Source organism: Phodopus roborovskii, unplaced genomic scaffold, assembly GCF_943737965.1.
Source record: "Phodopus roborovskii unplaced genomic scaffold, PHOROB, whole genome shotgun sequence".
Classification (NCBI taxonomy): domain Eukaryota; kingdom Metazoa; phylum Chordata; class Mammalia; order Rodentia; family Cricetidae; genus Phodopus; species Phodopus roborovskii.
The window spans coordinates 4,633,141-4,698,161 of record NW_026125543.1 but is presented as its reverse complement, the minus strand read 5'-3'; the positions used below and the strand labels follow the sequence as shown (position 1 = coordinate 4,698,161).

Sequence of the window (65,021 nt, the reverse complement as noted above, 5' to 3'; positions counted from 1 at the left end):
TGCACATTCTGAACATCTGCTTCACCACTGAGCTATCCCTCAGCCCCTGATGCAGTTTTCATATGTGTATGGGCTACTTTTTATGTCAACTTGACATGAGCTAGAGTCATTTTAGAAAGAGAGAAACTCAGCTGAGAAAATGTCACTACCAGATTAGCTTGTGGTCCAGCCTGTGGGGCATTTTCTTGATTGATGTTTGACATGAGTGGGCCCAGTCCACTGTGGGCAGTGCCAGCCCTGGGCTGGTGGTCTTCAGCTCTATAAGAAAGCAGGCTTGAGCAATGCTCAAGCAATAGGCCAGTAAGCAGCACTCCTCCATGGCTTCTTCTGCTTCCAGTTCCTGCCCTGACTTCTTCTTAAGATAGGCTGTGATATGGAAGTGTAAGCAAAATAAATCATTTCTTTCCCAAGTAGATTTTGATCATGGTGTTTTATCACAGCCCATAGAAACCATCACTAAGACAATACCAATTTAAATCTGATCCTCCCTAAAGATCCCCAGTTAGCTGTATTTTAGTGTCTGTGATTCAGTGCCAGACATTTTACATGATTTAAAGACACATTCCTGTCTGATTGGATGGCTGGTTGTTAAAGTTTAAGAGTGTAATGTCCTAAGCTGAGTGTTGGTGACACACATCTTCAATTCCAGCACTCAGGAGGTAGAGGCAGGTGGATCTCTGTGAGTTTTGAGACCAGCCTGGTCTACAGAGCGAGTTCCAGGACAGGCTCCAAAGAGATACAGAGAAAAATCTGTCTTGAAAATCAAAAAAAAAAAAAAAAAAAAAAAAAAAAGAAGAAGAAGAGTGTAATGTCCCTTGTAGATTCCTAACTGATGGTGCTGTTTTGGAAAGTTTTGGAATCTTTTAGAAATAGAACTTTTGAAGGTTGTAACCTATATTGTCCCTGTCTCTGTTTTTAACATTTGAGGAGCCCCAGACATACACCTGATTGCCATGTCTTCCTGCTGTAAACTCCTCCACCCCCCAATCATGGACTATGCCCTCTAAACAAGATGATATAAACCGTTAAGTTACTTTTGTCACGTATTTTGTCACAATGACAAGCTCAGTAACTAACACACTGGTGATTTGTGGATGGGGCATATTTCAGAGTTGTGGCCCCAGCTAAGGCAACAGTGTATGAAGCTCAGATGGAGTCTGGGCTGCCCAGTGCTCTCCATCTCTCCCCATCCACCCACTGCTACTTGCCTGGAAGAGACTTCAGAAGATGGCATCCATGACCCTTGGGCAATTCTGTCTCCAGTCTGTCCTTTAGTCTTTTTTTCAAATGAGCATGTGCACACAGAATATACACAAAGAAGTTAACTTTTTTCAGGGCTGAAGAGCAAACCTAGGGTATTATACAAGTTAAGCATGTACTTGAGCCATACTGCAACCTCAAGTAAAGGTTTCATGATAAGTTAAATCTGAATTTCCTGGAAATGACATTCCATATAGAAATGTCATTTTGCCTTACTGGTGCTTAATTAAATTATCTTAGACACAGGGCTTAAAATGCTTAGTTTGGACACTTTACTGCCCTAGTGACTGTATTTTATCATCTAAAATGATAGTAATGTTTTTCTAAGGCGTACAAATACACACTTTGCCCACTTCTCATGGGTGGGAAAAATATTTGTTCACACTTCTTAAGCTGCTGAAAAGGAGCCAGCAGTAGTGTAAATATGGCAGAAGGAAGAAATCTGAAGACTAATCCATGTGTGTTCTCCCATCTTTTCAATCTTGATTTCTTTCTATCTGTCCTAGGAGTCCGGGCCAAAAGGAGGCACATTTACCTGACAGGAAAGGCAATGCTGCTTGCAGATTTGCAAAAGATACCAGAGAGGAAGGAGAAAGAAGCCCAGAGATACAGAGAGGAACTAAAGCTATAGCCCAGAGAGTTAGTCAAGTCCCAGTTCATTGTATCTAAACAGACAATTATCAGGTCCTTGTCACAGCTTGCTAGTATGACCAGTATGTTGCCTGCTTTTGTAAAATGAAAGAGCTGCCTCTCTGTGCTCAAGGATGTATTTCAATCCTCCTCAAGCTTTGTAGCTGTCCATGAACTCAATCCTGGGAACTTCAACAAGAAAGGATGCTTATTCCTCCAGAATTGGAGGGTAGGATTGTGGACAGCTATGGGGTGGTGCATCAGAAGACAGCACAGATTCCTGAGAAAGGAAGGTCTGAACAAGCAAAGTCAGCATGTTTGGAAATTCCCACTGTGCTATATAGGAGCGATGATGGGTGGAGCGCTTACTTCAGCAGTATCCAGCAGCCTTCCCTAGCTGAGCATTACAGCCTAGTCCACCTGGTAGCCTGGGCCAAGATCCAGACAGGTTCCTTAGAAAGCAACCAAACTTAGATGTTAGTTTTTCCAATTTTGTGTTTTTGTGGGGTATTGTGTGTGTTTCTTGGGGTTTTGTTTATTTGGGTGTTTGGTTAGCTGGTTTTCTGTCTGTTTATTGCTAAGGGGAGGGCGTAGATTTGGGCAGGTGGGGTAATCTGAGAGGAACTGGGAGGAAAGTGTAATCAGAATATTCCTCAGAGAAAAACCCAAGGACTATGCTGACAACCCAAAGGTGTGTCTTACACTATAGTAGCACTTGCAACAGTCATTTTGCAATGCTGGATCGTGCCAAGCTTTCGGTCTAATTGTCTTTTCACATTACAGCCAGCCAGCCCAGATTTCTGCAAGTGATTACATTTTAAAAGTCTGAATGCATCTTGATGCTTTAGTTCATCTTTATGAACTATTAAGACAAGCTTAACTCCTCATTTGGTCTTCTATTATTTTTAGCTGTCTCTGCCCACAGTACTCTATTACAGTTTTTATACAGTTATATTTTAGGATAAGATATTATCTATGCTCCTATCCAGCTTACTGGTAAACATGTATTGTGAATTAGTCTAAAGATCTCTACAGTCATGTCTTACAAGTCAATTTTCCTTGTGTTGGGGGATTTGTCAAGGCATAAACCCACCTAATTGTACTTATCACAAGAATATCACAAGACCAAACTGGCCTATTGCCTGGCACATCTCCTCAGAGAAGGAAAGAGAAATCCAATAATTGCCCAGGTGGACCTAAGAAGAAAGGAGCTGACTGACTTTACACACTTAGAAAGGAGCTGGCCCATAGCATGGTATATAAGCAACCATTTTGTTAATATTGCTACTATAATTTTTATATTAATTCTTTTAGGAAATTATCATTATTTAATAGTTATCAATGACAGAATCAAACTATGGGGAAATTATGGCATATCTACCCCAGGTTTTATCATAGAGGGATGTGGTGGTTTGAATAGGGATGGCCCCATAGGCTCATATATTTGAATGCTGACTTATCAGGGATGGCATTACTTGAGAAGAATTAGTAGGTGTGACCTTTTTGAAGGAAGTGTGTCACAGGAGGTAGGCTGCGAGGTTTCGAAAGCCAAAGCCAAGACCAGTGGCTTTCTTATCTTTCTGCCTGTGATTCAGATATAGAATGCTCAGATACTTGTCTGCCTTCATACTGCCATGGTCACCACCATGAAAATAATAGACTAAACCTCTGAAACTAGTCCCAATTAAATACTTTCTCTTATAAGAGTTGCTTTGGTCATGGTGTCTTTTCATAACAATAGTAATCTTAAATAAGACAGAAGATTATTTACCTATTTCCTTGTACTATAAAGCTGGCTTCTTACTGTTGGCAGAAGCATCTCAAACCACAATGGCTCTTTAGATTAAGTGACTGTTCCTACCTCAATGTAATTAGCTCAGTTAGACATTTGCCCGGATCGGATCGCTGGGTTGAGAGGGTTGCTTTTGTTATCATTGTTCCCTTTTGTTTGCAGGGTAAGGATCTCCCCCAGTGCCTTGCACCCTCTAAACTAGTACACTCACACTGAATGACATCTCCAGTCTTGGGTTATGGTTTTACATGCCAACATAGCCTTGGCATGACATTCCAACAAGAAAGCAAGACAAGTCCGATGGTGCCATGGGATCTTCTTTGGCATACCACAGGAAAGCACCTTCTCTCTATCCCTGCTGCCTTTCTGTGCCAGATGTGTTATGTCTGGTTCTTTCTTAATGCCACAAACCAGTAGCCCTGAAAGCACCTACTCTTGGGTTTTCCCTCCCAGCCTGAACCCACTGCGGATTCATCAGTATTCCAGGAGAACTTTTCTTTCCTTCCCTCAATCCTTTTAATCCTCTGGTTCAGGCAATTAGCTCTACAAATATTAGCTGCAATCAAGGTCTAGCACATGTGGTAATTTTCCCTCTAATAAATCAATCAATTCTTTCTATGAAGTGTTTTTCCCCCCTTATAGTCATTAGAGAATTACAATGCGACTTGAAGATCACCAGCAACTTGAATTAGTCAAGGAATGTCAATCAAACTTGCTAGAGTTTGCTTTAAAGATGAAAAAATAGGATAGATTTACAAAGGCCTCCTGTCTTAGAATAGCATGTTCCTCAAAGCCTTGTTGAATTTCTCTTACAGAGGTCCTAGACCATTATGAGCCATATGAAAAAAATATAAAACAGAAATCATTACTACCAATGAAAAGTCAGATAAAATGCAGCTCTTTGCATTAATCAACAAGTTAATAATTAGAACAGACATCCATGCAGGGCACCTAGGTATTGTGACATGCTTCTGTAGGTATCTGATTCGGACAGGAAAGAAAGAAGGCAAATAAGCGAGAGGACACATTTCAGACCCAGAGAGTATTAGCATTCACAGTGTGTTTCCCAAAGCTGGAGTGGGGTGCTCCAGGGAGTGTTCAGTAGAAGGCTGGGAGTGAGAATGTCATCGCTGCCACACTGGCATCCCAGCAGTTCCCACTTCATTGCTATTTCATGCAAGTGAACATAGTTTTTTCTGCTTAGAAATTATGCGAGCATCACCAGCGTGCATGAGGCCACCATGTTCATAAATCTACAAAGTGATTGCCAGAGAAAATTTTCAGTTGAACGAGGAACCCAACATCTTTCTTCTACAACCCAAGCTATGCTGTGTCTTATATTCTAGGTGTGGTTGAGGGATAAGGAACAAACATGGTGAGTATTTGATCCCTGTTTTCTTGTCTTCCCTTCTTTCTTTCTCTCTTCTCTATCTTTCTCCTCTCTCAAAATGGTAATAATAGTAATAACAAGAAGAAGAATGCAGCTGAATTAGCACGAAAAGAGGCATTGATGCTTGTATTGGAAGCAAAAATGGCCTACAATTATGCTCCTTCCTCTCTAGCCCTCTAGTCGCTCCGAAAAATTATATTATTATCCAGCACCTGAAAACGGCCACAGGGGAGAGGGCTAGGCCTGGTTCCATTTTCTTAATGTCACCAAATGTTAAGATGAAAAGAAGTGAAGGTTTCAGTAAGATTCTTGGTGAAAACTTGCTGACATTAATGACTCAAATTCTCAGAGAGACTTTAAGGAAGACAGTGTCATCACTGTCATTCAAGCCACTTAAGATGAAATTTCAAAAGAAGGCTGTCAACCTAATGACTGCCAGGTTCCATTATATCACCCTCAGAGGGCGGATCACACACTACTATGCAGTCTGTGGGTGGTTGACATTCAAGTTTGAAAGGAAGCTGCACTGGGAAGAGATGAGGTGGGTGTGGGTCCCAAGGTGGGGGGGGCTGCTTTCCATGACCAGGATCTGTCACTACTGAAATGGCAGATAGTAACTGGGGGTAGGCACATCTCACCTTACTCCTGGGGACAGGTAGAGGAGCCATGCACACGATGCTGAAGGAATGTGGGGAGGCTGGAGCTCTAGATCTCAGTGCCTGTTCATTAATTTATCATGGCAATAATCCTCCCTAGCAACCAGGATAAGGACAGTCTTCTGTGTGTTCCAGCTCTGAGAAGCCTGACTAACAATCAGAGGCAAGTTATTCTGGGAGTGAATGAGGGCAGTGGTGTTCAGCCTTGGCTGCACATTGCAATCATCCGGTGGATTCAGTGCTAAGGCCACATGAAAAGCAAACACGGCTGAGCCTTAACTGAGGTGCAGACAAGGTGTTTCAAACATTTCTGCAAGTGTTGCCATTGAGCAGGCAAACTGAACACCTTGACTAGAACAAAGGCTTACTTCAGGTCGGCATCTAAGTGTGTTCAGTAGAGACAAAAAAAAAATTTTTTTTAACTATCATTGTTTTATTAAAGAGAGGAGATGGACATGACTTGAGGGTGGGGAATTAATTAATTAACTCACTACGCTGTAGTTATTTTCATGTGTCTCTTAAGATAGGGTTCTCTTCTCTGTAGACTGGGGCAATCCTAAAAGGTTAAACAACTACATTGCTTTCTCCATCAGAAGTCAGGGTCTTCTGTGTTGGTAGACTTCAGATACCTTTGGCAGGGTTTTGGTAATTAAACCACTGTCCTGTGATAACTACTCCTCTCTTGCCATATTCTTCCTATGGAGGTATTATTACAATTGATTAAGCTGAAATTTCTTTTCCTAAGCTTTAGGGATGTTCTGGTTTTTTGTTTTTTGTCCCCCCCCCCCCCTTGCTGGCCCAGTTACCAAATATGTTGATCAAATAAACTGCATTATATCTAGATACTCTCAAACTAATATTTCTGGAATGAGTGGAGCACATATCCACAGGCAAGCAAGTGCTACCTGGAATGACTGTGTTCCCCTTGTTTGGCTGTGATGACTGGCACACTGAAACCAGTAAGAGAATTTACTGGAGGGCCCAATTATCTGAGAGGAGCTTTTTGATATGTGTCAAATTACATACACGAAAAGGCCTTACTTATGTTTTCAAACCTTGTTTTTAGTGCCTGTGTGGATTTTACATGCCAGTTCTGAAGCTGGGCTTGATGTTGTCCCTTCTTCTCTGCTCCAAAGGAGTATTGCTGTACCGTAACCAGTCCACACTTCGTTGATCCTCAACAGTCAGGGGCTAGCGATTCCTGAGAGCTATAGTGTGCCAGAACTTTTTACTTCTACCTCGAGACTGGAACCCCAAAGTTCCCCTCCAACTATTCATAGTGCAGAGACTCATCTCCAGCTCACATTAAATAAATCAGTTGTGAGTTTCCTTAAAGCTATAGTCTTACAGGTGGATTAAGAGAATAGAAACTAACACAACAGGTCAGCGGAGCGGGGTCAACCAGGCAGTTATGTTTGCAGATACCTGTGTTCTCCAGAGACCTAAGCTGTGTAAACAACAATGGACTACCCTCCCTTGTGACTTCCAAGCAACCCCAGCTTAAGTGTAACCACCCACCTCCCTTTAAGGCCAAAGCTTTGCTTAGAATAACATATAAACCATAGAACTTTGCAAGTAAGTTCCGTAAATTGTTTAGTCTCTCTGGCCTCGATTTCTGTGTCTGTACAATGGAATAAGATAAGCAGCAGCATAGTCTCACTATAATACTTTGAAGAGTTAATAATGCAATTTTGATGAGATGCTTCATAAAGAACGAGTATCAAGCTCAGCATAACATGAGATACTCACTGAACAATCTCTCTTTCTTGAATACAGAAACAGAGAGACAAAGAGACAGAGGGGGCCTCTTATATCTGTTCACACACACACACACACACACACACACACACACACACACACACACACACACCCAAGGAACCTCGATGGGCACCCGGAGCTAAGAAGCAGTCACTGAACTCCACATTTGAGTTTTCTGGTCTTAATTCCTAAAGCAAATACACTGCTACATGGTATTGCTCAGCCATGTCTCTTGTCCCTCGAATGGTTATTTCCTCTGGGAGACCTGATGATGAGTATGAGTATGTCTGACACAGCACTTCCTTCTATATGAACACTCTCATCTTTATGGACTACTGTTCCTTGGAACCGAGTTCCCCCACTCTTGCACTAACACAGCCAAGCGCTTCCAATGAAAGTACTTGTAAATGTACTCATTTGCAACTGCATCTCTGCATTTCTCCTTGTCAAGAAGAATGTGAACCAAATTTTCTCTAAATAGATAGCATAGAAAACACGGGGGTGGAAGAACTGGGGGTGAGGAGGACAAGGCCTGTGTAGCTCTAGGATCTTTGTGTCTATACCAGACCCAGTGCCATGCCATGTTTCATCTAACTAAAGTTAAACATTTTCAAAATCAATTAATTACTATCACCCATGCCAAAGCTCCCATTCTCCCGCTGCTAAAAGCAAACAAAACCCAGAAATAAAATCTCATCAATATGTGAACGTCTCACGTTGCCGCAAACTTACTGTAAGAGCCAAGCATGTTTCTGAAGGTTTCAGCTCACCCAATCAGACAACAGGCTGAAGGAAGGGAGGCTTCTCTCAAGTTACACAGAGGACTCCATCTGTTACTCTAGACCTTTCTTTGTAAGTGACATGAGAGGGGATCTTGAAGGCAGTTTAAAAGGAGTATTATTCTATATTTTTTAGCCCAAAGATCTCTATTTAAAGAGAAAAAGCAGAAGAGGAGAAAAGCCCACGGTGGGTGAAGACGGACAGTTCATGGATTGGCATTATGCCTGCTGGAGCCATCGTGGAGAAGGACATTGCCTTTCCAGCTAGTTCCTTCAGCTCCCGTAATAAATGCCACTGAAGGGGCAGTTCCTTCTTGATGCTCACACAGGACTTGGTTTTGACCCGCATCCTCACCAAAGCCATTTCTCATCATGCCAAACCAGCAGAAGAAAATCATCTTTTGCATGGCTGGTGTGTTGAGCTTCCTCTGTGCTCTTGGAGTTGTAGCAGCAGTGGGGACACCACTGTGGATTAAAACCACCATCCTCTGCAAAACAGGGGCTCTGCTTGTCAATGCCTCAGGGGAGGAGCTGAGCAAGTTCATGGGAGAGATGCAATATGGGCTTTTCCACGGAGAAGGCATAAGGCAATGTGGGCTAGGAGCAAGGCCTTTCCGGTTCTCATGTAAGTAACAATTGCATCTGAATTATTTAATGCTTTCTGGACACTCTTCCAGCCATTGCAAAGACGTGTGTAGAGGATCTTACCCAGTCTATTGCAGGACTGTTAAAACCATTGTGAGCCATTTGAAATACTTAGGACTCTAAGCAACTCTTCTCCCTTGTTTTTTGTGTTTGTTTTTTGTTTTTCCAATTTGTTTCTACTCTTATTAATTTTTCATTCTTGCTATTTTTATAATGGCCTCATATAATTAGTTATTATGAAGCTGAGCTTTTTGAAAGCATAGTCTTTTAAAAGGGCTGACAGGATGACTCAGCATTAAGGTATACGATGCCAAGACTGATGACCTGAGTTTGATCCTTGGTACCTGCATGATGGGAACAGAAAACCAAGCTCCCCCAAGTGGGCCTCTGACCTCCATGCATACCATGGAGCTCTCCCTCTCTCTCCCTCTCCTTCTCTCTCTCTCCTTCTCTCCCTCTCTGTCTCTCTCTCATTTCCTCTCCCTCTTTCTTTCCCTCTCCCTCTCACCACCTCTCTCTGAATCTCTATATTTTTACAAAATGAAAGTATAACCCTTAAGATTCCCAAGTATTACTAATCGTGGAAGACAGCATGGAGTCTTTGTTAAACTGAAAGAGTACTTGAGGAAATGTGACCACTGTAAGGGATGATCTTTGTGCCTTTAAAAAGGACCCCAGTTTACTTGCTTTTCCCTCTGCCTGTGTTTGCTTCTAGCCCTGCCCAGCACTCACTGCTAAAAATCCTTGCTGTTGATAAATGTCCTGTTTTTATATTTAAGCAATATGGAATTACTTGCTACAAAAATTTAAAAATAATCTGCTGAGATAACTGTCAAAGAAATGCATGTCAGCCATACACAAATCCTGCAATCAACTCAGGTAGGGAATAGGGGAGATTGTCTGCCATGATTTCTGCAAAATGGAAGCCTTAGCCACAGTATTTATAACATGTTTCAGACGTTTAAAAAATTATCATGAGAATGGGCAACTCATTAAATGAAAATGCATAAGAAGTCATTTGTTGTATCTCTCGCTACATACATCCAGAAGTTATTATTATTTCAAAGGGCTGGTTTGGAGCAATCTCATGAAGACAGTCAGTAGATTACTGCATAAATCACTCTTCAGGAAGGAGACTCCCAGTTGAGCTATTTAAGGTGAATTATTATTTTGCCTGAGCTTCTTTTCTGGTATAGGTAGAAGGTGAAATTAATTGAATTTATTATTAACATATGCAGTATCTAATTAAATTTCAGCCCTGGCCCATTTATATTTCTGCAACATTCCTTATATCTTGTAAGGAGTCATTTGGTACCGACTTCCAACTCACATGGGCTACAGAGTGAGGAATTTTCACAGGGCTCCAGAAAAATCCCTAAGAATTAGTCTTCAGCTTCTTAAGAAATTATCATCAACTAGATCTGATGAAGTGGATACAGCTACTTTCTCCAAATGGCTTTGGTTCATCAAGATAGCCGGGCTGTGACAGTGGCGCAGCTTCCTTGGAGGTGGGGGAAGGAGGGAGAACAAAGCACAATATTGTGTGATTTGCAACTGTATTAAAAAATAAAAAAGGAAAATAGATGAGTGAGATGATTTCACGGTGAGTCACCAGCAGCTAAAAGCTGAATAAAGCTTCTCACAAAGGAATTCAGACAAAAGCAGGGAATGACAGGGACCGTTCCAGAGGCCTTGTGTTTATGACAGTGAACTTGAGTTAAATGTGGCTTCTGCTGCAGCCTGGGATTCAAAACAACAGCACCCTGTTTTCTTAGCACTTGCAGCATGCTATGTCCTACTCCATACGCTTTGCCTTGCTTTCCTTCAGCACCCACAGGTACGTACATGTGTTCTTCTTGTGGTTCGGTGCATAATTCCTGTGGCTGTCTCTTGTGCTGGCCTTCCCTGGGAAGTTATTCTAATCAAGTCCTCATTGCTTGCATTCTATGAGGATTAGCAGAGCTGAGCAGGGTTTCTATAATACCACCGCCCACCTCACAAATTGCTTTGGCCTTCTTGCTCTCCTGTACATTTCTTCCCAGCTTGGTGAAGAAAAAGCTTACATTTTTTGTTTTGTCTGTGATGACAGCCCTTGCTATACTGTAGGATATACATATTAAGTAAACACAAACAAATGCACGGGAATACACACATTAAAGCTTCATTTATTTTGAATTCCAGAGACATATACTAATGATGTAATTTTTTTTCTGCCTGAGCAAAAAAATAAAATAAAATAATAAATGAAATTAAAATATCTTTCAGTAAAACATGAAAGAATGTTAGGAAAACTATACAATAAATAACCCCCATGGAATTCTCAAAAAAGCACATGTTTAATACATTTAAACATGCTGTACTTCTGAAGTGCACATTCCCACCCCCATCACAGTGTAGCGTGTGGGCCGCATGGTATCAGTCAAGATGCCACCCGTACCCAGTCAATGGTGTTTCATCAACTTGATTGAAAGAAGAGAGCCTTCTGATAGGTTCTCTTAACAGCTAAGTGGAAATCCTGTTAATAAAAGACGGTACGGGGCTTGACCCTGGTATCTCAACAGAAGCTCCCCTTGAGCAATCCTGTGGCCTCCGGAGACTGCGGAGGTGTGACTCTGCCCCACTGTTTCTATAGCCTAAATATAACTTTAAATACAACTACTCCTAGAGCATCCCTTTTCTCATAGTTCCTTTAGGAAGCTATCAAGCAGATATTTAGAGAAGTGTTCTCGTATAGGAGATATGGAAATAATAACTTACTAAAGTATCAATAACTCTGTGGCTAGTTGTCATGAAACCGTCACTTGCTATAGATTCATATTTCAATTCTATTTGATTTCTACCTGTATTCTGCTTGTCTATACTTCTTTTTTATACTGGGGATTAAACTCTAGGCCTTGTGTATGGTCAGCAAATGCTATACCACTAAGCCACAGTCTTGACTTCTTTGACCAATAGAGTTACAATGTAAGCCCTACTAGCCACATTAGAACTAGAGTTACAATGTAAGTCCTACTAGCCACATTAGAACTAGAGTTACAATGTAAGCCCTACTAGCCACTTTAGAAATAAAAGCAAAAGGAAAAAACAATAGGTGAAAGCCTCTTAATTTTCTTCAGCAGGGTGGTGGTGGCCCATGTCTTTAATACCAGCACTCGAGAGGCAGAAGCAGGCGGATCTCTGTGAGTTCGAGACCAACCTGGTCTACAAGAGCTAGTCCCAGGACAGCCTCTAAAGCCACAGAGAAGCCCTGTCTTAAAATAAAAAAAAAATTTCTTTAACTAGGACATCCAGAATACAATTGTATAAACAGATAACCCATAAAATAACCCATATAAAGCTCATTGAAAAGTTTTACATCTTTCTATTTTCCTGGGGCAGTCTTTGTGTTTGTTTACACAGTGCACCCAGTTAGGACTGGACACATTTCAAGTGTTCATTTTAATGCTACTTCATTATACAGTATGGATTTAGATGGAGATTTACTCTGAATAAATTGGCTATTGACAATGTCGATATTTTAAATGACTCTTTGCTTGGCTGTGCTGGACAAATCTATGTGTGTGATTTTTATGTGCAATGTTTGTGTCATTTTTAAAGCTATATATATGGTATAATATGAGAATAAAGAATGAACAAGAAGAGCATTTTGGCAGTAATGTGTGTTTCTATTAAGGGTTCCCTACTGATCATTCTATCTCTTTTAATTATAACAAGAATCTGCCTTGTTAGCATGCAAAGTTATGCTGGGAAAACTTCTGCCTCATTTACTAGAGCTGATTCTCATCTATCTATGGATCAGTGGTTCGCTGGCTAGAGGTCACTAGCATTCCTGACCAGACCATGATTTCATTCATTATAATGATGGAATGTTTGCCTTTGAAGGCAACACAACTGGTTGACATAGTTTGTCACCTGTGAAATTTTAACGATCATGTTTAAATGTAAAATGCATCCATCAAGGCAGAAACTGCCAGTTTGGGCTTGCTCTATCTATCTATCTATCTATCTATCTATCTATCTATCTATCTATATCTACCTATCTATCTATCTGTCTATCTCACTCTTTGTGTGTGTGTGTGTGTTCTGTTTTGTTAGTTTGAAATACATTATCAAAATATGATATCCAAGAATCATATAGTATCAGTAATTCCTAGATATAATTATCTATTCTTTGCCAACACAGTTCAATGAGCTGGTAAAACATATGGAGTTGGGGTTTTTTGATATGTAAAAAATAGAACTTAGCCAATCATGCATCCCAACTCCCAACTTCAGTCACACTTTGGAAAGCATTTTAATTTGGCCACTGTGATTGAAAATTTGTAAAAGCCTTGACAAAGTCAGTATACTTCATATTTTAGAAAAGCAGAGATTCTGTACCAAGTGAGATATATGACCCAGATTAAAGGGTGAGTGCTTAAATTACTTCTGTGAACAAGAGGTGACTTCTTGAACATATTGGAGGTCATTTTGACCATGAATGAGAGTTGGCACTCTTATCTCTTCAAAGCGTGTCTCTTGTCTTCAGTGGGTCCATCCCATCCAGGCTCCCTACCCTCTCCAATGGCTTTCCTGAAAGAGCTGAAGGCTTTAATGCCCTGCTTATGAAACGCTTCCACTGTGCGTGGCTTGTATGAAAGTTGGCAAGAGGAGACGGGTCTACGAGAGAAGACTATATGGCTTGTTTCTACTTACCAGGAATGCACAGGCCTCCTGTCCTTTAGTTTGGAAACACTTTTATCTAGACTCACTCACCAACAAATAGACACCACACTTCTTTTCCATTGAAACAATAGTTTATTAATGGAACAGATATGTGAAAAGGAACAACCTTTGATTTCTCACAGCCAAACAGCTCCTTCCCTTCCTATTTTCAACAGCTATATTGTATGAATATGAATGTGCACATTTCTGCTCTGCACAGAGAGATTAATCCCCAAAAGACAGGGGTAGATACTGCTCATGAAAGCTCTGTCCCCAAATAGGGTCATGAAGCAGAGTGTACCAGCGCAAAGAGGGACTCACAACTGCTTAGTAAGTGACTATTGGGATCAAACAACCTGGGTTGGAAATGAATGTCTGCCACAGGCTGAGACTCAGACTCTTGGCACCATGTGTCCATTTCTTGTCTTCTGTGATAAGATGGAGGTAGAATTGGTTTCTGAGCATTTCTTTCAATTCGAATGTTCTATGATGTATACAATGATCTGCTGGTTTGGATGGAGTCCTTGTCCAGCCTTTCTAGTTTCTGTCACTTGATGTCTTCTCCAACTGGCAGATTTTGGCCACCATTTTGAGAAGTATAGAGTTCTGTGAGCCCTTCTTGTGGCTGTGTTTTATGAAGTGTTCTGAGGCATGCGCCATGTGTCAGAACTCAGGCTCATTTCTCTATTGAGAAGACTTTCTTGCCTATTTTGTCCTCTTTGGACTTTTTGTGTTGAAAGCAGTAAATGAAAAAGGATCTAGTGAAGAAACAGATGTTTTGCAGTTTAGCAGCAATGGGTTAGTAGGTTTCTGAGAGCAGCCATGCTCATCAGCACTGTGAGGCAGGGAGGAGCTCCCTCATAACTTTGTTTTTCTCTGTGGATTCCTAGTCTGTCCTCCACGAAATATTTCCCCAAATATAATTTCTCATACTGAAAACAACAAAAAACGAAAAGATCAGTCTGCTTAACATTTCAAAGGTATTCCTTACCCAGAAGAGGTTCTACCTATTATTCTGTATGCACTGGAAAATGCTTTTAAAAAGACAAACATCGATTTTTCCCTGACCATCACTGCTGCTTTCTCCCATTTCCTTATCAAAAGACCCACAGAACCAGCATTGCTAAGAATCAGAATTTCAGCCCTGTGGGCCAGTGCATAAAAGTGCTAGGAACCAGCCTACCCTCCCTCTGAGTCATCCCCATGCTGACATCTGGACAATTATTGTCCCAGAATAGTTGGAAGGAAATACTATAGATGACAAGGTAATACTTTGGGGGGGGGGTTGTTGGTTTTGTTTGTTTGTTTTTTCTTGTGGAGGTAGGGTAGGATAGTATCTTGCTATATAGCCCTGGAAATCTTGGAATTCACTGTGTACATCAGGCTAGCCCTAAACTCATAGAGACCTGCCTGCCTTTGCTTCCTGAGTGCTAGGAGTAAAGGAATGATTCACTATCTTTAGTTATGTATACCAGGCTGGCCTCATACTGACAGGGATCTACGTGATCCTGCTTCCTAAGTGCTGGAGTTAAAGGCCTGGACCACTATGCCTGGCTTAAAATTTATTTTTTAACTAGTACCTACAAATGGTACATATTTAAAGTTCCAAATGATGTTTGATGTATGTAACTTCTTTAGACTTTCTTTTTTATACCTATGCGTGTTTTTTCTGAATGTGTGCATGTGCACCACATGTATGACTGGTGTTTGTGGAGATCAGAATATGCACCTGAATCTCTTGGACCTGGAGTCATGATAGTTGTGAGCTGCCGTGTGAACACTGGAAACTGAACCTGGGTCCTCTGCAAGAGAAGCAAGGACTCTAAACCACTGAGCCTTCTCCCCATCCCTTTAATATATGTGATATTTAAACTGAGATAATCTTATCCATCTCCCTAAGCATTTATCATTTTTCTATTGGGAAAACTTACCAAATCCCTTTTGTAGCTTTGGAAAATCTTCAGTGCATTATTTCATCTATAGTTACTTCAATGCAGCAGCAGAGTGGGTCTTCCTGATCCCACCTGTCTTAAAACCATTGACGAAACTTATACCTCCACTCTTCTCAGCCTCTGGTAACTGCCATTCTCCTCTGAGAGTCTACAGGGCTGTCTTAGTTACTGTTCTATTGCTGTGAAGAGACACCACCACCAAGGCAACTCTTCTAAAGAAATCATTTAATTGGGGTTTGCTTACAGTATTAGAAGAATGGTCCATTGTCATCATGGTGGAAAGGAGGCAGGCAGGCATGGTACTGAGGTTATAGCTGAGAGCTTTATATCCTGATCCACAGGCAGCAGGCAGAGAGAAGAAGAGACTCTGGGCCTGGCGTGGGCTTTTGAGACCTCAAAACCAACCCCCAAGCAACATAACATAACTCCTCCAACAAGGGCACATCTGCTAACCCTTCCTAAACAGTTCCACTAACTGGGGACCAAGCATTCAAATATATTAGCCTATGAGAGCCATTCTCATTCAAACCATCACAGGAGCCAACTTTTTTATATCCTGCATATGAGTGGAACCACGGAGCACTTGTCTTTTTGTGCCTGGCTCCTGTCAGTTAACTGAGACATGATCCTCAATAGATGTCTGAATGGGAACCCTGGTGTGTCATGGAGAACTTGTTTACTCTTGCAGAAGACCCGGGTCCAGTTCCCAATCTCCTCATGATAGCACACAACCGGTGCATCAGGATATAAAGCTCCCAGTGAAGCTACCATAGAGAACATAATACAGTGAGGTGACTTCCTGACCTCCCGTTTCTCTGCTTTTCTCTTTAATGTCTAAAAGTGACTTTACACTCTCAAAGATATCTCAGAAGGAAAAAAATGTGAATTCAGTGCCCATTTATTGAGTACTTCAGAGATGTCAAGTATTTTCTATAGATTAGCAACAATCATGACATGATAGGTACTGTTGCTACTGGGAAAACCTGGGCTTCCCTTCTGGATTCTTAGTTTTACTATGAAAGAAAGAGTTTATAAACAGACTCAGAAAAGGCTCAAGGACAGATGTAATTTTTTTGCATGTTCTAATGTTTCTATGTTATCAATAGAACACTGCAATAAAATATTTAAGTGTATTATCAATGTCTACCTTGTCTACTATAGTGGATCTGTTTCTTTTCTTTTTATTTTCCTTTTCTTTTTTTTCTTTTCCTTTCCTTTTCTTTTCTTTTTGAGACAGGTTTTCATTGTACAACAGCTCTGTCTGACTTGGGACTCTGTAAAGACAAGGCTGGCCTCGAACTCACAGAGATCCACCTGCCTCTGCCTCCCAATTGCTGGGATTATAGGTGTGTATTTCCACCACCCAGATGGATATGTTTCTTAAATAGCAACTGATATAACCAGAACAGCATAACATGGGATTCAGTATAGTTAATTCTTATTGAGTAAATAATGTACTAAAGGCAGTAAAGGGGATCAGGTAATTTTTTTCTTTACTTTGTTATGAACCCAGATTTAACATCCAAGGTCAGTTTTATGAGAATTTAGGGGGAAAAAACAGGGCAAGCAAAGTGTAAATCTTGCCATTTACCAGGAGGAAAGAGAGAGAGGAGGAAAGGAAAGATCATGGCTTCAAGAGAGCAAGCACCAGGATGGTGGAAGGTGTGGGCAGAGCTTCAAAGAAACAAACCCTGAGAAAGGCCAGAGTGCCAGTGGGAGCATGCTTTTGGCTGTCATCTGAAAGAAATAGGAAAGAAAGAGGGAAACACTGCTCACATCTTCTGGAAGGAGAAGTACATTCTCTCATTAAGGAGATTATTAACCCTTTAGCATGTCTTCAGGAGAATCAGATTTCCTGGTGAAGCTAGACTCCAGGCCAGGTGATTCACAAATCCTGCTTCCTTAAGGAAGGAGATAATAGTATGTAATGGTCTTACCTTTGGAGAAGCTCAGAATGCCACACCTCTACTGAGGACCAGGAAAAAGTAGCTTTCTCACTAAAGTTCAGACACTTTACTTTCTCATACAGTGATTTAAATCCTAAAGCAGGGCTTCTCTTTCTAGGATACTCAGAGAAACAGGAAGGAGGTGGTGTTCAAGTTTACTGGGAGAGAAGGTCTGTCCTCAACACCTAATATCTGTCTAGCTACCTACATTACGATGTCAGTTCTCTTGGTCAAATATGGAGTCTAAAAGCCCTGTAAGATCACAAGTTCCCCAAATCATCTAGGGAATCAGTATATAACAGACCTGGATTCCAGTTCATGTGCAGATGATAAATAAGACTATTTCATCGTAGTGTGGTAAGAGGAACATGAACAAGATCCAGAAGGTTGTTTTTTGGTCTTTTGGTTTTGATTATTTGTTTTGGTTTTTTTTGGCCCTTGTTTTTCTGTAGTGCTGGGGTCCAAACTGGATAGCTGTCCAAATATCTCAGCATCTTCTTTAATGTGATGCTGAAACCTCACAAGAACTTACTTTTAAATTCATTCCTGTATTTAATTCAGTCTCTAAGTATCCAAAATAGTCAATCCTGCTTGATAATGGAGATTGAACAGGTCATGTGTTTCAGCCGAGTCTTTAAGTTATGAATTACATGTCCACACTTTAGGTTTAAGGCAAAGACATCTGAGGACACTCTTTAGATAACTGAAGTCTTTATGCTGCTGTGACTAAAGCAATGACTGCACTAAGGCAATTAGCAAAATGGAAGACTTCCCTGAGGAGTCGACTGTTTCACAACAGAGGCAGGTATCATGACTCATCATACAAACTAGGACCAACAAAACAGAATTAGAGCATCAAATTCAAGTCTCCTTCTACTCTGAGACAGGATCTCACTGTGTAGACCTGGCTGTCTTGGAACCCACTACAGTTGGTCTAAAATCTTCCTGCCTCTGCCTCACGAGTGCTAGGATTAAAGACTTGCACCCATTAATCCATTATACTTGGCTTAAAATCTTATTAAAAAAAAAGAGAAAGAAACAAAATTTCATTTTACCTTAGAAAATCTGTATTTTATAAAGTTATAATCATATTTTAGAAAATTTCATATATAACTTACTAAGCCTTCTTGAAAATTTTGTGCATAATTCCTTTTGACTAAAGAAATTTTTGTATGACCCTGAACCCTGAGAACATAGGTAGATAATATAGTTACACAATTCCAGCAGTTTTGCAAATGATGAATCATAAAGGAGTTTAGTTTAAAACAATTAGTTGGTACATATATGATTTTGTCATTTATTGATGCTAAAAAGAAAATTTGCATAATAATAAGATGGACGTGATCATTTATTTTTACATAAAGAAGTAAGTCTTGGCTGAATTTAATATATCACAACACAGAGCATTTTCAACATTTTTCAAAATTGATCCATATTTTGATTTTATGATTGTCATTGCTGAGATTAATACTTTATATATACCTGTAGTACAAAATAGAAGAAGGATATTTATGGCTATGTCTCAGGAACTGGTTGGGAACTCAATCCCAATTCAAGCCAAAATTTAGTTCCACACACAAGTCAGAAACTCAAATAGCAATTTTTAAAATCAAACATTCTAACACAATACAATCCAAAGATAAATTAATTTGAAACTTACATGCTGAAATATGATGGTAAGAGAAAACTGAAAACACTTTGTTTTCCATAATTAAACCATTATGTGCTTATTAGAGCAGACAGACCTTATACGAACAGCAAAAACACTGCAGTTTGTAATGAAAGATAGCCTGGGCTGAGTCCAGGTGTTCCAAGCAGTGTACTTTGTTATTGTGTGGTGTAACAGCATGTGCAATGCAAAGTGTGTTCATTGTGAAATAAGACCCAAAAATGAAATGCAAATCATGTCATGCAACTTGGAGTTCTACCTGAAACACCTCAGATTCATTACACATTTGACTTCAAATTAATTTCTACTTATTCAGAAATTCTTTATTGTTGCCAGACCTTTTAAACTACCAGCATTCTGTCATGTGACCCCCATACTAAGGCGCTGAACACCAAGCCATGGAAAACTTTGCTTCCCATAGATGTGCAGCTAAGTGCCCAGGCTAGGTGTGGTAGGTAGGATACACTTTCATTACAGGCATGATAGAATTGACTAAGCAAAGTTAGTGCCTGGTAGACTAATTTGTTCAGGGGTGGTGTTCTGTCTGCTCCGTCTCAGTGTGTTGTAACATTGGCAAAGGCATTCTCGGAAGTTACTGCCCCAGTGTGATTATACCCCTGTGGATTCAGAGAAGTTAACTGTGTGCTGTTATCAGAGACACATATGTCAATCAGCTCTCTCCCTGTAAGCCATCATGGGTGAACAGGACTCACTGGTGGACTGCCTGCAAGTAGGCTTGAGCCAGGTGGATGCACTTCAACTGAGAAAAAGTCAGGTGGGATTCTATCACATCATCGGGTCACAGATTTCATTCTGTCTGGCCACCTAGCCATTGGGAGCTTGGCTCAATACCTAGCAATGAACTTGTGGGTAATACTAAGGAAGATGAATGCATGGAGCTTATGCCAGGGAAATCTCTTTTGTCAGATTTTCACAATGACTAGCTGCCCATGGGCTGAGAGGAAAGTCAGATCAAGAGTGTTCTGTAAAAAGAAAGAAATCTCTCCTCCTCTTATTCTCTTTCAAGAAAATGAATAGCTGAGCTCCATGAAGCAAAATGGGTCTTTAAAAATAAAAAAAAAAAATGTCTTTTATGTAGAGAAAGAAAGTTGAGAAGAAAGGCAGACCCTCTGATACTACCTCTGAGGCTTTAATCTGAGCAGAAGTTGCTGTCATTGCTGACATCATTATCAGAGGCCGCCTCTATTCTCAGAGTCTCACAGATGGCATTATCTGCATTTCACATCTGGCAGATGAAGGCAAGAGGGCTGACAAGACCAAAACTATTAGATCAGTGGTCCATGAACCTGACTGCTGCTTAGCATCACCTGGGGAGTCTTTAAAACAACTGATGATGCCAAGGCTCCATTCCAGGACTATTAGATCTGGCTCTGTGGGGCAGAGGCTGCAGTGTTGGGTGCGTTTAATAGCTCCCCAGGTGAGTGCAAGAACCTCTCATAGTTGAGGATCACTGGAGTGATGGTAGTCAGGGCAAGGTGGCCGCAAGTGAGGCTAAGAGGTCAAAACCCAATTCAAAACAGGGTGAAAATCAGTATTTAGTATTCCACATTTAGGAAATTTTCTGGTGAAAAGCAAGCTGGGGGGGGGGTCCTTGGCTTTCAGTCATTAAACTGTACATGCCCTTAAACAATCTGAGGGATAAATCTTCAATGAGAAAGGGAGTGTCCCTGCCTCTCTGTTAAAGAGGCATTATTTCTTCCTTCGCACATCTGCCCACCAGCTACATATAGATAGGTCCAGCTGCTTGGGCCAAAGAGCCATCTCTGGCCCTGCGAGAATGACTTCTGGCTGCTCACTCTGACCTATCTGTGTCAGTGAAGTCGCCTAACTTTCAAAAGTTGGCTGGAGATCTGAGACATGTTCTCTAATCACTCGAGCTGAAACAAAGCCACCATTTTGACTCACATCTGCCTGTCTTCTACGCAAAGCCCCTGATCCTTCCAAAGAGTCCCACAGGGATCCCCTTTAGCAGTATCCTATCAATGTGAAGATCATTTTAGACAAGCCATTACAGAGAGTTTCCAAAATCTTGCATACAGGAAGTAGGAACAAGAAAGGAAGCAGTATATCAGAGGACAAGCAAAGCGTGACAGGCATCAAGTAACTAGAAAGCAAAAAAATTCTAGCTATTTAAAAATAGTAATAGCCACCCACCTGGAGATGAAGAAAAAAAGAGGAAAAAATATCTGTACTACACAATGAAAAGTTTGTCTTAATTGATTTCACATAATCCAAGGATTACAGAGGGAGGAGGTGCTTTGGTCCCAGTGTAAAACATGTAATCTGATCACCTAATGGCCCCTGCCCAATCCCAGTGGTTGGTCCTCAGACTAGAAAATGCAGACACTCTACACTGCATGATCACATCCCACTCTTGTCGGCAGTGCAACCCTCCTGCTGTTCTCATCAGGTTAAAGAAATATTTAGCAATTACTGTGCATTTCCAAAGAGCTTCTACGTAAGTGATCTCATTTGTATTTTTCATAAGCTCTGTGACATTTCTTCCTTCCGTCTTTTCTTTCTGCCTTCCCTTTGACACACAATAGTACATATTCATGGAGCACAATGAGGTACCTCAATACATGTCTGTTGTATAGTGATCAAATCAGGGTAAGGAGATACATTCAAAATCTTCTCTTTGATATTTTGAAATATGCAATGCAATTTTGTAACCAGAGTCACCCTACTGTGCAACAGAGCATACTTGTCCTGCCTAATTGGAACTCCATGCCTGTTGACCAATCTCTCTCCCCAACCCAGCCTCTGGTAACCACTATTCAATTCCCTAAGATTGCTGTTTCATTATCCACATTTACAGATATGGGAGCTGAGATGTTTAGGGATCTCATATATAGTGAAGGCAAAACTTTCTTAGTCCCAAATCTCCATAGCCCCAAAGTGCTGCTCGGCTCAACCCAGCATTCCCTCCCTGTCTATTCCTAACCCTCTCAGCAGAAACACCACCAGCTTTTGCTTTGGTGATTCATTATATTTCAATCATTTGTCACTCCTGAGCAATGCTATAGCATACACAAACTCAGATTAAATTTGCTAAGTCCTGTTTTTAAGACTACTAGAGTAAGAGACATGACAGACAGAATAAAGCAATAATGAAGGCTTTGAGTAAAACATAACAAAAAAAAAAAAAAAATTCCAGCAGCTAGAACTAAAATAAAATTTGAGGCAATTGGAATGAAAGTCATGTATTTGGGGATATCAAATAAAACATGGATTGATGACAAGCAATAAAAGAAAATATGTAGCATTTAGAAAAAACAAATGCCTTCCATCTCTCTCTCTCTTTATTTGATTTATTGAAAACATGACTTTACCTGTAGGATAAATTTTCAAGCTAGAGAGATATGTACCACCTTCTCTCTCTGTGAAAGGCTCCTTACCTATGTGTGCCTTAACATTCCACTGGAGTCTGAAGATGTGAAAACATTAAAAATGATATTTACTCAATTATACAATCTATCAAAAGTCTTCATAATCAATCACTTTGTTGGTCAGAATGAGCTAAGTTGTGTTTCAGTAACAACCCAAACCCTATAGGTTTAAAAGAACAGATGTATTTCTTAATCATAGTACATAGTTCTTTGTAGGTCAGCTATAGATTCACTCTAGGTCACAGTTGATAGTTGATAGTTGTAACAGAGAAAGTATTCTGGAGACCATCACACTAGCAATTACATTTTCTGACCTGGAACTCAAATCTGCCACTTTCATACTTTAATTATTTTGGCCAAGGCATGTTGCACAGCCACACCAAGTTTCTGAAGGGCCAACGTGTGATAAAAACCACAGCTGTCAATGTCTGAATAACAGTGGTTACTATCACGATTATTTTATTTGTTCAGAAAGCTCAATGAAGGAGAATTACTCTCTAAGAGGACAAGGTAAAGAAAGCAGGCAAGATCTCAAGAGTGAGTCATATTTTGTTAACTACAAGCAGGGACCTTCCAAGTAAAGGAACAATGGGGCTTACTGAGGCCAGAGTACAGAAGATGTGTAGTGGGAAAAGGAAGATATGGCTGGCAGTGGGGATATAGGGGAATGGGGTTGACGGGGTGGGAAGGTGACCAGGATATAACAGACTTTGCTTGCTATCCCGAGGCAGTTAACTTGGGCTTATAGGCAATATGAAGCCAAGAAAATTAAGGCATCTGACAGGACAGATGATACATGACAAGAAGAATTAAAGAAAGGCTGAGGCAGGAAGAGACATACAACACCACAAAGCAGCTAAAGGAGACTGGAAAGAAAGAGACACACTTCCTAAATCCCCCTACAAAAAAGCAACTGGATATATGACAGAATACAATAAAATTTCTACAAAGTTCTGGAAAGTTGTTATAGGTTAGTGAGATAAGAAGGGCAGAAGAAGCAATTGTAAAGGAAGGTGAAGCAGGAGTTGGTTCTGCTTAATTTGATGGTTCAACTGTGGAGCACAAACAAAAGACACCCATCTGGTAAATAACCTTTAAGGTAGAGAACAGCCTGGGATAGAAAGGGAGAACTGGGAGCCTGCAGGCAGGGGTGGGGGGGTGGAGGGTGGGGGGGTGGGGGGTGGGGGGGTGGGGGGGTGGAGGGTGGGGGGGTAGGAGTTGGAAGCCCAGCTGGAGAAGGAATTTCTCAGGGAGGGATGGATGCAAAGAGGCATGTCCTGGAAATGAGTTGTGTAGATGAGGGAGAGAGATGCGACACTGGCAGAAGGGTGACTAAGGTGCAAGAGACTGAGGGAAGCTTTGGGAGGAAAGACCTTCATGGAAATGGTTCATATGCCTAAACACCACAGGAATGGCTGTAGATGGATTTTTCTTTGGGCTGCCAGCTCACAAGGAAAAAAAAAAAGCAGCTTATAATTAATTATAAAAACTCAGGCTATAGCCTAGGCTTGTCCCACTATCTCATAACTTAAATTAACCGGTTTCTATTCATCTGTATTGCCACATAACTTGTGTCTTTTAACTCTCCTCATGCATGTCTTGTTCCCTCTATATCCAGCTGGCTACTCTGCCTTTCTTTTTCCCAGGGCTCCTTCTGCCCCCAGAAGTCCCACCTAACCTCTTTTTTCCTAGATATTGGCCACTCAGCTCTTTATTAAATCAGTCTCTGTGACACATCTTCACACAGTATAAAGGGATATTCTGCAATAGGCAGCAAGTGAGAAAATATGAATATGGTAGGCAGACATGGTACTGGAGCAGTAGCTGAGAGATCTCACATCTTATCTACACATGGGGCAGAGATCTAACTGGGAAGGGTTTCCGTTTTTGAAGCCTGAAACCCCACCACTAACAACATACCTCCCCTAACAAGGCCGCACCTCCTAATCCTTCCCAACAGTTCTAACAACATGTGACTAGGCAATCAAACATGGAGGACATTCTCATTCAAGCCACTACATGTTGGTATGTGACATAAGGACTGAAAACTTGAAAGAATTTCTAGTATCTCTACTTCCTCCGAGGAACGGGAGTTTATTTTACTAAACTTCAATGAGCCCTTTGTAACCCAGGTACACAGGACCATAAGAAACAGAAGGGGGGAGTGACAGGTGCCTAAGAATATGGGATACTAGGTATGTAAATGCAGGCCTCTAATTCCAGGATTTGGGAGGCTGAGCAGGATGATTTTGAGTTCAAGACTAGTCTGGGTTACTCAATAGGTTTAAGGTTAGCCTGCACTACATAGATACCATGTCTCAAATAAACAAATAAATAAGTAAACAAACAAATTAAAACTCAGGTGGGAACATCCGACAGGACAGGAGCAGGGAAGACAGCAAAGGCCTTTACAGGTTTGTCTGTGCAGAGATTAGAGGCCTGAAGTGTCCCCATCTGGACAGGAGACAGAGTCCAAGGAACGCAGACCCTGCGAAGTAATTGCATGAGAGCAAATTCCCTATGCCTTCCTCCCCTGTTTCAGTGTTTGCACTGCAAGTCATTAACTGATGACTTATCCAGCTCTGTTTCCTAACAGCGAGCTCCTGGAACAAGGATATGACAGCCTTTCTTTGCACGTCAGCTCTGTAGCCTGGATTTTCTTCCTCACCCTCCCTTTTCTGGGACTTAAAATGCCTTCATTCTGCTGTCAGAATGGTGAACCCAAAGACCAGTTACTGGTTATCATTTCAGATCTATCCATGCTACTCTGTGCAACAGTTGTCTGCTTTTTGTTGCTGACTTACTGTTTATTACATGGATATGCACACCTTGCTCAGCCATCTGCCCACTGATGATATTTAATTGATTTCAGTGTTGGTGAATATGAATGAAGACATATAAACATCTGCATACAGATTTGGGTGAAGTGTGTTTTTGCATTCTCTGAGGTGAGTTCCTAAGAATCAGAATGGTGTGCATTGAAAATCTAAATCAAGCTAGGTTCTGGAATAACTAAGTACAGCCATGTTCAGACAAGCAAAATAACCTTAGCCCCAAACTGTACTGTGAATAAAAATCTCAAATATATATCAAGGGGTTGGGCAGGTGGCTGGATCAGCAAAATACTTTCCATGCTAGTTTGAGGACTTGGCTCTCATCTCCAGAATCCATATAACAAATAATGACTAAATAAACTAGATGTGGTAGATTTAGTTTATAATCCCAGGGCTGGAGAAGGGAGAACAATAAGATCTGGGACAAGCTGGCAAATCCACTGATATATAGCAGTTTCCTGGAACATTCCATCCTTCCGGGAAGCTCCTTAAGTAGGAAGGTAAACAATTCAAACTAGCTTCAGGAAGTCCCTGAAATTGACCAGGTTCATTAGGCCCCTCCCTGCCAGAATAAGCAATAAAAGCTACAAAGAAGACTCTGAGACCAGTCCAGCTGCCTGGGAGAAGCACGAACCAGCTCAGCTGCCTGAAAGTTCATACCAGAGCCACTTGGCAAGGACATGCCAAGCTGCTGAGCTGCTCAGAGGCTGTGCAGCCATAGACTCCTGGTTTTCCAGCTCTTATGAGCTGTTCCCTATGCTGGGATGGGCTTTAATGATGTAGCTGTCTTTAAGTCATTTCCATTCCTACAAGTAAACTAGCACCCATACTCTTGTCAGTAACAATAAAACTCATTTTTCCAACTCATTGGTTGCACTGGTGGTCTCCATACTTTAGTCTGTCTGAGGTGAGTAGATACACGTGTGCTGCGTTTTTTTCCCATGAAAAGTTTTGTAACACAACACCCACCTACCATAATTGGAGAGTCCTCAGCTAGTGTAGAGACCTGCTGCAAAATACAAAATAGGTGGGCAGTCCCTGAGAAACAATACCCAAGGTTGTCCCCATCTTCACACACACACACACACACACACACACACACACACACACACACACACACTACAGATTTCAAGAAAGAAACATCAGAAAATATTTGTGACCTTTCATTGTCAAATGCTTCTTAAATTTGACATCTAAAACCTGATACATAAAGGAAAAAAATGATAAACTGGACTTCATAAAAATAAAACACAGTCTTCAAAAGATAGAGACAGGCCCCAGACAAGGAAAATATATTTGATTTTCTTGTCTGATAAGAACCTTATATCCAGCATGCATAAAGCTGATTCAAAACTCAATCACAATCTAATGAAAAACATACAAAAAGTATGAACAGACATTATCACCAAAACCAGTGCAACTATCAAAAACAAGTTCACCAAGCACAGTCCACCTCGTCAGCCATTTGGAAAGTGCTAATTGGAACAATGAGGTAGCCTCCACATTTATTAAATGGCTATAGTTTCTAAAGCCCTGATGAAAAACTGGGCCCTGGGATAACTGGGGCCCTTGCATTCCTGGTGGGAAGGCAGATGGCACATACGTTTCAGAGAGCACTTGGCTTTTTTCTGGAGTCTTACCTGCAGAAGCTGAGAAGCTGGAGTAGGGTTTGGGATGGGTAGAATATCCTACATCTTAAATGTGGTAACAGTTTTATAAATTGAATACATGTGTTGAATCTTGCAGAGGTTTTGCAAGATAGCTCAGTGGGTAAAGGAACCTGCTGCATAAACCTGGAGATCTGAGCTTGATTCCAAAACCCACAGGAGAGATCAACTCAAAAAAGTTGTCCTCTGACCTCCATACACATTCAGAGGCATATACACCACCACCACCACAACAACAACAATAATAATGTAAATTTTTAAAAACTTGCAGAATCACAAAGGGATACATCTTTCCCATGTTAACTTTAATGTTTTCTTAAAGGATGTGGAGAGTGACCACAAAGGCAGCAATGTCCCTGTGAGTTTAGGTAAATTAATCCTCTGTGCCTCAGTAATTTTACTCCACACACTTATGATAAAATACTATTTCCCTCCTATTTTTGTAAGAATTGGGTATCCTGGGCCAGGTTTTGTGGTTAAAGGAACTTGGTACCAAGACTAAGGACCTAAAATCAGTGCCTGTGCATTGTGGAAGAGCCAATGCTAATGAAAAACCCATTTTCTAACCAGTATTAATATGACTTGTCCATGGCTGAAATAGTGTGCAACTAGGAAGTGTCTCCTGTGGTCTTCTGTTCTTTCAGGGTTAGTCTTACCATACAGTAAAATACTCAAATATTTAGATCTGCAGAGGAGGAACTATCCTTAACCCAACAAGATACCCTCCAAAAACCTCACTTAGCTGTTAACAAGTGAATGGGAGTTATGTGTTAAAACAGGCAACTAGAGCCAACTTTCAAAAAACCATATCCTGGTTTACACACTAAATAAATAAAACACAAAAACTTTTTTAAAAAGTAAAGTGTATGCACTATCTGCATAGCAAATGCGATGTGATTGTTGGCTTTTATTCCTAGCACTCATAAATTACTCTGTGGAAACGTTTGGCAATCATGAAGAGGGTGCTTGGAGGATGGGCTATTATTATCAAAACATAGGAAACCTCATAACATGTAAGCTTGTGTGTAGGGCCCTGCATGGACCCCTAAAGCACCTTGAGCAAGCCCGAAGCTATTAGCTGAAACATCTTGCACCAGGGTAGTTCTTGGTACTCTTCTTGATTTGCTAACAGGTATCTGCTGAGAACTTGCACGCTTGACCCCTTGATTGTTTTCTACTGTTCTGTTAGTCAGTATATAAGCCCATTCCTTCCCCTCAATAAACACCATTTGGCATTCGGCATTCGGTGTTCCTGTTGAACAAATGACCTGCTCTAGGCCTTCACCGGATTAGTGGAACAGATTGTAGTGCAGGCACTTCACCTGTGCACCCTGCTGGGTGGTTTTTGACAGACCCCAAAGAAACTCAAAGGGCTCACTGTGGTGTCTATTCTCATACCAGTGTGTGCTCGGCCTCCAGGCTTACTCAGTAACAGTGGCTCCTCTGAGCTCTTCTAACCGCATCCCCTACCCCATACCTCCCCAACCTATGGGCTTCCCTTCCCTTCCTCCAGTTTCTGATTCCTATATAACCCAGCCAAGTATGCCATGCACTCTCTTAGTTACCTTGGCTCTCTTTGTCCTCTCTTGCCATCTCTCTTCCTCTCTCTCTCTCTCCCCAGGCCCCTCCTCTCATGGCCCAGTTTAGTCTACTGGTCATGTTCAGTCTGTTACTTTCTCTCCATGCTCTGGACTCTCACAGTTGTCTGGCTGCAGTCTCCCTCATATCTAGAATAGAAACCTTCTCCTCAACCACACCTTGGAGGGGTCATGTTCTCATTTCATTCCATTTTCTCACAGGCTGGCAATCTTAAAATCCTTCCTAAGAATCAAAATGCCTCTCATGGTAGTGTATTTTCAGTGCAACTTCTCTCTGTGTTGTTTTTAGGGTCTGAGAAAAGCCTCCCCATCCCACACCACTCCACCCCAAAGACCAACACTCAGATATGCAATGAGCAGCAATGCTTTATTCTAACTTGTTGGGGTGATACATGGCAACTACCCAAAGAAGATCTAAAGCTGCTTTTAATTGTAGTTAGGGGAATTCCAGAGAGGACGGATTAATCTGGGGCTGATAGGTGGAGGAAAGGTTGGTCTGTGGGATGATTGGTCGAATGCCTAGTGGCAGGGTAAGGAAAACTATGTGTTGTTATCAGGAGTCTGTGATCATCTTCTAAGCCAGCAGAAGGTCAAGGGGATGCCTGTTGATCGGTTGCCCCTGAGTTATGGTCCTACCTGAGAACTCAGCTCCAGCCACCTCCAGTAAACTGAAACTAAGGCCTGATCCCTGACAGGGGCCATTAAAAATCTGTCATGGCTCTTGTTCTGGTTCCCTGGCCCAGTTGTTACCTTGTATTTTTGAAGAGGATTAACACACCTACCCTATACACACAATGAGGCAGATGGGAGCTAGCTTTTAATAACTGCTGGTAAAAAAGCAAGTGAGTAACTGGCCAAAGCAAGTGTGGGAATAGCAGGATGGGTTTCTTGAGTTGTCTCCACAATTAGAACCCCCAGAGGGCAGGTTATTGTAGCAGAAGACCAGCATTTCCCTTAGAAGTCTGAGACTTCCATTCCCCATGGAGGTAAGGCAGAGTGGGCCACTGTAATGCTGACATGAGTTCAGTTTGAACTGACCAGCTATGAACTTAACACACACATTGACATTACACTAATTATAAATCTTGGGTATTAGTACATAGACTCAGTGCCGTGTGTGTGTGTGTGTGTGTGTGTGTGTGTGTGTGTGTGTGTGTGTGTGTGTGTGTAAAAGTATCTGAGCTGATATTGAACCCTGAGGAAGATGCTGACTGCCTTCATCTCCACTTCCACAGCATTGCTTTAAGGCAGGGTCTCTCCTGGCATGGTGGGACAGGCCTTTAATCCTAGCACCCTAGAGGCAGAGGCAGGTGAATCTCTCTGAGTATGAGGGCAACCTGATCTACAGAGTGGACTCCAGGCCCAGTTCCAGACAAGCCAGGGATACATAGTGAGACTTTATTGGAATAAATGTAGGAAAGAAAGAAAATATAGGGTCTCCCTCTCTGGGAGAAGCTCACCATTTTTACTGGACCAGCTGGCCAGTGAGCTCCTGGGGTCCACCCAACTCTGTACGTGCATCTATGTCCTGCTCTTTACATGAGTGCTGGGACTTGAACTCAAGCCCTCATGCTTTCAGAGAAGGTGCTCTTACTCACTGAGGTGTCTCCCCAGCCCCTTGTGCCTCAGTTTATAATAATATACTTATCGTAGCTGTCTAGAGAATTCAGTCAGGAGAGCAGAGTACTTAAACATTCATGATAAACACATCCCTCTGCCTCCCTTCCTCCCCCAGTGGCAGGACAATGCACTTTTCTCTCTATGTGATTTGTTTCCTTCCATCTAACATCACATTTTGATGATAATTCCACATCTGTTCCTATAGAATTGCTCTGATCTCTGTACAATTCCATTGTATGGGATTGGATGCACTATTGTTAGACATACAAGCTCTTCCAAAACTTTTGCTATCACGAAAGATTCAGTAATGACTACACTTCTAATACTTCACCAGACTCATGTGTGAATATGCCTAAGAGAGGCTCCTGTAAATAAGGAAAACTGCTGAGCTAAAGGGTGTGGCTATTTCAGTGCTTTATAGATATTGTCCAGTCTCAAAGAGGTTTTTCTACGTTTTACTCCCAAGAGAAGTGCACAAGGGGCTCCCTTTCCCTATTCCCTGATTACATGGGTCAGTGCTGAATGCTTTGGATGTAGCAAATGCAGTTTTATCATGGGACAATAAAGGACAACTAAGCTACATGATGTAGTTACTCCTGAAGAGCACTAAGAAAATAACTCTACCATAGTAAACACCTTTGAAAATAAGCAATGGAATTTTCTAGCTTACTTTCCAGTTGCCTGTACACTCTCATCAGGTTCCAAGCTCTGTGGAAGACATCTGGGTCTTTGTCTTGTTTTATGGCTCTACCTCCAGCTTCCAGAGCACAGACTAACACATAGTAGGTACTCAATAAGTAAGTTAGGCATTGGCTAGATGCTTGGGAAACTAAAATTTGTTGAAGTGCACTTCCCTTTGTTGTCCAGATTTGTTGAAGGCAAAGTGTGCTGACACAACCCTGGTAGCTGATATCATAAGGATTTTTCATCTCCTGAGCAGACAAGAATAACTTGCCATGAATACAAAATCTGGAAATAGATTCATCATGTTTACTAAATGGAAAAACATTTCTTATAATACCAGAAATAATTTTCCCACAGCTTTGTGCTACATCAAAATATTGAAGCTGATTGAAAATTCCCAATTCTCTACTATTGTTATGGCCTAGAAACCAAGTTTTATATTTTAACAAACAAAAGTGGTATAAAACCCTCCTGATGTTTGAATTCTCCTACGTGCATTCAAATTTTAAATATTATTATAGACTTTCTGTTTGTTTGTTTTTCAATGCAAGATTTCTCTGTGTAACAGCTCTGACTGTCCCGGAACTCACACTGTAGACCAGGCTGGCCTCACAGAGATCCACCTACCTCTGTCTCCTGAGTACTGGGACTAAAGGTATACACCATCTTTTTAAAAAGTGATTATTGAGAACTGTCATTGAAGCTTAGATCATCAATGTGTACAGTTTTTGAGTTATTAACCTAGCACCTGAGTATAATCAAGGACCAAGGAATCTCCCACTCCCCAAGTGAATCCTATGAAATGATCCCATCTTTAAATCTTTGTGTAAACCCCTTGTAAATTGGTAAGTGAGGAAAAAATGTATTCATCAAAATGTTTTTTTAGTAATTTTTGAGAGCATGTAAAAAAATGGGAATTTAAATTTTAAGTTACACCTGCAGAATATTGATCATAAAATTCTTCTAATCCTTGGTTTATCCTCAGTCTTCCCAGATTTGCTCCAAGCCATCCCTGTAAGCATCCATGTCAATACCATCCTATTCTCCATGATTCTTGTCGTCTTAACCATGGTGGGGACAGCCTTCTTCATGTACAATGCTTTTGGCAAGCCCTTTGAAGCTCTACATGGCCCACTAGGGCTATATCTCATGAGCTTCATTTCAGGTAAGTATAAAATTCTCCCTCCAAAGACAAAGTGCTTTTCAACATGTCAAAAGATGTTCTGCCTAAATGTAGCTATGCCATACATGCAGTAATACTCCTGTAGTATTATTATACATGACAGCAAATAATGGAGAAATACCATAATTACCTAATAATATGGAATTCATTGTGTACATTACAGTAGTCTATATGAATGAATATAATCTTTACATTATAATTTTGAAGATGTAATCAGAAGGATAAATGTTTGTATCAAAATGTTAAATGAAAACAGCAGTAAGATTTTACAAATATCATGAACCTATTTGACTATAAGCACAGAAAATATGCCCATAATATATTGATGGATTTTCTTAGTTAGATATATACTCTTTCTCACAATTACACCAGTATAGAGACTATATTTATACATAACAGATGGGTGGGGATACTTTGTTAGTTGTGGTTATCTGTGGATTGAAACTATGGATGATCTTATTTTTGCTTATGATAAGATATCAATATTTCTTTTCTTTTCTTTTTCTTTTTTTTTCTTTCTTTTTTTTTTTTTTTTTTTTTTTTTTTTTTTTTTGGTTTTTCAAGACAGGGTTTCTCTGTGTAACAGTCCTGACTTTCCTAGAACTTGCTTTATAGACCAGGCTGGCCTCGAACTCACTGAGATCTGCCTGCCTCTGTCTCCCAAGTGCTGGGATTAAAGGTGTGTGCCACCACTGCCTGGCCTGCTTATCAATACTTCTAAATGTTCACCAGTGTGTGTTTATTTATTCATAATCAGAAAAATAAAGACTTTTCATCATAAAAGTGATAATGGCACCCATTGAATAACCATATTCAGGACATTCAAGAATGTCGGTGCTTTGTGTAGACTAATGCTAGTGTTTTGATAAACACATTCTACTTCATAACTGGGTTAATGAAAAGGATGCAAAATCTGGTCAGTGCCACAAGGTGCCTATAATATAATTTTTGAAGAAAAAAAAAAGATGAGAAAATGAAATCGCTTTACATAATTCATGTATAACTATCTTTCCATAGGAAGTCTCTGATTTTACACCATTCTAAACTTACAGATCAGTTCAGCATTCTATTATGTTCAATTGATGATTTCTGGGAGATTATAGCTCATACCAGCCAAAAAATCTAATGAAAGTCCCTGGTGAACAATTTCTTTCTCTTTGAAGTTGCCCTTGGCAGCTAGCTCTGAGGCAGCCAGAACAGATTCATTCCTCCTGACACTACTCTCTCCTCACATTCAAGCCAACTCCAGCATGAACTTACACAGGTGACTGCCGAGAAATCAGAGCCCTGTAGTTAACAGGGGCTAGTGGGTTTCAGAAGGCTACTTACACAAACAAACACACACACACACACACACACTTATAAACACTTAAGGTGGTCCCATTCACATATTACTAACTAAAGTATTCACCCAACTAGAAAAGGAACACTGTCCAGTAGAGATTCTGTTAATATTTCCTCCGCATCTTTTATACATACATAACACAACTTTATTACAGTAATGAATACACTATGAGGGCAGTCCAAGGAGTAAGTTCTCATCTATCTCTGGCAGAAGCAGTCAGCATAAAACTTTCTGTACATAGAAACACACACACACACACACACACACAAGCATTTGTTGATTTTAAAAAGCAAGCCTGGAAAAGTGATGATAACTGGATCACCTAGATGTCATAGATGAGAGAAATACTGGGATAAAATCAATACAGTTCAGGAGGACTGTACCAGAGAGCAACAGGCAGGAGTATGGCAAAGGACTGGCTTTGACCCGGGGTGAGAAAGGCATAGGCTCAAGGTGGGATGTGCAAGCCAAGATAGCAACTCATTCTCAACTCATTCTCGAAGGAAGGTCAAGGGTTAAGCATTTGGGGATTATGTCACCCACTAAGCATCCTAAACCAAACTGGTAGAGTCAGTTGAGTCTGTGAGCATCCAGGAAGTAGACAAACTAGGAATGATTTCAACAGAGATTTAATGTTATTTTTTAAGACTTTTTTATTTATTTTATGTATATGAGTGCTCTATCTGCATGATTACTGACAATGAAAGTGGGGATAGGCTTTGAGTTTTTAAGAAGGGTCTACTCCCAGTGGCTGAGTTGCTGAGAACTCTGGAATAGCATCCCAAGCAGCAGAGGAGGTACACACAAGACCCTGGAGGAGGGCTCTGCAGAAGAAGGGAAAGCAAGCTCACACAGCTAGAGGGATAGACAGCAAGAAACACACATTCATTAAAATGTTTAATTGGATCTAGAGAGATCACAGGATATAGTTGATATTGGAGCTAAAAAAAATCTTTTAAGTGTTTTAGAGTGGATTTTAATTGCAGCAAGCTTTTGAAAATTTTAAGGTATCTGGTAGATTTACTTCTTTAATAAATGTCTGATTGAAAACAATACTTCTGCCTTGAAGATGGATAGAATTCAAAAAAAATTCTGAAAGGAGATCCAAAACATTTTGCAGGTAGCTTCGACAAATAATTGGCAGCAGAATTCACTGAGGTAGACAGGCAAAGGGGGGCTGAGGATTACAATTTAGAGCAAGGCACTTATTTCTAGAAATCAAATGTTCCATTTGGGGGTGTGTCAGTTCTGAGATGCTCTGAGATATCCAAGTACAGGTGTTATGGAGATGGTGGCTATATGAATCTATAATTCAAAGAAGAGATCTAGATGAAAGACTTAAGTTTAAGTGTTGCCAGGGTGCAGAAAGTACTTAGAACGGAAATGGGTGATCCCATTCTCACTTGCAGGGAGAATGTACCAAGAAAACGGCTGGTCAAGGCTAACCCCTGAAGAACATTATGAGTGGCTCTGGGGATTGAGGAAGAAGATTCTAGTAACAGAATATGGAGAGAAGGAAACCTAGGAAGTTGTGTTGCTTAAAGGCTTCCAGAAGAGTGTTTCAAGACAGCAGTCACCAGTGAGCTTTTAATAAAGGTGGCCTCCTGTGAGAGAAATTGGAGATAAATACTGGAGAAAGACTGGAGGATACAGGAAAATATTTCCAAGTTCCAGGTGGAGAAAAATGAGGAACTATAGAAGAGGGAGCTGAGCTTGGAAGCAAGTGGCCCCATACTTTCACACAGGCACATCCGTATCTGTACATATTGTGTTCATATATGTTAGATTTTCAGTGCTGCTGAAGTTAAGAGTGGAGAAAGCCTTAGCCAGACCTCAGTGTGGAAAACTTTCGGGGGACCATTGGCAGAAACCCCTAGTGGTGGAGGGATATTCTCTGCAGTTGGCACGGCACTTACCAGGCCTTTGTGGGGTGATAAGAAGCACCCACACCTGGACTTACTGCAGTTGGACTAATGGCATGTGTCTTGCGTTTTCCCAAGTAAGACAGACAGATACAGTTCGTGTCTTTCCTTAGAAGGCATGGTCCTCATACCAGCACAATTAATTATGATCACAGCTATGGCACAGAATGAAAATAAACGCGGTTGCATGTAAGACATGAAGATGAGAAAAATAAAGAACAGCATTAAACAGAAGGATCCTTATGCTTCACAGATTCAGTATTAATACTACCCTAGCCTTTCCATGATATGTAATGCTTGTAGGACATATTACTCTGCAATTGGCACACTGAAAACAATTTGCACCTTTTTCTATTTCAGTCTTCATGGAGGAGATTTTTTTCAGGAATCTGAGAAAGATTAAGGGGTGTCTAGCTATAGAAAAGCCAGGACTGAAAATATCCCACTAGGTTCTGCACACATCTCAAAACAAAACCAAATAAGGGATGAGAAAGTGGCAATGGACTCCATAATGGTAGATAATGGTAGTGGGCATGGAAGTTCATTTTCAAATGCAGGAAAGCCAGAGCTGTGAGGTGATTTTGCTTTCTGATCACCAAAGTCAAGGACCATGGGCAAGGATTATGCAACTTCTTTTCTCTCGCAATTACTGGTACTCTTGTTCTGTTTGGAAAGCATGTCCTCCTTTCTGTTTGGTTGAGCATCAAAGGCCAAGTCCTTACCACAGTCTCCAGAGCATCACCTGCTCTGCACACTATGAAAGCCATGGCTGTGGCTCTGGATATACTATGGCTGACTCCTGCTACTCTTTGCCTTCCTCTCCTCTTTGCTTAACATACTGGTAACGAATTATAGAAATGATCCCTGAAAGTATAGTTTTAACATACTGGATTCCTTTTCACACATGGCCGTCCTCTTTCTGAAATACCCTTCCTTCCACATTTTTTTTCTCTCTCTCTCTCTTCCTTTAGGATATACTGGACACTTATCTCCATAAGCTCTCCCTACCCTCCCAGTTCTACCTCTCTATCCTTCCTGCCTGCTTTTTTATCCTCCTTGGCAGGAATCCCACTCTGCTCAACTATAGAATATGCTAATTTTGTTGTTTCGTCTCTCCACTGTACCGAAGGCCCGTGAAGGAAAGTTGTCTTAAATCTTGTTTGGTTTAGTCATGTATCCTTGGTGCCCAGAATAGTGCAGTAACTATGCATTATTTGTGGAATGATGAATGAAACAAGCCAGCATTGCATATCTACTAGCAACAACATTCTTCTTTACAGCACTATTTGCATTAAGCATTGAGATTTTTGGACCCTACTCAATAAGATGACATTGGCAGGACTCAGGGAGACGTGGGCTGTTTATTCACCTGTTACAGAAGATGGGGGAAGCTTAGCTTAACTGATGTTGCTCCTTTGCCTGTATCTCTGTTCTGTGGAGCCATCTAACCAAATTGCTTTCCATCATAACCTCAAAATTCACTCCTTGGTGCTGGCTCCATTTCCTTGCCCCTGGATGCACTTTCTGTGTGGTGACCGCTGTTCTCTGAAGCAGTGTGGACTCAGAAAGCTTCCACCTGGGAAGGAAATCATTACTGGGACTTCACCTTCAATGACTGAGATTGTATAAAGTCACAAGAGATCAACACCCCAGCTACAAAGCTGTGAATTTCCAAGCTTTCAATATTCTGAAGAAGTAAATGACTGTTTGTCATTCTACGTCAGAGAATGCCTCTGCCATTTGTCACCTAAGAGATTTGGGAAATAAATTGTTTTCACTCTGAAGATGTTGGCTATTACTTCCAGTGGAACTGGCATCCTAATTTATTCTTTTCCAAAATATGAGCTTACTGCCAACGGGATAATTTCAGAATGTCTTCCCCCATGAAGACTTCCTCCCACAGCATACTGAAGGCCTACACACCCTGGCAGGTGTTCTCACCCAAAAGCATAGTTAAGCTCAGGACCAAGCAGGACAGAAAAGGCAACTTTCCCACTGGCTGTGACCTGTTGTACTGGTTGGTTTTTTGTTTTCTATTTTGTTGTTTTTGTATTTATTTATTTGTTTATTTATTTATTTATTTATTTTGGAGTCATTAGAGAGGAAGGAGCCTCAGTTGAGGAAATGTCTCCATGAGATCCAGCTGTAAGGCATTTTCTCAATTAGTTATCAATAGAGGAGGGCTCAGCCCATGGTGCCATCCCTGGGTTGGTGGTCCTGAGTTCTATAAAAAAGCAGGTTGAGCTGGGGGGTGGGGGGACAAGTCAGTAAGCAATACCCCTCTCCCCCATGGCCTCTGCATCAGCTCCAGCCTCCAGATTCAAGCCCTGCTTGAGTTTCTGTTCTGACTTCCTCCAGTGATAGTCTATGATCTGGAAGTGTAAGCCAAATAAACCCTGTCCTCCCCAACTAGGTCATGCTAGGTCATGGTGTTTTGTCGCAATAGAAACCCTAAGACACCTATGACCCCTGTATTGTGGGACCTGAGGAGACAGGCACCTAACTCAGCCTTTGCAGGCAGCTGCCAGATGAGAGTCACAAGAGTACAGTGCCTAACACATCATAAATATTTGTCAATGTCTGATCATTCATGGTGTGACAGCACTATAACTCAGCTATCTTTTTCAGTCAGAAATTACCTCAGCAATCAAAGCCATTAAAGGCAAAGAGCATGACAGCCACACCATCCAGATGGCGGGGACATCAGGCAGATGAAAGGAAAACAGCTGTGGTCACTGAGTGTGACCCTGGGCTGCAAATATGGGCCTTGTGCCTGGTTGTGAGTGAGGCTCAGCAGGCTTCTAAAGTCTGGTTCATTCTATCTTTGCTGCGAGTACAGCAGCAAGGATCAGAAGGACAGACACGAGGGGTATCTGTTCCAGTAGCTCCAGCTGAGCTAGGGAATTGATGGACAGGTTCACTGGGATAAAAGAGGGGAGAGACATGCAGACCTAATTCTGACATTTATGAGCATACAAATGAAAATCCATATGCCATGTGTTTAAAATTTTAAGTTTAAGGTGAACTAAAGCGTTATATACAATATGCTGAGTTTTTTTTTTCTGCCCCAAGAACTGTCCCTCCAGAAAGACCTAGGAGGGGTTTCAATTTAGAATTCTTGAGTGCTATGAACTCTGCATATGAGTGAGTGATAAAAGCATCATGGGTTCCTGTTCAATGTACTTCTCTTCCTAGTTTGGCTTCGTCTTACTTAGGAAAAGGGGGGTGTCATTGAGTTCCACACCAAACGGCTATCCATGAGACCCTCATGGTCTTCAGGGATGGGGACCAGCAGCCACCAACATGCCCTTGGGAGGACTAACCCTGACCAGGTGATCATGCAGCCTGGATATGGTCTCAGATCTATGGGGGCAAGAGCCGTAGGGTCCCACAGTGTGGCCTATAACTCAGGCGCATTCCCCAGATGGACATACTCCAGTGGCTTCAAGCACGCCCCCCTTTGTGGGAGGGGGAGTTTCCCAAAGAGGAGCAAAGCAAGCCTCTCTAAATAGGGGACAGGATGTGGAGGCCTTTCTTGCTGGGACCAAGAATCACTTGTAATGTGACGAACCCAGTTCTCACTACCTCTCAGCCCACCTTTCTCCACATCCCAAGCAGCCGGGCCACACAGTGAGTGCAAAGCCCTCCATCTGTATCTTTTGGTTGGGAACTCATAAATAGCTATCCTTGATCCCACATATCTTTTATGGATATGGACAAAGAGAAGCAAAAATATCTCCAGTTCACACTGAGAGGTTTCCCTTTAGCAGTTGCAAGCAGGTTGTCGGGGCTCAACTTCAAGATGAGGATGTTGACTGTGGTCAAAGCTGGTATCTGGAGGGGAGCCCCAGACTGCTCTACTAATGGCATAGTCTGGCCCAGCTAGCTGCTTGTGATCTTCATGATGAGTTCCTGTTTGTGTCCCAAGATGCGCGCGCAGGTGACTTGACTCCAGGAATCTGAATGCAGGTTCGCTAAGATGCTGTCCCTTTAACAAAGGATCCCTTTAAAATATTTAACAACTTGAACAGGAAACTGAGCTTGAATTTTCCTTTCAGGCACTGAGGAAATAGTGTTTCTCTCCTGTCTGAAACTCACCATCTCCTCAGACAAAGAAAGCTCTTATGGTAACGGCAATGGCATTTTCTCTATAATTTTCAAATAAAAGATAAAGAGAAAACAGCATCTCGGCCTTTTGTTAGCATCTAACAATAAAGAAATAATATGGTTTGCTCTGGTGTGAAGCTTGGAATACAAAAATAGTTAGGCTGACAAATCTCACAGAGGAATCTTCTCAGCAGCCAGGCCCAGGCAGGTGGATGTGAAGTGTCAACAAAGTGATACCTTCTGGCTATCCGTGTTGTTTGATGAGGACTGGTTTGATGGGGCCAGCCCTGGCTGCTGGGTGGAATTCTTTCTCCTTTCTCTCTCTCTCTCTCTCTCTCTCTCTCTCTCTCTCTCTCTCTCTCTCTCTCTCTGTGTGTGTGTGTGTGTGTGTGTGTGTGTCTCCTTCTGTCTGCCTATCTTTTAAAAACTTTCTTCTTTATTTCTCATGAAATGCTCCTGCCTCAGCATCACAAGTACTCAGATGGCAGATGTGTTTTTGTGAAATCCCAAAGCAGTATGACTCCACCTTTCCTATTCGTCCGTGCTCCCCTTCCTGGGAATCAGTTATCAGTCCCCATCTGTGCAGCAATCCAGGCCTGCTTTTGGAGAAGGAATGGGAACCTATGCTTGCACTCACTGGATCCGCCTACGTGGTCTAGCCTCCCTTTGTGAGCTAACATTTCCTAAAGATACCTCTGAGAATGCTGCCTAAGCCATGCCACACCCCCAGTAATAGTGCCCTGCCATTCTCTGTGACACTCACTGCAATGAGTTTATCATTGTGACTATGCCACCTAACTCATCATATTCTCTTTGAGAACAGACACCGTCTATGTTTCCTTTCAAGTTTGAATCTTCATTACTATCCCTGTGCCTAGTTTATAATATGTCTAACTGAAAAAAAGTGAATGAATGAATTAACAAATGGAAACTGAGAGCACTATGTTGCTGTTCTCCATAGTATTTGAAGTAACAGAAATCAAAGAATAAATTAAGTCGTATGCTAAATTGACAATAATCTTATTTGAGGGAATAAGATACTTTATTACAGTTTTGGATATAGTAAGTTTTTCATGGTGTGAGGGAGGTTGGGCAGCAGTTTATGCAGAGGTGGTTGAGTGCTTACTGTTTGTGGTAGAACATTATTTTAAGGTGTGTGACTTTTGTTTATGCTGCATTTGTTTAACTCTGTGAATCTGTGTTATTTTGCCTGTCTAAAACACCTGATGATCTAATAAAGCACTGAATGGCCAATAGCAGAGCACGAACAAGGGTAGGCAGGGTTGGCATGCAGATAGTATAAATAGAAGGAGAAAGGGGGAAGAGAAGAAATAGCAAAAGACCAAGGGGAGGAGGGTGTCAGGGGCCATTCACTCAGCCAGCCATGGAGTAAAAAGAAAAGAAAGATATACAAAAGTAAGAAAGGTAAAAGCCCAGAGGGAAAGATAGATGGATTAATTTAAGATAAGAAAAGCTGGCTAGAAACAAGCCAAGCTAAGGTCTGGCATTCCTAAGTAAGAATAAGACTCCAAATGTTATTTGTTTTGTGGCTGGGTGGTGGGTCCCTCAAAAAATCCAAAAAAGTGAAAACAAGCCACTGCGGATGACCCCTGATCAGCTTCTCGAACCCAGTTAGAATGGGGCCACCCTCTCTTCTCCAGAGGTCTCACACAGCCTACAGCCATACCCTTTAAAGTTAGGTTATAATCAGTGATAAGTCATAGAGACAAGCAAAATAAACAAAACTTCTTCACACATTGAAATTTGGAGGTTAAAATCGAGGGATAGTCTGGATCCCCCCCCCCCCTTTTTTCAATAGTACATGGCTTCTATTTCTTTTTGAATGAGCACGCTTGCGGAGGCTCAAGGCTGATGATGGGAACAAACTCTGATCTCTCTTTCATCTCATTCTTTGAGGAAGGGCCTCTCACTTAAATCCAAGGCTCACAGATATGCCTAGTCTTGTTGGCAAGCTTGCTATGGGGAGGCCCTGTCTGTAACGAGTACGGTTTTTCGCCCGCTGCCTGGTTTTGTCCCGCTGCCGCGACAGCCCCAAATAATGCACAGAGACTCTGTATTTGATACAATGCTATTGGCCAGGTGCTAGTTTCTTATCGGCTAGCTCTGTCTTAAGTATTAACCCATTTCTATGTATTTCCACGTGGTCTTACCAGCGAGAGGTGGCTGGCAGTTCTATTCTCTCCAGACTCTCCATGTTGACTCCTACTTCCTCTTTCCTCCTCGTCTCCTAGTCCCACCTATCTCTCTTTCCTATTGGCCAACAGTGCTTTATTCATTAACCAGTATGAGAAACATATAGAGAATGACATCTCCCATCACCTGTCTTTACCATCTAAGCTGGAATTAAAGGGTAACCACCACACCCACCCTGCATTTACGTGGGTCCTGGGGGTCCTCACCTTGGCACAGTAAGTACTTTAACCAGAGAGCTCTCTGTCCCGTTCCATGGCTTCCATTTCTGATGCCACCTGGACCAGAAGACACTGCATCCACATTTCAGCTATGAGAAGAAGGGAGTAAACTGGAAACTTCCTGCATCCCTACCTCAGCCACCCTCATTTCTGAACAAGGCTGACTTGATTAAAGGCAGCGCGTGCTCAGCTGAGAATCTGAATTTGATTGTAGAGAGAGCAGATATACTCTAGGTCAACAACATTCTATCTACAGCTCCCTTTGGCCCCGGTACTCATCTAGGCAGTGGTGGCCAGCTGAGAGTTGGAGGGGTCATGGTACCCTTCTATGGGGAACCCTGGGGCTTTTCACAAGGGTTTGCATAACTGATATTTATCCATTATCACCCATGAAGTAAAGAGAAATGTGTTCTCTTGGAGCCACAGTGGCTGCTTAGCAGTCGAGTTTGTCATTGTGCTTTGAAGGTGCCCAGCAATTCAGGCTGCAGTGAGGTCAGCTTGCTTCTAACTGCCATATTCAAGCCACCATTGTCCCCTCCCTGCATGACTCTTCCTTATTCACAGCCACACCCCAAGTGCTCCAGTCACGGGTTGGAGAATCAAGCTCATGATTGCAATTTTTCAATAGTATTATGTTGGAGAAGAGTGCAGATGAGGGTGGTGGTGACATACTATCTCTGGTTGGCTCCTTGATGTACTCTTTGACTCCTACAATCAGGTTCTTTTTGTCCTAATGTGTTGTTTGTTCCTTGTGTTGCAGGCTCCTGTGGCTGTCTTGTCATGATATTGTTTGCCTCTGAAGTGAAAATTCACCACCTCTCAGAGAAAATTGCAAATTTTAAAGAAGGGACCTATGCCTACAAGACGCAAAATGAAAACTACAGCACCTCATTCTGGGTTGTTTTCATTTGCTTTTTTGTTCATTTTTTGAATGGGATCCTGATACGACTTGCTGGGTTTCAGTTCCCTTTTGCAAACTCTAAAGATACAGAGACTACTAATGTGGCTGCAGACTTAATGTACTGAAAAGCAAATATCTCCGTAATTTCTCAATAAGGGAATCCATGTGCTTTGGCCACATTTAGATATGGTTAATTTCATCAGTATGTTTAGACTTCTTAAGCACCAAGCCCTCCACCCCCACCTCTCTAAGTTATGCTTAGAGGGTATGTGGTAAGGATTCTGGCTGGAAAAAGTAACGGAGGCAAAGGGTAGTTTCAGAAAGCTGTTTTGCCTAGTGGAAAACTGCTTGCAGTGCCCTAAATGGACAGATGTACTCCCTGAAAGAGAAGACACATGGCCTACCAGGGAGAACTCCACAGGCATTCAGACATATTTTAATAAAACAGATGATATTTCTAATTGTCCACATATTTGTTGTCACAGATCCCAGAAAACAGAGATAAAATTGGTGACAATGCACTGAATCTTTGAAAAGGTTCTTTGTAAAAGTTTAAGGCGTGGCATTGTCATTATGATGGTCAAAATTAGAATTGGTGGCACATGTCTTTAATCCTAGCACTCAGGAAGCAAGCAGATCTCTGTGAGTCTGAGGCCAGCCTGGTCTACACAGCTAGTTCCAGGACAGGCTCCAAAGCTACAGAGAAAACCTGTCTCAAAAAAACAAAACAAAAATCCAAAAACCTAGAAAACCTTTATAAGCAGGCCAGATGGAAGGAAAGAAAGGAAAAGGAAGGAAAGAAGATCAAAAGTTTTGTTTTGTTTTTTGTTTTTGTTTGTTTGTTTTGGTTTTTTTTCCCTTCTGCATCTGGATGCTGCTTGCTGCAGCCACACAAGCATGGTGGAAAATGACCCCCAGAAGACAACTTGGTGAAAGTGGACCACTAAAGACTGCTTCTAGCTTACTGTCTTCAGCACTAATGAACTCCGAATTATGAAAATCACATAAACCCAGAATTCAGGTGGTATTGCAGTGTGCCCTGGCTGTCAGGAAGCATGATATGAGTACATTATTTCCCCTTGAATTTTCCACCAAATTAATCTGCTGGTGAGCAAAGGCCACAAGTGACCCTGAAAGTGACCGTTCTTAACTCGCAATGTGTCACCCACAGGAAAGAGCAAAGAGAGGTACCACTGTGCCCTAGCCACAAAAACTAGGGCACACAAAGGGGTTGGAAATGTTCAGTAAACAAACCTGGGAGCTAGGAAGAGGCTCAGTTTAGAGTACTGGCTTCAGAAGCAAGAGCACCTGAGTTCAGATACCCAGCAGGAAACGCCCCATGGCACATGCCTGTAATCCCAGCACTGGGAAGGCAGAGATCTGGGAGCTCATTGGCTAGCCAGTCAAACCTAATCAGTGAGTTCCAAGGTTATCAAGAGACCCCAAAATAAGGTAGGGATGATTGAGAAAGACATCCAAGTTGACCTCTAGCCTCCACAACCGCCCCCCACGCGTGTGTGTGTGTGTGTGTGTGTGTGTGTGTACGTGCGCGCGCGCGCGCGCGCACACACACACACACACACACACACACACTTACTTTCATTTGGAATAGTCTACAAGGAAGGAGCTACTGTACACCTGAAATAAGCAGCTCTGGTAGTGGAGTGTTGCTTATATACAGACATCAGAACACACTCAGTGTTTTCAGGATGGGGCCCTTGCACCTTAATTCATGACACCTGAAAGTATCTAGAAGCTTGCCAGTTAGATTGTCCAGGAGCCAGTGTAAGCATTTTGATGACTCAGGTGAGATGGACAGGAACTCTGGCCCTTGGGAGCCAGAATACTGAGTGTTACAGCTCAGATAAAAAGGTATTCTGGCATTTGGGAGCCAAGGAATACCAGAGGTCACAGTAAACATAGCAGTTTACAGCCCTGCTTCAGGGAAAGGCTTCTCTAGTGTATCAGCTCTGCTCTGGCAGGAGAGGGCTTCCCTGGTGAAGTTGTGACAGTTGGGCTCCAGTCCCCTGGAGAGTGTAACAACTTCACTCTGCCCACTCCACTCAGGGTGGTCTCTGGATCTCTGCTCCAGTGAAAGGTCTCACCCAAACCTCATTCAAGAGATTTATTGGGAAGGAAGAATCCAGGAGAGTGGATTCTTCTCTGCCAGGGTGGCCGAGGACAGTGGGGCAGGCCGAACAGCCACAAGCTGAGCAGACATGGGTGTTTATATATGGCTTCTAAGGGAGTGGAGTTTTCCCAGGGAGATTTCCAGGATGGGGATTGGTCAGATTTCAATCCCTGAGCTCAGACTGGCTAGATCTCATGCTCAGGGTTTGGTTGGTTTTCTGCACAAGTTTAGGATCAGATTTGGCTCTGGTTTCAGGGCCAAGGTAGGTTTCGTTCACTGGTCCTTCTTGGCCTTTTGGCTCTAATTTTAGGACCAGGGTGTATTTCTTTCACTGACTCTGATTTCAGGGGCAAAGTGTGTTTCTTTGGCACTGGTTTCAGGGTCAGGGTGCATTTCGTTCGATTCTGGTTGCAGAGCCAAAGTGTGTTTCTTTAGCTCTGCTCAGGGTGTGTTTCTTTAGTTGGCCCTTTTCCCTTACAGCAGGTACTTGCTTTGGTGGTGGGCTAGTAATGCCCAAGTCTGGAATTCATCCACTGATTCATCAGCTGAAACCCTCAAGCACAAAGCTGTGTTAGGAAGGGAAGTGGGGGGGGGGGAATCCCAGGGCTGGAGGATGGAATGAATGCCCCCTTACCCTCAGGGCTCTCTTTCCATCTCTTTCCTTGCTCAGAAGCCTGTAAAACTTCTTGTTAGAAAAGAAATGCTTGCTCTCTGTTCTATAAAAAGGAAGGCTTGGGACAGGCACTGAAATCTCATGAGAGCCTCACGGACAGATTGACGGCAGTCCCTCTGCCTATACAGGAACCAGGCCTTAAAGACAGCAGAGTGTCTATGAAAGCACACACACACACAATCAGTCTAAACACTCACAGTTCACACTCTCTGCCCCTGAGAGGGCGAGGGGGCCAGGGCTGGTGGGAAACTCTTTTGTGTGCTCCTTCATAGGGATCAAAGGCCTTGAAACTGCCCTTCACTTTTGCGGAGCTAGGCCTCTCTTGCAGTTGGTGGCCAGCATTCTCATGAGGACTCAGGGCCCCCTGCTGGCCCTGGGCTGGCAAGCACCCTGCCAAGGTTAGGATCCACTTGTCAGATACCAAATATCAAGGCTGTGAGGCTGCCAGGAGGGAGAGAGTTGCCATAAGTGTCTAGGAAAGAGTCCTGGGTGTCCCTGCTAGTAGAATGCAGGTCCAGTATGACTAGATTATCACCGGGATTCATTTTACCAGATAACTGCTTTCACTGTCACTGCTTGTCTTAATGGATGAGTGCCACTGTATCTTAGTAACTGAAAATGAAAACCAGGGGTTAGGATCGCAAGGATGCATCTTGTATACAAAGGACTAACTTCATTCTCAGCTCCACTTTGAACCCTTGGCCTTTTTATTATTCCCCATTTTATCATTTTTGCCTCAATTTCTTGAGTTAGGATCACAGCCCAAACCACCAAGCCTACTCTTTCTTCCTTTTTCCTGCTGGCTTATAGTATTTTTTTTATGAACTTGTAAATGATCCTTGTAAATCGATTTGGTTTTTTTTGGGGGGGGGGTGTTCTTTGTTTATCAAATAAATCCAAGCCTTGCACTCACTATACAACACCTACACAGAACTAAGGCAACACATACATGAAACACAACCAGACTTTCAAATGTATCAACTTGTAGCTGGTTCAGAATCCCAGAAGCTGTGTGAGGCACTTGGTAATTATTTCTTGAATGACTCTCTGCCAGTCTCAGTCCTTTCTATTCCAGTGAACTGACAGCTTTTAACAAGGGCTAACATCCCTAAACTGGGTCACTTTCCTACCATCTGACCCTTTAATTTCCATTTCATTCCACTGTTGACAAGGCCTTGGAATTTCAAAGGAGGGGCACCAGACTTTCCCAGTACTGTAGATGCATACAACAGTCAGGGGAACATGGTGATGCTGACTCTGATGAATCAAATAGCTCCTGAAATACTTCTGGAGCTTCAGCTTGTTGTCCTGCATGTCAGAGGAGTGCAGGCCCCCTGTTTTCTCTTAAATCATTTCCAAAGGTCACAGAGGCTGCATTCCCTCTGAAATGCAGATCTTTCTCTCAGGAACTAAATTAAAAATTATCCAGCTTGATAAAGCGAGAAGAAAACTAAGTTTATTCCCAGATTCTTCCTCTCACACTGGCTGTCACCTGACTTCTCCTCAACTTCCTTTGCTTATTTGAAAGTAGTCCACAGGCTACCTGGTGTATTACTCAAGGTTCTCTAGAGTAACAGAATTTATAGAATGAATCTCTCTCTCTCTCTCTCTCTCTCTCTCTCTCTCTCTCTCTCTCTCTCTCTCTCTCTCTCTTACACACACACACACACACAGAGAGAGAGAGAGGATTTATTAGAATGACTTATAGGCTGTGGGGGTGTGGTCCAGCTAATCCAATATGGCAATATGGCTGCCTATGTATGGTAGGTTTAAGAATCCAGTAATTGTTCAGTTCAAAAGGCTAGATGTCTCAGCTGATCTTCTGTAATGACTTAAATAATAAAAAAGAAGGCTCAATACCAGTGAAGGAATGGACTTGCTAGTTGGGCAAGAACAAGCATTTTGGGGTTTTAGTTAGTTGAGTTGACAACCAAGAGTAGCAATCACAAATTCACCCCTTGCCAACTTGACACACAATCATATTTCTTTATGTCAGAATTAATTTCCAAATAAAAATAGTAAACAGGTTATAATTATGCCTACATATGATATAACTATCCCATGGGAAAACACAAATGCACTACGCCTAACATGATATAATTATCCTTCATACAACACAAATACATTACAAATTTAGAATACGTGGGCCACTCTTTCAGTATCTCAAACTTAAATATGATAATCATTAACATTCTCTTAATTGATATTATATCACATGATAAATTGAGGAAAGAAAATACTAATATTTGCACAAATGTATCCTTAAGAAAAACATGACAGAAAAGCTTATGTCAGTTAAAATCCTTGTATCTGCAACTGGTCACATGGCCTTAGCTGACATTTGTAATTACCTTCCTCTACTACCCATTCAGTATTTGCTCCACCTTCAGCAAGCACCTCAATAATTCTTAGCTCTTTTGTTAGAGGAGTGACCCATACCTTGGTTCCTGATGGGTCTGTGCCCTTTGTTATTCTGCGGGGATTAATTAGGCTGTTGTAGTTTCCCATTGACTTTAATCACAGGACTTAGTAGCACCAAGAGATGCCCTAAAGGATTTCCTGCACTCCAGACATAATCTTTCTTACCACCATTATCAAGAAGCAATCTAATAGCTGCATGGTAATCCGGATCAATCACTCCTCCTAACACTGTTATTTCTTTCTTAGTCTGTTGGTTTAAGGGCAGTAGAAGCCCAAAGTGGCCAGGAGGAAGTTTGAGCTTCCAATTCAATGAAATGTTTATTGTGGCTCCTGGCCTGAGTGCTCCCCACTTTGGGACTAAAATGTCTAGACCAGCAGAATGTAAGGTCATGGAAACAGGAAGCAAAAAAAAAAAACCTTGTAGTGTGTCATTCGGGGTGATAGTAAGTGGAATTATTCCCTTTTCCATGCTTTGATTCCTGAATCCATGGATCCTGGCTATGAGAGAAACCATACCATATATTGGACACTGATTTTAAAGTATATATCATCTTGTAGAGAACCCTGCCCCAGATCTCCAGGCTGTCACCACCTAATTGGTGTTGTAACTGTGCCTTCAAAAGGCCATTCCACCTCCCTATCAGGCCAGCTGCTTCAGGATAGTAGGGAACATGGTAAGACCAATGGACTCCATAGTCATGGGCCCACTGTTGCACTTCTCTGGCTGTGAAGTGAGGTCCTTGGTCAGAAACAATACTGTGTAGAATGCCATAACAGTGGATATAAGACATTCTGTAAGTTCATGAATAGTGGTTTTGGTAGAAGCATTATATGCTGGAAAGGCAAATCTACAAACAGCATAAGTAGCTACTCCAGTAAGGACAAAGCTCTGTTCTTTCCATGGAGGAAGTAGTCCAATGTAGTCAACCTGCCACCAGGTCGCTGGCTGCTCATTCAGGGGAATGATTGCCATATCTGGGGCTCAATGTGGATCTCTACTGTTGGCAGATCTGTCAGCAACAGCTGTAGCCAGATCAGCTTTGGTGAATGGAAGTCCATGTTTTCAACCCCATGCACAGCATTCATCTCTGCCACCATGGACACTTTGTTCATGAGCCCATTGGGCAATGATAGGAATGGCTGGGGAAAGAGGCTGCCTGTCCACAGAACTCCACCTCAGCTGAAGTCACCTTTTGATGAGCCTTTCTTTACACAGGACAAGTATCTTCACATCCTTCACCCATTTGGAAAGAACTATCCACACACTTCTTCCCCAGATATTGTGGTTTGCATAAAAATGGCCCCCATAAGCCCATTGGGATTGGTGCTATTAGGAGGTGTGGCCTTGTTGGAAGAAGTGCATCACTGGGAGTGGGGCTTTGGGGTTTTAAGTACTCAAGCCAGGCCCAGTGTCACTCTTTTTTCCTGCTGTCTGCAAATCTGGATGTAGAGAACTCTCCGCTATCTCTACAGTTTCTTCAATAACATGTCTGTGTGTATGCCTCCATTCTTCCTGTCATGATGATGTTAGACTAAACCTCTGGCTTAGACTAAGCCAGTCCCAATTAAATGTTTTCCTTTATAAGAGTTGGTGTGGTCATGATGTCTCTTCACAGTAATAGAAACCCTAATGAAGACAGAAGTTGGTGCCAGGGACTGGAATATTACTGTGATAGGCCGGAGCATGGTTTTGTTTGGAGGAATATGGAACACTTTGGGACTTTGGACTAGAAAAGCAGTTGAACTCTTTAAGTGGAACTCTTTAAGTGTCTATACTAGTAGGAGCATAGAAGACAGTGGAGCCAAAGGAGTTTTGAACTGTGTGGGGGCTGGCTTATGATGTTTCAGAGCAGGATAATATTACTATATGGCCTAGAGCCCAATCGTGTGGTATTTTGGCTAAGAATATGGCTGCTTTATGCCCTTGTCCAAAAAATCTACCTGAGGCTGAATTGAAGAGTTATGGATTAACAGTTTGTCAGAGGAGACTTCCAATTAGCCTAGTATTGACTGTGTTGTGTGGTTATCTATAATGAAGAGGGCACCAGGGAGTGCAAAGGAGCTAAATCCTGTGTTCAAGGAGGAAAACAGATTAAAGAAAAGCCTGATGCAAAATGGAATAAAGGGAGTTGGTGACCTCAGGGTAAGACCTCACCCAGCTAAGCTTCCAACTTGTAAAAAGGAATGGAAGAAAAGTTCAGGGCCAAGTGTGCTGGTGACCACCTTGAATCCCAACACACGGGTAGGCAAGGACAGGCATATTCAAAGTTCCAGGTCAGCCTGGTCTATGCCATGATATAGAACAGGATAGCCAAGCTTAGGCAACAAAGGAAACCATTAAAAGCAGAGCTGCTGAAAATGTATTTGAATGGGGGGGGGAGCATGTTCCAGCCCAAGATAGCAGTGTATCTTGGCAGTTTCCACCACATGGTTTTGGCTTTAGAGTCAAGGATATAAGAAAGGAGTATGAAATCTCCCTCCACAACTAAGGATAACGGTTGATGTGTCAGGGGTGTCTCTGCATGGAGGTCTAGAGAGGTCATTGTGTGAAGCTGTGAAGGTGAATCCTAGAGTCATGAGATACCTACCAAAGAAAGCTGATAACATGGAGAGGAACCAGCCCTGTGTGTTAGGGTCAACACGCTGAAAAGAGTTAGAGGTCTGAACATCATTTTGACATCAGACATGGACATGCAGAGATTAGAGTTTTCCCAGCTTGTTTTCAGTCTTGCCTTTGTCCAATATTTCTTCCCTATGTCCCCTTTCCTCCTTTTTAGAATGGCATGGTATATGGGAAGTGTGTAATCTGCCTTTTTATTTTGTTTTTTTACAGGGTATTAGTTAAGAGATTGCATGACTCTCAGAAGAAATTTGAACTTTGGACTTTGAACAGTGCTGATACCATGATAGACTATGAACACTTTTAAAGTCTGACTGAATGCATTTTTGTGTTATGATATGACTACAAGCCTATGTGTGGCAGGGAGTGGAATGTAGTGGTGTAAATGGGCCCATAGGGAGTGGCACTATTAGGAGGTGAGGCCTTATTGGAGTAGTTGTGATTTTGTTGAAGGAAGTATGTCACTGGGGATGGGTTTTGGGGTTTCAGAAACCCCAGCCAGGCCCAGTGTCACTCTCTCTCCTGGCTGCTGATCTAGATATAGAACTCTCAGCTACTCTTCAGCACCATATTTGCCTGTGTGCCTCCAGCTTCCCAATATGATGATAATGGACTAAACCTCTGAACTGTAAGTTATCCCCAATTAAATGTTTTCCTTTATAAGAGTTGGTATGGTAATGATGTCTCTTCATAGCAATGGAAGTGCAAAGATAGCAGATGTCTTTCTCACTAATATAGTCCATTCATGGTCTAGCCAAGTTAATGACCATTCAACTAATACTTTTTCTACAGACCATGACTTAGTAAACACTCACACATCTGGCCACTTCTCCTTCCAAGCAAAATATATGACCTTGTGCACTGCCTGACATTCTGCCCACTGTGAAGATTTCCCTACACTGCTGCCCTTCAGAGTTGTCCTAGGAAGGAGCTGTTATGTTTCAATGGTCCACTTCTGGGTGGCAAATGTGTAATGCATAGAACCATCAATAAACCAGGCCCTAGTCTTCCCTTCCTTAATGAACTGATCCTATGGCACACTATAAGAAGCTACAGCTGCATGCTTGGCAGCTTTCGAATGGGAGATGAAAACATAGGCATTTGGACAACTTCTTCATGTAACTTTCTTGTGCATTCAGGGCCTGCTCAGCTGGATCATGCTATTGTGTACCAAGATTGGTGAGTCCGGTAATACCCAGCTCATGATGAGTAGCTCAGGTCTCGGTAACTTAGTGGCCCACTGACAAATGTTCAGTTTCCACTACAGCCCAATAGCAGAACATGAGCTGCCTTTAAGATGGAGAATAGATGTCTGCAAATGATGGTAGAGCCTTGCTCCCTAATCCCAAATGTCTCTTCTGTGATTCACCTGTAGAGGCATGGCAAGGGCTCCAGACAGAACTCCTGTCTGCCATTGACACCTCAAGTATCATCAGGTCTGCTGGATGATAAGGTCATAGGGCAGCCTGCACAGCAGCCTGGACCTGTTAAAGAGCCTTCTCCTGTCCCAGGCCCCACACAGAACTAGAAGTTTTCTGAATCACTTGATGATATATTGGCCAGAGTAAAACATCCAAGCCAGGAATGTGCTGTCTCCAGAATCTAAAGAGGCCCACTAAAGGTTGAGCTTCCTTCTTGGTGGTAGGAGGGGCCAGGTACAACAACTTTTCCTTCGTGTTAGAAGGAATATCTGTGCATGCCTCCACTTTACTGGACTCCTAAGACGTTCACTAGGTAGAAGTCCTTGAATTTTGCTTAGATGAGCATAGGTGTTACCAATGAGTCCAAAGTGACTGCTGTTCCTGCTCACTTGGTCTAATCAACATAATGTCATTCATATAGTGGAACAATGAGATATTCTATGGGAGAGACTGGTGGTCAAGATCCCGTCTAACTAAGTTATGACATGGGGCTGGAGAGTTAACATATACTTATGGTAAAACTCTAAAACTATTGCTCACCCTCCCAACTAAAAGCAAGTTGCTTCTGGTGGTCCTTATAGACAGGTACCAAGATAAAGGCATTTACTAGATCAATAGCTGCATACTATGTACCAGGAGATGTGTTAATATGCTCAAGCAAGTACATCATATCTGGTATAGCAGCTGCAATAGGAGTCACTATTGGTTGAGTTTTCAAGAGTCAGCTGTCATTCTCCATGATCCATCTGTCTTCTGTACTGTCCAGATAGGAGAAGGTAAAGGGAAGTGTGGTGGCACCTTCCGTGTTCTTTATGGTGGCAACAGTTTCTGCAATTCCTCCAGGGATCCAATACTGTTTTTGATTCACTATTTTCTTTGGCAGACACAACTCTAAAGGCTTCAATTTAGCCCTTTCAACCAAAATAGCCCTCACTCCACAGGTCAGGAAACCAATTTGAGAATTCTGCCAACTTCTAAGTATATCTATCCCATTTTCTGGGATAAATATAAATTGTGGAACTGGGGAAATAACGACATGATGAGTTTAGGGGTCTGCTGGATCTACTGTGAGTTGGACTTCAGACAAAACTCCATTAATCCCCTGGCCTCCTTAAGCCTCTACTCTAACTGGAGGGTCACAGTATTTCTTGGGATCTCCAAGAGTCAGCGTCAATTCAGAACCAGTATCCAATATACTCTGGAAAGTCTGATTGTTTCCTTTCCCCCAGTGTGCAGTTGTCCTTGTAACAGGGCTCTGTGGAGAAGGACTGGAGAAAGGCTAACAGTAAAATTCTTAGGCATTTTATCAAGGTCCTTCCTCAGAGGAACCTAGCCACCCCTTCATTCAAGGAACTCTGGGTCTGCAAAGTGGCTCAGGTCTGGAAATTGGTTCATGAGTTGAAATTCTCTTTTGCTACAATCCAGTGTAGCCTTTTCCCCTCCATTAGTTTGAAAAAATTTTTGCTCATATAGATTAAAAAAAAAAATCAGTAGGCTTCTTGTCTACTTTATACAGAGAAAATACCAGTACCATAGGTCCATATGATTTATGCCACCATAAAACTCACTTTGCCTGTGCTGACCATTATAATCAGGCCATTATGGACATTGCTTTGTCTATGTTGCCCACTATGATAACTACAATCACCTTGCCTTTGGCAATTCAGTGATGCCACCTGCCCATGCTACTTTGGGGCCTAATAAAACCCATTGCACTTATTTAATTCATCCAATTGAGCTGCAGCATCTTCAACCCTAAGGACTTGGATAAGCAAAATAGTGACACAACAAAGATCTTCAAAGATGCTGGTGCCCCTTTCACAATTTTGTGTCCTATAAGATTAGTGATGGGCACATCTTTTGGGCCTTCCCATTGTGGAGAATTAGGTTTTACATAGTATACCCACTCTAGCATTGCAATTTTGCTGAGCCTTAAAATCCCTCCAACAACCAAGGGATATCAGGCATCTCCAACTGCCATTCAGTGGGCCATCTTTTGAATCATGCTTCAGCCAACTATTCAAACTAATTTTGACACCTTAAAAAAAACATGTGAACTTCCTTATTAAATCTAATATCTCCACTCAGTGGGACCATATCAATGAACTCAGCTTGAAGGTTTATGTTCCTCCAAGCATTTACACCCTTAAAATCCATCCCTACCCATATTCCCAAGACTTCTGCTTGAATGAATTAGCAAATTCATTAAGGTTTTTAGTAGTATAGCACACTTCCTCATGAACTACACTTTCTACCTCCCCTCTATGAGCTTGTTTTGCCTGAAGTCTGGTTATAGGTCTAGAGGCAACTATTGGTGTGCTCTGACGCACATCAGTATTGTTTTGCCTGGCATCTCCTTCAGACAAAATTGCTACTGGTTTAATAGAGAATGAATGATTTGTTTCCTCAGTCAAAGGTGGAAAAGACAGTATTTCAGGTAGTTGGGTTGGAAGAGTACATCTTCTGCTGGGAATGGAACAACTACTTCCTCAGGTAAGATAAACCCTTGAGAATCTGAAGGTTCAAAGTCTCAGCTTCAATAGGGTCCCACACATCCCCATCCTAAGTTATAGGATCCCAATCTTTACCATTTAATGTTCTTACTTTAACTGCCAACATCCTCTGAGATTATGGTGATTTTGTGCTGTAATTCAACAAACCTTATAATGAAAGTTTTTGGTTGATTTTCTACAGCTTAAGCTTGTGGGTTATCAGGATGGCTTATGGGCTGTGGCCCAGCTAATCCAATAATGGCTGCCTATCTACAGAAGGTCAAAGAATCCAGTAATCAGTTCATGAGGCTAGACGTTTCAGCTGATCTTCCACACACACTGAAATCCTAAAGAAGTACACTGTAATACTAGTGAAGGAATGGACTTAAAGAGGCAAGAATAGGCAGGCAAAGAGCAAGATTTCCTCTTCCATGTCCTTATGTAGGCTCCCAGCAGAAGGCATGTCCCAGAATAGAGGTAGGTCTCCCTACCTCAAAAGATCTAGATTAAAGCTGTGTCTTCCCAACTCAAAGAGTGAGCTGATGGAGCCAAGGAAGCAGGGACAACATGGATGTGAATGGATCTGCCTTGGGAAGTGCCCAGTGTCCTGGTGGAGGCTAACTCTGGGAGCACACAAGGTCTTGTGTGCTTTGAGTTTATCCAGCAGATCACTGAACAGAAATTATTTTGTCAGATCTGCATTACTGAAGAGCATGCTGGGCCCTAATAGGCAAAGGCTCAGAAACTAGCCAGACCATAAGAACACATCATAGAAACCCATCCAGAAGACAATAAGACTAACTTAGGCAACAGAAGGGTAAAGAGTGGATAACTGACCCACTAATTTTCAACAAGGATCTGCTGGAAGTTTTTCTATTGTTCTGTAGAGAAACAACCCATGTGTTACAATGCAAGGGTCCAAAGAGAGGTCATCAGAAGTGTCATACTCAGGACTAAAGGTGTGAGTGGTGTCTTGGAAGAAAAGGTGAAGCAGCCAGGCAAACACAAGGGAAGGCATGTCCTCTGCCTGCAAATCCAGCACAGGAAAATGAACCTGCTGCCACATGCCCAGCATGATATGCTAGCAAAGGATTATGATGGAGATGGAGATGCCTCAGATGTTGTAAAGAGGAGAGGGAAAGGGTACACTCTCTTTAGAGAGCCCACCTATTCATCTTGATCATAATACACAGAATTCCTTTACCAAGGTAAAATACATTTTATTACATAATGAGAATTAATTAGTTAATAATTACCCCATAGTCACTCTGGTAAACATATACATCCACAAACTCACATTTTCCCCTTGTTGTCAATGATTGCTGACAGGGCCTTTTGTTTTTCCTATTTTATTTTCCTGTGTGTGTGTGTGTGTGTGTGTGTGTGTGTGTGTGTGTGTGTGTGTACGTGCATGCACATGCTAGAATTAAAATGGTTGTAAGCCACCAGTAACTGAATTCTGGGCCTCTATAGCAACAGCAAATATTCTGAACCTCTGAGCCAACTCTCTAGCTTCCTGGTGGAGCCTTTTCTAATGGCTAGCCCTGACTGCAGCCAGAACACAGAATGTAAGAAATCACAATTTGCCTTTAACCTCGGGTGTGTGACAAGGGCACAGATTTGTTTGTCTGAGCTGCAGCTGCCTCTCTTCTCTTCTCCTTTTTCTTTTCCTTCCCCATCATCATCACCATCTCTTTCTCTATCACCCTTTTCTATCAATAATACAATTACTTAAAGTTCACATATATAATTTATTTGTATTTTATGTTCATTGGTGTTTTTCTAGCCTGTATGTGTGCGTGAGGGTGTCAAAAGCCCTGGAAACTGGAGTTACAAACAGGTGTGAGCTGCCATGTGGGTGCTAGGAATTGAACCAGGGTCCTCTGGAAGAGCAACCAGTGCTCTCAACTGCTGAGCCATCTCCCCAGCCCCCCTAGTTAAGGTTCTTATCAAAGAGATTGTGTCTTCATGTTGGAGAAGCTAAGGCAAGAAGACCCCAAGGTAAAGATCAGATTGGACTACATGGTGAGTTTCATTGCATCTGTTCCCTGTATCAAGGAGGGAGAGAGGAAAGGGGGATAAAACAGAAGAAAGAATGAGAGAGAGAGAGAGAGAGAGAGAGAGAGAGAGAGAGAGAGAGAGAGAGAGAATACTCTAACAGACATAGGAAAGCCAGGTTTGAAGTGATCCCTGAGGACCTCAGGCAGTGGCATCATCTCCATATTCACCATCACCATCAACACCATAATTATCAGCAACAGCAGCAGAATCTGACCCTGGAGTCAAAATATTACATTCCTTAAAGAAACATCTAGAATGTTCAGGATGGGCTTCCACATCTGAATCAGGTAGCCTTGGCTGGGTGAAGGTATGAGCTGGCATGTACCAGCTACTGCAGAACCCCTCAGTGCAAAGAGCAATGTGACCACACACTGGGCACATGTTGTACACCTCACATCCTCAATGCTCTTTTCCCTTCCACTACTCGGTTCTTTCCCCTTTGTTGAGCCCCAACCCTCTTCTCCATGAATCGGGCAGGATCTCCACAAGTGTGATGGGTAAAGCAGCCTTCTCTGTGAGGCAATAAAGACTCCTTCAAGAAGAGGAAGATGAGGCTTACAGTGGTCACAGCTGTACTAAAGATGGCTGGACTGAAGCCAGGGCTATGAAGTACTTATGGCTGTCATGCTGTGGTACAGGAGACAGTGGAGGAATGAGTGGAATACAGGAACTGTCAGTGAGAAGACAGCTGAGTCAGAAAAACCAGAACTGCATGAGTTGTGATCATCCATAAATCAAGCCATTGACAACAAGGCAGGAAGAAGGGGGCAGGAAGTAGAGCACAGAACATCAGCAGAGGGAAAGGCAAGAAACGGACTCAAACTTGAAGGAAGACATTCATGGAAGGACCTGGTAGGGACCCTCAATGTCTACCCACACACACACACTTTCTGAGTAGTAATTACATTCTGACTAAATGAATAGCTGTTCCACTAGGTTGCATTTCCAACTTCCCTTGACACTAGTGGCAGGATTCTGGCCTATGGAATGAGGAATGAGCAAAAATGTCATATGCAAATTCTATGTCATGTTCTTGAGGTGCAAAGCCTTCCGACTTTTCCCTTTTCTCTGCTCTAGAATGCAGACCTAATGGCAGGAGACAAACAAGGTTGTTTGTGGCAAATTCTAGACATCATATAATTTATTCATACATATTTTAATAATCCACATCTCTTTTTTAAAAGTATTATCACAATGCCAATGTAACACACGAAAAATAATACTTTTTTATTGTCAAACGATCTAAATTTTCCCTATTTGACTTTTTTTAGACTTCAAATATATTCAATATACTATAATTAATTGCCACAAGTCTTTTGACATCCAGTGACTTGAGCTTTTAAGGAAAGGATTCTTGAGCCTCTATGCTTCAGTTGCATATTTGAGGATCCCTCTGCCATACAAGGGTACTCTAATTCCAGAGCCACTGCAGCCCCTGACTCTCAGGTAAAGCCCGGGCATCCTTACTTAGCCTGTCTGAGATCTCGACTGATACCGAGCAAGGAAGCCTGAATTCAACATCCAGCCTTTTCCCTGGATGACACATATCCTATTTCTTTGCAGCACCTGCCCAAATAACCAACACCCTCCACCACTGTCCCATGCCTGGGTCACCAAGAGTCTAGCATTTCTTTCAAGGAAGACAGTGACTTACGATGAGAATTAGGCAGTTTGTAAAGTGGAACTGCAAAAATTTAAGCGACTTCTAGCTCTGGGGTCAGCAAAGTTTCTAGATGGTATTAAATAGAAAATATGTTAGGCTTTGCAAACCCTACAGTCTCTGTTGCCACTCTTCATTCCCACTATTGTGAGCAAAAGTACTCATTGACAGTACAGAAACCCGGAGGGTGTATGTGTTCCAATAAAACTTTATTTATAGACACAAATTTTTAGTTATAAAGTTTTATGTTGTCATGCAGTATATAATTATGCTATCATACCTTCTATAATTGTATCCTGTATAACATACTATGAAATAGTATAATATTTCACGTCATAAATGTTCTTCTTTCAGTTCTTCAGTCATAAAAACACATGAAAATCAGGCAAGTGTGGTGACCTTTGCCTGTCATCTTAGCACTCAGAAGGCTGAGGAAGATGATCAGCCTGGGACACACAGGGCAATCCTGCCTCAAGAAATCAGAATAGTAAGACACATAAGTCATTCTTAAATTACAAGATTATCAAAACAGATAGAAGAATAAACGTGGACTATGGGCTATCATTTGTTAGTCATTAATGTAATCTAACCACCTCATATCTTTAATTAGAGTTAAACCAAGGACCAGAGAGGAATCAGTTCATCCAAAGTTTCACAGCAGTTCAGATTAGAACCTGCCTTCATTCCTTAAAAAGCCACCAAAGAATCATTTGTTATGCAAGAATGTCTTTTTAAGACCGATTCAAAAGGCAAGGGCAAGAACCCAAGCTCACACTGCCATAAGGATGTTCAATGACAGCAGAGAACCTGACTGCAGTGCCTGTCTCCTAGTAACCATGGCCTCTGATGGAAAAGCGCTCTGATTTGTTATTTATAACTTATTTCCCAGTAGAGAAGGCGAGTGATCTGATTACATTTAGTTACAAGAGCAAGGGGAACCCTGACCTACCATCTTAGGATAGGCACAGCCTCACAGCCACAGCTGCCAGACGGGGAAAGTGTTGTCCCCATAGAAGCGGTTCCTGCAGGCTGGACACATGGAGCAGATGATATAAGAGGCGGGAGGAGAGGTGGACTCCCACCACATGTGTGGAGGCTTGAGGAGCACATAAGCTATCCTTGATACATGTTATTTCTTATCGGGCACATCAGTTATCCTGCCCTCCTTTCTGATTTTGTTAGCAATACCCGAGGCTTCTGGCTCTCGGAATTAGAATTCTGTTGCTGCCGAAGGAACTTTCTGTTTCCAAAGAAAATAGAATGTTTTATGTCCATGAAAAAAAGCCCAGAGTGCTACAAAACCTAACCACAAACAGATCAGGGTCAGAAAAGGACCTGAAGTCAGGAGACTTCAGGAGAGCTAGGCCCAACTGATAATCAGGTAGAAATCAGAGTCTGACAGGGATTGTCTCATGCTGTCCAACCCAGTATTTTATTCACTTATTCGGGTCCAGAAAGGAAAGTGACTTATGTAAGACTGCCCAGAAGATTTAACAAACTGTGACTAAGATGCTCCCTCATCACCTCTGAGATGCTGGAGTGAACCCTGAATCCAGACAGAGAATAGCTCAGAGCTGAAAAATGAGCAGATGCATGATGAATCAGGAGGAGCCTTTGTGTCCCCACTCTATCAGGGTAAACACCCACTTGTCTGTCACTGCAGGTCAAGAAAACAGAACAGACATTTGTTAACACAGTGAGGAACAAAAAGAACAGGGTGTACCACATTGCTAGGACTATCCAGTGATAAACTTCAATGCCATCACTTGGAGCATGTGGTCCTTGGGTTTAATGGTTTAGTATTCAGAAGTGGAGAAAGATGAGCAATCACTCAGGATGCTATGTGCTCTGAAATAACAGTTGTCCTTCTCTCCTATCATTCATTCAAGAAGTAATGTCATCTGAGGGGACAGTTGTCCCTGTTGGCTTTTGTTTGATTAGTCCTTATTTTGTTTTTATTAATTTTTTATTTAAATTAAAAACAGTATTATTTTATATACTAATCCCAGTTCCCTCTTCCTCCCATCCTCCCACTCCCCCCATCATCTCCCCATCCCATCCCTCATCTATTCCTCAGAGAATGAAGCCGCCCATGGGGGATCATCAAAGTCTGTCATATCATTTGGGGCAGGACCAAGGCCCCCCTGATGTATCTTGGTTGAGCAAGGTATCCCTCCATAGGAAATAGGCTCCAAAAAGCCAGTTCATGCTCTAGGGATAAATACTGCCAGCAGCCCCATAGACTGCCCAAGACCTCCAACTGGCACCCATGTTCAGGGGGCTTGGTTTGGCCTTATGCAGGTTCCCCAGCTGTCAGTCTAGAGAGAGTGAGATACCACTTACTCAGGTGACAGAGAAGGAGAGCAAGGAAACAGAGTCCTTGATAGAGGGAGCCATCATGGGCTTAGCAAGAAACCTGGCACTAGGGAAATTCCCAGGAATCCACAAGGATAACCCCCAACTAAAAATCTAAGCAATAGTGGAAAGGCCACCTTAAATGCTCTTCCCCTATAAAAAGACTGATGATTACCTTAAATGCCATTATAGAGCCTTCATCCAGTAGCTTATGGAAACAGAAGCAGAGATTCACAGCTAAACACTGAGCTGAACTTCTGGAATCCATTTGTAGAGAGGGAGGAGTGATGAGCAAAGGGGTCAAGACCATGTTGGGGTTGGGGAAATCCATAGAGACAGCTGACCTTGTTTTTTTGTTTTTGTTTGTTTGTTTGTTTTTTTAAACATAGTGTTACTATGCAACTGAGGCTAGCCTGGAATTTCACCACAGCCTCCCAAATAGTAAGATCACAAATCCATGTCTGTGGATCCTTGATACACATACAACTTCTCCCTAGTGTCAGAGTTTAGACACAAGGATCCTTCTCTTGCCATAGTCCTGAAGCAACCAATTCTATCACTACAAAGAAATAAGTTTTGGCTAGGTATAGCACTTGGGAGGCAGAGGCAGTCAGATCTCTTATGAGTTTGAGACCAGCTTAGTCTACACAGCAAGTAGCAAAGGCTACAGAATGAGACCCTCATTCAGCACAGAGCAAACGAAACAAAAAGTAATCTGTTATCAACTATGTAAGTTCAAAATTAGTCCACTAAGTCTAGACAAAGATGGAGTCCCAGCCTGGCCCACTGGCTTGTGCAACTCTTAGCAGGGTTCCTGCTAAGCCATGCCCAGATTCCTGATCCACAGGCATTGGAGATGATAATGAGGTGTCATTTGAAGCAGTCATGTCTGTGGTAATTTGTACTTCATGAACACAAAGAGAAGTAAAGGTTCCCAGTAAGAGTGTCAGGACTTAGGACCTGTGTTGTAAATGTTGGTTGTTTGATCCTCTATGATAATACTTGGAGCACCAAAGGAAAGCTTATCCATATGGACATTCTGGTATTCAATAAGCAAAAGAATATATTCAACACTGATGTAAGACAGGCTCAGGCTTTGGATCAGGTGATTTGGACTTCACTGTCTGTTAAGTGTCCTGAGCATGTCTAAGGCAGGTGAGACTGACCTGTGATGTGAGGTTAAGTATATTAGATATTATTTTTGTTTGCAGTTCTTGCATTGAATCCAGGGTTGCAAGTGACCTATCCCAGACAGGTGAATATGTTTGAATACTTGGTACTCAGCTGGTGGTGCTGTTTTGCAAATGCTGGAACCTTTTGATATTGGGCCTAGCTGACAAGACAGTAGAGCACAATGAGTGTGGGAGGGTTTATAGACTGGCTTGATCCTGGTCTTGAGCCCTGTATCCCATCTACTAAGATTTAAACAATCTGCTCCACAAGCTTCTGCTATAGAAGATCTAACCAAGTTAGTCATCATGCCTTCTCTACCATGAACTGTGATATGTGTTAGCTACTGTACCAAGAAACTGTCATCTGTGTTAGTCACTGTGCCTTCTCTGCCATGGAACTGAGGATCTGTGTTAGCCATTGTGTCTCTACAGTGAAACTGTGATCCAAAATAAATATCCCCTTTAAGTAACTTCTGATTTGTTTGCAATTGTAGTGAAAAGGGCCTGACACACAAGCAAACTCCTCACTGTTGAGCCACAATCCCCTCCCCATTTATGACTTTCAACAATTTCAAGCCATCCATAATGGTAACTGTATTTTGACCCACCAAGTCTAAAGCAGTGGTCCCCAAGACACCTTGGTAATTTGACAGAATGGATCCCAGAACTTAGAAATCCTCTTTACTTACATGTATTATAAAAGATGGAAATAAGAAACAAGATGAAGCCATTCATGAGGGAGGTCTGGACAAGTCCCAGGGGCAGAAGCCTTTGTCCCCAGCGGAGGAGGCACACCTCCTTTCTCATGCTGGGACATGATTATCATCTGAGAAGTTCCCTAGATCCTATCTCTTAGGGATGTTCTTACATTGATATTACAGATGAAGTGAACCATTAGCCTTGGGAATAAACACTTTTGGCTCTCTAGGGGGCAGAGATTTCAGCTAAAAGTTCCAAAGTTCTAATCCAGGCTTAGTCTTCCCAGCATTAGCCTCTGTTCTGAAACTACCAGTTTGGGGGAAGACCATCTCTCTCCTTTTTATTCAGGAGTTTCCAAGTTTTTACGGAAGCAGGTGCAAAAGCAAACATGTATTTTCCATATACTACCCTAACTTTAAAGGTCTTTTAGATAATGACTAAGACCTATGCCTATTGAGTGGTCAAGGGCCAATGGCAGACGGACTGAGTTAGGACCAATGTCCATTTACTCTCTCAAGACTTTGGAATTCTGGTCTACCAAAGACTCTCACGGCCATTCAGAAAATAAAATTAAAATAAACAAGACACACATGCAAAATAGAATAAAGGGGAATTTTAACATTTAAAGATGAGAAAACAGATTAAAAGTTAGGTTTCTGGTGAGTCATAGTTATTAGGATTCAGTTACATGAGACAAAGGGGGTTATGGGAGAGAAAGAGACTAAGTAACTTCTCTCAGGTTACATTGTTACAAGAGTAGAAATCTGACCCTGTGCCTGACCCCATCTTCCCCCTCCCTACTCCACTACCAAAGAACAAAAGGAAAATAAATACATCAGCTATCTCCTAGAAAATGTGGATTAGCAAAATTGTTTTAGGAAGAAACATATCCAGAATATTCCATGTCAGAAAGTAGATCCAGAGAATATGAATAACAATGCCTACAGTCTTTAACCTGTTCCTAAAGAAGACTTCCAGAAACAACACTAATAAGACTTTCAAAATAAAACCAAAAGCCTCTAAAATCCTGCTTCCATCTTTCTGTTTGTGAAGTGTTACATGAAAACAGGACAAAAAAAAAAGTTTGGGGGTAATTTTGCAAGCCAATGAAAATGCTTGTACAAGCTCAAGGCTTACAGATTTGACTTGAAGGCTGAACTAAGTAAATGATTGTTAAGATTAGTCATTGCTTTTCCAAAGAGTAGAAGAAATCTTGATGCCATTACATTCTCATGAACTGCACCTCCATGCTTGGAATCCATACGAGCTTGTCTCATGGTTGAAATTCTTCTTTATTGCATCAAAAGCAGTCTTGGGGCAGGAACACTGGGTGACTGGATCCTATGGGGTAGGGAAAGGTATAAAATAAAGAAGGAACCATAGCCCTGTGCCTTCCATTGCTCCAGCCCTCCAGCCCCAGTCCAGGACCTCACAGTCCCATCTTCTCTTTTCATTCTACTTTTTATATCCAGCCCTTCTTCTCTACAACTTTTGACCAAATACACTGAAGACTGATGGATTCTGCTGGATGTGGCTAAATCTCATTTCTAACTCTTGGTATCCAGAATCAGCCCTTTTTTCCTGTGGAATCCTCACCAGCACCTAACTATAGTGGTTTCTTTAATTTCTTTTTTCCTCACTCTACTCTTTGGCACTACCTAGTTCCCAAATAAATATAAGGAGACTTACTCTTTCTTATGAATGCCCAGCCTTAGTTTGGCTTGTTTCTACCCAGCTTATCTTAAATTAACTTGTCTACCTTTTGCCTCTGGACTTTGACATTTTCTATTTCTGTATATATTTTCTTTACTTCTTACTCTGCATCTGGCTGTGTGGCTGGGTGGCTGGCTGGTCCCAGACATCCTCCACTCTGTCTCCTTTTCTCAAACCTCCCTCTTCTCTTTTTCTCCTCCTATTTATTCTCTCTGCTTGGCAGCCCTGCCTATCTCTTCTCCTGCTGAGCTATTGACCATTCAGTTCTTTATTAGAATCAGGTGTTTTAGACAGGCAAAATAACACAGCTTCACAGAGTTAAACAAAGGCAAAGTAGAAGAATGCAACACATCTTTATATGATTAAACAAATGTTCCACAACACAAACAAATGTGACACATTGGCAACTAATATTCTACAACACCTAACTGAAAAGGAAAAAGAAACATTGGGAAAGCTGTGAGAGTCTGAACTATACAACTATCTCCAAGTATCCATCTTGGGGATAGAAGTAGTGAAACAGGCTGAGCAAGGGATGATCATGAATGATCAGTACCCTTAAACAGCCAGCATCATGTGATTAACCAACTCTTGGAGTGAGTCTGAAGAACATTTGGAAGATCAATACAGTCTAAACAAGAGGCTATACCATGTTCATAGATTAAACATATCAATAGATAAAGATAGCAAGCTGTTCCTGTTTCCCAGATGTAAAACTA

At 41.9% G+C, this 65,021-nt stretch overlaps 1 protein-coding gene across 1 annotated transcript; it reads left to right on the top strand.

The window, feature by feature from the left end:
- The first annotated feature begins 8,553 nt into the window (after nucleotides 1-8,553).
- On the top strand, nucleotides 8,554-43,107 carry Clrn1 (clarin 1). The gene is made up of 3 exons (XM_051177038.1): nucleotides 8,554-8,890; nucleotides 31,980-32,159; nucleotides 42,744-43,107. The coding sequence occupies exons 1-3, from the start codon at nucleotides 8,638-8,640 to the stop codon at nucleotides 43,007-43,009; spliced, it is 699 nt and encodes a 232-aa protein (XP_051032995.1). The 5' UTR covers nucleotides 8,554-8,637; the 3' UTR covers nucleotides 43,010-43,107.
- The last annotated feature ends 21,914 nt before the right edge of the window (nucleotides 43,108-65,021 follow it).

Excerpts from the sequence above, each read along its gene's own strand:
- Clrn1 (XM_051177038.1), top strand. The coding sequence starts at position 8,638 with ATGCCAAACCAGCAGAAGAAAATCATCTTTTGCATGGCTGGTGTGTTG. Across the intron at positions 8,891-31,979 it reads AAGGCCTTTCCGGTTCTCAT|TCTTCCCAGATTTGCTCCAA; the intron begins GTAAGTAACAAT and ends GTTTATCCTCAG. Across the intron at positions 32,160-42,743 it reads TCTCATGAGCTTCATTTCAG|GCTCCTGTGGCTGTCTTGTC; the intron begins GTAAGTATAAAA and ends CTTGTGTTGCAG.